This window comes from Juglans microcarpa x Juglans regia, chromosome 4D (genome assembly GCF_004785595.1).
Source record: "Juglans microcarpa x Juglans regia isolate MS1-56 chromosome 4D, Jm3101_v1.0, whole genome shotgun sequence".
Lineage (NCBI taxonomy): Eukaryota > Viridiplantae > Streptophyta > Magnoliopsida > Fagales > Juglandaceae > Juglans > Juglans microcarpa x Juglans regia.
The window spans coordinates 16363675-16435763 of NC_054600.1; the positions used below are offsets into that span (position 1 = coordinate 16363675).

Consider the following 72089-nt stretch of genomic DNA (forward strand, 5'->3'; position numbering starts at 1 on the left):
AAGTTTATTTTTTAACCCCCAATTCAGACTAGATTATTTATAATTTATATATATGTATTTATATATAATTTATTTATATATAGACTATTATTTTGGAATATAAGTTTTATATATATTTATATATATAATTTATTCATATATCGACTATCCCGAAATATTATCCCGAAAAGCTATCCCGAAATGGTACCTGTACCGAAATATTTCGTTCCAGTGCCTTGACCGGTACGACTTCCGGTATGGTATTCAAAACATTGGTAGGAAGTTCTGATCACAGTGGTTAGTCATCGATGCCAGCGAAAGAATTGCAAAAGGCTGCAGATGGAGGTGGCAGTTACGGTGTTAGCGAGGTTAACGCAATTCAAGTTTGGTTTAGAAGATTGGATCAGGAATGGATTATGGATATGGGGATCGGGATAAGATAGAGGAGCGTGGTTTGGGGAAGTCGAGTGTGAAGATAGTGATAATCCAGTTTCAAGTGAGACTATTTGCAATTTGACCATTACAAATAAAAGGGGGAATATAGGTGAATGTTTGGGCTGAGATGGGCCTCCAACAGAAAACCATCATAAGCCTACACAGGTGGAAGGGCCCAGTGAGAAGATTCAGTTATTGCCACAGGTTTTAACGAATATGAACTCTCCTTTGGTTTCACTACCACAACAAACAAAGGACAAAGGGAAGTTACAAATTCAAAATGATCAGAAAGGTTCATTGAAATGGAAGAGGAGGGCTTGGTCTCATAATAAAAATCTCTTTATTTGGAGTCATTATCTGGTTAAAAGAGATTGGTGGATGAGGATGATGACTTATCTACTGGGTTGGTGGTTAAAAAAAAAAAGGAAGTCTAAGATGGCTATTTCAATGGAATTGGCGAAGGTGGGTTATCAGCCTCGCCAATCATCATAAAAATCATAAGTTGGAACTGTCAGGGGTTTGGGAACCCTCTAACAGTTCAAAGCCTTATAGCATTGGCAATGGATTAACCAAATGCTAATGCAAGTCCAAACTTTAGCTAGATGTGAGAAAAAACTTCCACATTGGACTAGCCAATAGTCCAAAGCTTAAGACTTGATGAACAGTAAATCTTAAGTCCTCTCTAAACATAGCTAGCTACTATTCAAAATGGAAAGCAATATTTAATTATTTCATCACTTCCCTCTCTCTTTGAATGGTAAAACATGCATGGCATGTACATTATTTCTACTAATTGATAGAGTAGACACATTATTTCTACAAAGCATGAAGATATAAGAAATATATAAATTGTATTTACAAAATAAAAATAAAAAAATAAAAAATAAAAAATTATTATTATTTTAACTTTATAATGGCTAGTCCAATGTGGACTCACCTAGTCAAAAGTTGATATTATAGCCAAAAATTAAGATTCTAGCCAAACTTTAAACTTGGCAATGACTAGACCATTGCCAATGCTCTTAGCCTTTTAATCAAGGCAAAAGTTCCAGAGTTGGTTTTCCTTATGGAAACCAGGTTGTGTAATAAACGAGCTCAATTGGTTGCAAGGAAGCTTAATTTTGAAGGGTGTATTGTGGTGGAGTCTATTGGCAAAAGTGGGGGTCTCATGTTATTATGGAAGAAGACTGTTGAAGTAGACTTGTTGAATTATTCCCAAAGACATATTAATGCCTTTAAAGATGATCTAAGGGGGACCTGCTAGTAGTTAACCTATTTTTATGGACATCCTGAGGTTCCTCACAGAAAGAATGACTTTGAATTGTTGACTTCTTTTAAACCTACAGACTTGGGGTGGTGTGTTATTGGAGATTTCAATGAAATCTTGACACAAGATGAAAAGGTGGGAGGCAGATTAAGGCCTGAGAGCCAGATGTTTTCATTTAGACAGGTTCTTCATAAAGGCTCTTTATTTGATTTGGGATGGAGAGGAGCAAAGTTCACTTGATCTAATCGACATGAAGATGATTCATTTACCAAGGAGAGGCTTGATAGAGTACTGGCCAATAAAAAATGGATGAACTGTTTTGATAATTATCAGGTGGATACTCTAATTGCTATATGCTCATATCATAGACCACTCTTGCTTAATTGTATGGATACAAGAAGGTCACAGAATGTTATCCCTAGCAGTTTCAAGTATGAATTAACCTGGAGCCAATGAAAAAGGTTGCAGCAGTATTGTAGAGTCAGAATGGCATAAGCATATGGGGGATGACTCAGATGAGCATAGTGTAATCAAAACTAAAACTATGTAGCAAAGGCCTCAAAAAGTGGAGCAGGAACAAGGATATGGACAAACCGAAGGCTATTAAGGACAAGACAGAAGCTATAAAATTGTTACAAGAGAATGAGAAGGCAAGCAGTATGCAAGCTCAAAAACAGCTGGACAAAGAGCTTGAATTCTTATTGGAACAACAAGATTTAAAATGGAAGCAACAAGCAAAGAAACATTGGCTTGAGAAAGGGGACAAAAACACAAAATTTTACCATGCATGTGTTAAACAAAGAAGGAAGAAAAATACCATTAAATAGATTCGAGATGGAAATGACTTGCTATTAACTAAGCACAGTGATATTGCTCATGGATTTTGGCAACATTTTTCACAAATTTTTTTTGTCAAACAGGCCTTCAAGGGAGGATATTGATCAAGAATTTCAGAGGACATGAGGCTAAGCTTGGAAAGGGAGTTTCTAAATGAAGAAGTAGAGACTGCTTTGAGTCACCCTTCAAGGTTCTTGGACCCGATGACTTTAATGCTGGGTTTTACCAAGATCATTAGAAGATTGTTGGAACTGATGTTTGTAAAACTGTGCTGGAATTCCCTAATAATGGTACTATGCCTACAAGACTTAATCAGACTCATATTGCTTTGGTTCCTAAGGTTAATTCTCCTATCTCTATGAATGAGTTTAGACCTATTAGCCTATGTAATGTCTTGTACAAGTTTATTTCTAAAGTGTTAGCCAAAAAAATGAAGAGGGTGCTGTCTAATGTCATTTCCTGGAATCAAAGTGTTTTTATTCTTGGTAGGCTTATCACAGATAATATTATGGTTGCCTATGAAATTCTACATACTATGTAGTCAAGACAAAAAAGTAAGGTGGACAGTATGGCTATTAAATTAGACATGGCTAAAGCATATGATAGAGTTGAATGGAATTACTTAGAGGCAATGTTGCTCAAGCTAGGTTTTGGTGATATGTGGATTGGTTTATTAATGTCTTGTGTCAAAACAGTGAGTTACTCAGTCAAATGTAATAGGATTCTAGGGGAAATTATTCTTCCTTCAAGAGGATTACACCAAGGGGACCCATTGTCTCCATATTTGTTCCTTATTTGTGCAGAAGGGCTGACTTCTCTTTTTCAACAAGTTGAAAGTCAGTGAGCTATTCAAGGGATAGCAACTTCAAGATGGGGCATAAGGATTAATCATCTCTTGTTTGCTGATGATTGTGTAATTTTCTATAGAGCTAAGCAAGAGGAATGGCATAATGTGGAATTAATATTGATGAAGTATGAGGAGGCGTCTGGTCAATCTCTTAACAAACAGAAAACTTCTTTACTATTCAGCTAGAACACACAACCAAAAGCAAATGAATTTATCATTCAATATGCAAATGGAGTGGCATGTGGGAATTATAATAAGTATTTGGGCTTACAAACTGTCATTGGGAGGTCCAAATATAATACATTTCGAGGTCTAAAAGAAAAGATTTAGAAAAGGATTTGTAGTTGGAAATCTATGTTGCTATCTACAGTAGGGAAAGATATACTTATTAAGTGTGCTGCAAGCTATCCTAGTGTATACTATGAGTGTGTTCAGACTTCCTTCTATTCTATTAAGAAGATTGAAGCTATGTTAGCTCAGTTCTAGTGGAATCACAATAAATCAGAAAGGGGTGTGCATTGGCAGAGTTGGGAGAAGATGGGACAAGTGAAAGAAAAGGGTGGTCTTGGGTTTAGAAATTTAATCAGTTTCAACAAAGCCTTGCTAGCAAAGCAATTATGGAAACTCTTAAATGAATCATCCTCTTTAGTAGTTCAGATTTATAAGCCCAAATATTACAGCAACTGCCCCTTACTTCAGTGAGAACTTGGATCATTTCCTTCCCATATATGGAGAAGCATTTGGTCCTCACTAGACTTAATAAGGGCAGGTTCTGTGTGGAGGATAGGGAATGGGAAGAATATTCAAATTTGGTATGACAGGCGGATTCCTAGACCCTCTACTTATATGGTGCAAACACCTCCAAACATTATAGACTCGGGAAGCAGAGTGACAGATTTGCTTGATATTGAGAATCATTTATGGAAAGCAGACTTGATAGAGGCAGTTTTTACTCCAAAAGATGCTAAGTCGATCTGCAGCTTACCAATTAGCATCAGGGGTGCTAATGATAAGTTAATATGGGTAAAGTCCTCAAAAGGGATTTTTACTGTCAAAAGTGCATACTTTGTGGATACTGAGCTTAATGGGCAGTCTTTTCATGAGGCTATTGGAGATGAGAAGTGGAAAAAACTTTGGCAGCTACAAGTTCCTGGTAAGGTGAAGCAATTTGTGTGGAAAGGCTCTCAATAACATCTTACCTACAAAAACAAGCTTGGCAAGAAAAAAGATTATTGCAAAGGAACTTTGCCCAGTTTGAATTCAAGAGGATGAGAAAGTACTGCATGTCCTCTGGACTTGTCCAGCTGCAGTGGATGTATGGGGTGAATATGGGTAGTCCTGTGAGGAAGTGGCATATAGTTTATGACAATTTTATGCTTCTGTTGAGGGATCTGTTTCAATGGTTGGAAGCTCAACAACTAGACCAAATTATTGCAGTGATGTATAAATTATGGACCAGAAGGAACAAATGGGTGTTTTATAAAAAATTCCAAACTCTAGCTACACTCTATCAGTCTGCATTGGATGATATTGCTGTTTATAAGGTGGTTGTCCAATTTCAAAAGGAACAAAACACTGGGAATGGAGTCCAGATGCAAACAGTTGGAAGAACCTTATGGAAACTAGTTGAGGAACCTTTCTTTGACCTTAATTTTGATGTTGCTTTTGCATTTGATGACAGTTTTATGGGAATTGGTATTGTTCTAAGAGATTCTAAGGGTGATGCAGAGGTGGTATTAGCTGCTTCTAAACAATATGTTAACTCTATGTTCCAGGCAGAATGCTATGCATTGCTTCGGGGCTTGCAGCTGTGCCATGAATTGGGATTTCATCATGTGATTTTTGAAGGAGATGCTAAACAGGTGATTGATAGCATACATGGTGCAAACTTAGATTGTTCATGGAATGGTCAAATGATTGAGGACATTCAGTTCATTTTATCAAGGCACATGGATGGAAGTTAGAGTTTACAAAGAGAAATGACAATAAGGCAGCTCATGATGCTACACAGTTGGCAAAATGGCTAAGTTCTGAGCCAGTCTGGGTTGAGGGAGGACCTAGTGAGGTTATGTTTGCTATTTTGAGTGACAAAGTTTGTATTGCTCATTGATGATTAATGAATTATGATTATTTAAAAAAAAAAGAAAAAGAATAATAAAAACAAAATACTTTTTTTTTTTTTTTGGCCCATTCCAAGAGTCAAAGCTCTAAGCTATCACTTGGAGTACCAATATGCATTCTAAGAGCATTGGTAATAGTCTAATCACTGCCAAGTACAAAATTTGACCAAAAGTTTAGGTTTTGGCTAAAACCAAAGCCATTGAAGATATTAATCCACATTGGACTATCCATCCTAAAGTCAAAATAATAATATAATATTATGTATTTTAATAATAATTTTTTTATATTTTATAAATACACTCCATATATTAATTAATAATTTAATTTTTACTTAAAATTATAATTTTCTAACTATTTTTTATATCGACCAAATTATTCAACATAATATAGCCATGTTTATAAAAAATATATCTTGAAAAATCTGGACATAATATAGTCTTGTTTACTAATGAAAGTTTTAAAAAGAATTTAATAAAGCATTGTTGATTATCTGTGAATAAAATATGGGTTTGATGGGTGAATAGTGACTCTCCAACTTTGAAAATTCCTTTAGAGTTACTGTAACTCAAAGTTTAAGCTAAAGATTTTTAGTTAGTCCAATGTAGATCATTTATATAAAACTTAGCTATATTTTGGATTTATCTGGCATTTGACTAGTCCAATGACAGTGCTCTAAACATAGACTGTATGAGAATATCTTTGGCCAAGTTGTGAGATAGGGATGGCCTGGTCAATGGACTATACATAAGAGTGACACTAATCTCTCATATATTTGTGTTATTTTCATTTTATTGGAAAATTGGAAAAATTAGCTAATAAAAACAAAATCAAATTCTTTTAAATAAAAAGAAAAATTGATTTGCTTTTTACTTAAAAATACTGGTAGTTTAGTGTAACAAATTTTAAGCCAAAATGATAAGTCAATGTTACATTAATTCCAATTCCTTAAAATCATTACATAACGTACTCCTGCCTAGTAAAGAATTAATGTGGGACTCAACCTTAATCGACCATTCTTATTGAAGGCGCAATCGCACACCCATGCGCACCCACAATGACGTGGAATGGGGCTGGATTTAATCATTAATGAGAGTTCCTGTTCACCCTTTTCTTCTTCCCCATTTTCCCCTCCCTCCTCTTAGATGTTGTGAACCAGAAACTCATTTTCTTCCCCATTAAAGAGGAAGACGAAGCTCCAGTCAAAACCACAAATTTCTCCAACAAAATCTCTCCATTAAAGAGGAAGACGAAGCTCCTGCAAAATCTCCCCCGCAAAAACAAAAAAAATGCCCAAATATATATATATATATATATATATCTCTCTCTCTCTATGAAATGCTTTGTTTAAGTGTTGATTCATTGGTTTTTCGATCTGGGTCTCCAGCGACAACAAAATTTAGATTCTAGAACCATGAATGCTTTTGTAAAAATATCATCTAAATATTAAGTTCAGGCAACAAGATGCTCACACATGTAGAAATTATAGAAACTGAAATGATCTTTACAGCAATAACTTACTAATACTTGAAAGCGAACAAAACAAAACTTGAACTATATACCTGAGATTCTAAGCTGAGAACTTGTAAGATTAACTTACACCCCATTTTAATTTTTTTCCAAAACAGGAGATTCAGCTTCACCTTTCTCAAGATTTACTAGATTCAAATTTTTTTTTCCAAAACCCATATGTTCTTTTGCCTTTTTTTATTTATTTATTTTTCAAAACTGTAGATTCGACTTCACGGATTACCAGCAAAGGACAACCAGCCATTGAAGAATGAGAAGGGAGGGGGGCAATGGGAAGAGAATAGGGGTAGATCCAGTTTATGGTTTTTTCTTCCGGTTTGCCAATGTAATAAAAGTGTGCGGTGTTCCTGGTCATTCTTCCTAACTCTTTCTTCCCGATACCAAGTTCTTCTTCTTTTGCATTTTTTTTAATATAAAAAAGCTAAAGTTGACGCCATGTGTGCTTCGTCCGCGGGATGGGTGTGCTAAAGTGCATTTACCTAGCATTTCCCATTACTTATTAGGTCGACTCTGACACCATGTGTAATTATCTAAGAAAAGCATAAACCAAGAACAAAGTTTAGAGAGAGAGATTAGTAATATTGCCATCAAAATTCCTTGAAAGCATTGTAAATTTTAGTCCCATCTAATAAGGAATCAATGTTAGAGTCATTCATCTGCATCATAGAGCTTAATGATACAGTACATTACATTTAGGCCCCATTTGGTTGATAGACTCAGCTGAAATCAATTCAGTTCAGTCTAATTTTAAACTGAGTCTAACTTCCAACGCTCAATTCTCAAATTATTAAACTCATATCAACTCAAAACCTCTTTACACGTGGGACCTATAACTTTTTTCAATTCAACAATTCTTTACACACGAGACTCACAACCTTTTTTAATTTTTCATAAATACATCTAAACTCATCTTAACATCAAAATACATTTTAACTCAATATTAAAAGACTAGGGAGAGCAGAAAAAAAAAAACCCATCTCTCTCTTGAATCCATCTCCCTCTAAACCCTCATTACAGTTCTGTCTCGAGGGAGTGGGAGCTTCGGCTCCTTCCCCCTCCCTCCCTCCCCCACCGTCCCCTCGAACGTAGTGTTCTGTTTTTTTGTATTTGTTGTGTTTGCAGGCTAAATAAGGGAGAATCGTGGATCTTGGATGTCCGGTGATTATAGATCAGCACGCGCCTCTCCATGGCGTTGCCCAGTCGCCGATCTTCAAGAATTTCGAAGGCGGCGCCAATCGGAGCGGCGAGTTGCTCGCATGCGCGGCCAAAAGATATCGGAGACGTTCGGCGAGTGGATCTCTTGCGACGTCAAGAGGCCCTCTGCCGTCGTCAAGCGCAACACCACTGGGGTCTGTGAGTCCGAAACCTCCAAGATCGGTCGATAGTTTCTCCCAAGGATGTGCGTGTACTGCGCGCACCACCACAGCTGTGTGGAGCATTGTACTTTTTGTTGTTATAGTGGTTTTCCATTGTATTTTATTTCATGTCCTGTTTTTGTTTTTCTGAAAAAATAAAAAATCCAAAAATGTTGTCCCTTCGGACTTTGGTCCGAACGGTGTGATGTCCCCTCTCCGCTTAAGTGGTGTATAGGGTTGGTGCACCCTACTCCGCGTAGTCGGGATATGGGTTTTGTCATTTGGTTACTTTTACTCTGTCGGGGACAGAGTTGTGTACGACGAATTCTTTAGACTTAGGTCTTTAGAGATCTGTCATCTGGACTAGACCATGTCAGCCACGGAAGTGTGCTGGGGAGCTATTAACGTATGTAACTGACTTTTTTAAGTCAAATTTGTATGTTCTCTTTTATGAATGAAATGTGATCCCTTTTATAAATATATATATATATATATATATATATAAACTTATCTTAGGTGGACCCCACAAAACTCACTCCACCAACTTAACTCATTATTATTCATAAAGAACTCAACTCAACTTAACATTTAAATGCAGTGTTAGAGATGCAGTAAATTTAGAGGTGCCAAACACTTCAATCCATAGAAACTATTGGATTGTGAAAAACAAATTGATTTATGGCCATGAGATTTTTGAGATGTTAGAAATATATCCTCAAATATATATATATATATATTTTGTATTTTTCAAAATGAATCTCAAAATTTTCAATATGATTACATATTCAGCAAACCATTTTTTCTTAGAAAAATAACCCTTTTTTTTTAACTATATATAAAAATAAAATACTTATAATTTCATGAAATTTGGAGAGATCAGTAAATTAATTTTTTAAGAGAATTTGAGTCCAAAGATAATAATGAAGTGCCGACTTGAACATAAAAGTCAGCACCGAAATTTTCAATATTAGGATACAATGTGCATGCAGCATATTTGACTTCTTAGTTCTGTTCATATTTGACAGAAGTTCTTTTTAATGTGAAAGTGACACGCATGCATGCAGTTTTATTAATATTTCATATATATTTGAAGTTGGTGGCACATGAAGTCAGGGCTACTATATATAAAGGTCAATGACCATTTACAAGACAATTTTATTAGATATTTCTTGAGGAAAAAAACTAGTTAGCAATGTCAATCATTTTTTTTTTTGACCTAATTGTTATGAATGATCTAATTGTAACAGTACTGAATATGGAAGAAAGAAGATGATGAAATGTAGAATGAAATGACTGAATATTACTAAAATAATACTGTAAATGATATGGGTTTTCGAGGAACCCTAACCTCTAGAATTCATGCAAATTTCATACAAGATTTTCGAAGGATTCTCCGCCTTTCTTTTTTCCACTAAATACCCGTTTCTCACCCCCGTAACAAACTAGAATGTAAAAGATTAAAATGACCCTCTAACTACATGACACCCTCTAACTACATCGTTTAATAAACTGTAAGGTTATGCCATTTCAGTCATCCACAAACAACATCGTCACAGTCAGGTTCATAACAGAATTAATTTTTTTTTCTTTTTTTTTTTCCTTAAATGAGAAATGACTTATCTAACTTATTTTTCGACTAAAGAAAATAAAAAATTGGCAAGAGCAAAATAAAAAAGAATATTTATGCAATTCAATAAAAACATATTTGTCATTTGGCGTGAGTTCTAAGTACACGATCCATTCTATAATACAGATACGTGGTACTTTTCTATAAAATCAAGTCATGTTCTTAAAAATTAAGATTTCATAAGTACTAGTTTTAATGATGCGATTTTTTGCAATAGGATTGGAATACTCGGATATTCAAATTATGAGAATACCTAGCTAGAGTGGATGATTTAGAAATTTATTTATTTTTGGGGATCGAACATATATTCTCATGTATATATAGCAATGTATAATACATATATACAACGTTATAAACATGATTTAAGATACTAACAATATTGTCAATATATCTATTAGTTTAGGGACACAACTTAATAGTCATTAATAAAATATTATGGGTTATAAATATGGGTTTTCCCTCTTTAATACGAAAACTTAATATGCTTTAATATTTTAATATAGAAAAATATTAAATAGACTTCAAGGGAAAATGTGAAAAAAAAAACCATGCTTATAAGAGAAACTAGTTTTAAGTTTTTGAGAAAATTTTGATTTTTATAAGACTTGGTGTTAGATTTGGATTTTTAGCAGATCAAAGCTAAATATTTTTTTTTTTAAATTTTCTGAAAATACGATTATTATAGATTTGTAAAAAGGGTAAGGATTCAACTCCGCCGAAATTGATTTGGTAGTGAAAAGGATTATATTATTTTTTAGAGGCGTCTAAGAATAATATTTCTATATTTTTATTACTTTAATAAAAGGAAAAGTGTATTTTTCAGATTTTTTTTTTCTTGAAAGGCGGAGAAAGGTTTAGGCCTAGTTTAATTACTCCAAATATCTCACTAGTATTTATTATTTTATTATTATTTATTATTATTTTTTTATTACTATTTATAGAATACCTAAACGTATCTCACTATCCAAACAGAACCTTAATAGTTGCCGCTATTGCTGTCAATCAATTTTGATGACCAGTAGTTATCTTTTATGAGCTATAAAATAGTTATAATATTATTTATCTAATTTTTTCCTTAGAGAAATAAAAAATATTTCCACTCTTCTTTGCTTAGAATTTAAAAGAGTTTTATTATATATAAGTTTGTATGTTAAACATCACTTATGATAGGACTCATTATAACTTTAAGAAAAAGAAGAATACCAATAATTCTTTAATATAGTTGATGTAGAAAATTTTCACATAAGCGATGCGTTAAGTATGTAAAAAATAAAATCTATAAATAGATTTTTTAAAAAAACTAATAACACCTTTTTAATAAGAGAGATATTATTCATTATCTTTTGATGTGCATGAAATAAATGATAAATAAATAAAATTACAATAATTTTTTCATTATTTAATGCTTATCAGGATGCTACTTTTTTTTTTTTTTGAGACATTTATCAGGATGTGTTACTAAAATGGCAGTAAGTACTCATAAAGGTAGAGTAATGTTATAGGGGTAATGTGACGCATTATTTTACAATAATTTTTACAATTCTAAAATATGAAATGGTTGACATTTAATATAGACTTTTCTTCCGTAATCAATCAATTGAAAACTGTAGGTGGGAACATTGTTAATTTGTTACTCTATTTTTTTTATTTTTAAATTAAAAAAGAGCATAATTTATTATAAAATCATAAAATTTATTTTTTATTTTTTAAATAATAATAAACAGGCAGTGCAAGTAACATGGGAGGCCTAGTAGAGTTTTTGGTCATGGTAGAGGTGTAATCGGTCTGATTCGATCTAATTTTGTATATTTTTTAGAATTGAATTAGTATACACCGGTTTTGAAAATTTAAAAATTGATATCGGACTGATTCACTACCGAAACTGAAACTTCTATTTTTCTGATTCCAGTCCGATCTTTTCTGTTTTACGGATTATTTATATTAGTAATAATATGATGTTTACATATATTAAACTATTAGTCTATTTATATTATAGTATAATTATATTATTTTATAATAATTAACGCATACTAGTATAGTATTGAATTTAACTATTGTCTAGATGAGTTCTAGAATTTTTTTTTTTATATGAGTATCTATGATCAAATGTATAAAAACGTATTTACAAAAAAATATATATTATAATTTATTATGCCAAAAATATATTTATCATTGATATATATATATATATATATATCAAAAGTAAATTTATATTAATAATTTAATATTAATGTTTATGTTTAAGTTTAAAATTTTATGTTATGTCACATGTTATATCAATTTTATGCTTATTTGTAGCCTCAGGTTGTCACAACCCCGTTCTATTACTAGGACGGGATTGCAACTTGAGACCTGTTCTTTCCTTATTAATATTAGTATGTATTTTTTTTTTTCTACGAGGGTAAAAGGGATAAGCGTGAACATGTCATGCATGTACACTGCATTCCTAATTTAAAAGCAAGCACCTGATAAACAATCTGTTCAACATATTACCCAAAGGACTCTCCGAGTCCATCATTCATTTATTTAAAACATCACTAGTTCCAATAAAAAGGGGACTCCGTCCTCATAACACATACAAAAAGGCATTTAACCTTCTATAGTGGGGTTACCGTCACCCCACTATAGAAGTTACATCATTACCATCACCCCACCATAGTACTTACATCATACCCAAGGACATATTGTATTAAAGTCAAACCAACAAAACGTCCCAACATGGGACCCATCATAGAAACATAAAGACATAACCATTATCATTAAAATTGAACCGACAGGGAATTCTAAGCTTCAGCCCCTCCCTCCTCAGTAGTGCCTAGCTCCCCAGCCTCATCGTTCATACCTAGACGTTTAAAACATAAACACAAAGTGAATCTAATACTCAGTAAGCAGTACACCATGCCGTTAACTTATTAATCACATAATCTTTCTTTTGAAAACATGCATACATAGACAATTGCAAGTTCTTGACAAGGCTTTCATGCATAAACAGTTTAAGGAATAACTATACTTTCATGCGTAATATTTCTATGACATAACCTTACTTTCATGCATAAACAATTAAGGAATGACTATACTTCCATGCATAAACATTTATTTGCTTTCATGCATAAACATTACTTGCTTTCATGCATAACATTTCTTAGAAATGATTTTACTTTACATTTCACTTTCTTGGGCCAGTACACACTATTACGCCCCGTGTGTTGGGGTTAGCGGTCTCTTGGACCCGAATCCTGCTTGCGGCCGCAGGTTGGGAATCCCTTTTCATAGGGGGTAGCACTGGGTGCACTACCAGTACTACTTACTCGGTATTGCAATCTGCCCATTCATTTGGTACCCTTTTCATACATGTGGCCGTTACGTATATTCATACATTCATGCTTTCATTCATTTCCTTTTCTTTCTTTAGAAAATCGACGTTTTCATTATCTTCATTTAGTGCCAATGCATATGCGTTTCTTTTAAAAGAATGTTTCATGTCATGCTACATATAGGTAAGGCATAATTATTTAAGAGAGCATGCATAAAATCTCATAATGCATTACCTTACATACACACAATGATAATTAATAGGGTACTTAACAGGGGCTATCAAGAAAGTCTTATACATACTATACATGCATCTATTCTTTCATAAGAGAAACATTTGGAAGGGGAGAAAGAGAGAGACTTTTTCATAAGAGTGTTTTGTGTGTAAGGAGCATGGTCATAGCTACTTATCTCGATGCTTTACAAATAGGTTCCTTGAATCTTGAAATACACTCCTATTCAATGAAATGAAATGAACACATTAAAATTCATTCCACGTTAAGCCTTACTATCCGACACTCTTACGCGCTAAGTACCTTCCTTAACCCATTTAGCTACATACATGGCACTAAGTCAACTCTTAGTATCCTCATTTCGACATTTAAGAAACCCATAAAAATATAAAACTTGCTTGTTGTCCCTCTTTAAAGGCTATTATTTTCTATAGATGGGTAGGAGTCATAAGTTAAAATGTATGGATGACAGGGATTTATTTGAAAAGGGAAAGGAATAAGAATTTATTGCAAAATCTGGAATTTTCGTCGAAGGGAGTATTTTGACAGCTTTGCAACCTCATATGGAAATAAATCTAATAAAAGACAATGCTTGCAAGAGGTTGGTTTTTTGTCACTTGTTCTTCAAGGGTTCTTCCTACTAAGGTTTATCTTTGGTTAGCCAAGGAGTGAGGTTGAGCAAAAGGGGTAAAAGGCTGGTTTAGGCTTCCATGATGGAACATAATTTCAGAATTTTACAAGGCATGGGCAGCTAGCAAGTCCTAGTATTTTCATGGCTCAAACATCCTTCACTTAACTAAAATCTTATCTATACAATTAAACAATATAAGAGTGGTAAAAACTCAAGAAAGCCTTATATATGTATACATATTCTGAAAACAGTCCCAATAAAGAGATACAACTCTTGGTAATTTACGAATTCCTAAAATAAGCGTACTAATTTAATTTGAAAGTCTTGGTAGCTTACTTAGGCCATAAACCTTAGGGAAACATGTTTAAACTATAAACTTTAACTCCATTAATTTAACACATAAATATATGACTTTAACAAGGTTAAAACATGGCTTAAACTTGATAAAACAAAAGGGTGGACTACAAGTTTGCTTTGTGCAACACACGGTAGGACACTAAAACAGAACCTACACACACACACACGGCTTCTTGTCCACATACATATATCTATACATTAACATACCAATTAATCAACACTTGAGGCTAACAAAGTTAACTTAGGAAATATACCATTTCAAATAATAGGAGACACATGGCAAAACACCCAAAACAGAGTAACCAACACACGTTTTCTTCATATTCATGTATACACCACAACCAATTTGTCATCACTTGTGACTAACCCAGTTAAACATGGAGTTACACCAAAACAGAACATGACCCATAGCAAAACAACCTCAAAACAGAGCGCACACACACAAGGCTGGAACCATAAAACAAAACACTCACACACACAACTGAAACCAAAATTTGAAACTCCCAAATCACAAGACACAAATTGCTTAGCAAAATCTCAATGCAAGAAAAATATTACGGTAGGAACATCACCTGTTTTGATCCCCTTTTCAAGCCACAGAACACAGCAGATAAGCAAAAAGAGGGAATCCGAAAGACCCAAAGCTGATACATGGCAGAAAATTTCAAAAAGAAACCCTAGGTTAAACCCATAAATCCAAGGCTTCAACTAGAGATTAGAGCCATAGAATTCACTTACCAGGTCGATTTTTCTTGAAGGCTTACGGTGGAAATCTTAAGCTTACGAAATGAGAGAGATCGGCTTGAGGAGAAGAAGGAAGATCACACGGGTTGGGAGAACCCGAATGGTTTCTTTGTGCGAGGAAAGCTTGAGGAGTTTTTCTCTCCTTCAAGTGCCTTAAGGTCAACGGGTGAAAGAGGAAATGAAGAAGGTGCTTGTTGGTTTTTGCCTTGGAGACCGTCGGTGGTGTAAAGGAGAAGGAGAGGTTTTTGTTTCTCTTGTCCCTTGGAACCAGCGTGTAGGAGAAGAAAGAAGAGTCTAGGCAGCTTGTAGAAGAAGCCGACTAGTGAAAAGAGAAAAATATCTGATTAGCTTCTTGAGGAAGCTTCGGCAAGAGAGTAGAAAAGTCAATAAATTTCAACTCAACTTGTCCTATGAGTTGGATGGTGGAGATTAAAGAGTTTGGACCCCTTTCTTGGGTAAATAAAATTAAAGGGATTGAAAGGAAAAATTGCAAGGTCATAAAATCACCCTTGAATTATTTAGTAACCCACTTTAAAAAAATAAAAACACACACATCTTAAAATAAAATAATAAACAATAAAATAATAAAAGTCTTTATTTCAAAATATTTAACTTAAAATATTAATAGATGACGTAAGGACCTACGTAGTAGGATTCGAGTATTACACAAGTGTCCGGTTGTAATTATGGTTTTCCTTCGTCAAAAGTAAGGGTTATCAATAAACTTGGGGTACCGTCATTTTTTTTTAGTTATATTAATTTTATATTATAAGATTAATAGACTTGAATAATAATATTAGAATTTTATGTTATATGAATTAACAATTTAACATATAATATAATAATGTAATATAAAAAAATTATAAATATATATCAGTCTGGTTCGATTTAAACTAATTTTTAAAATATAAGAATCGGTATTGCACCGGTTTGGGTTCTTAAGAGCCAATACCGCACTAGACCGTTTGCAAACCGATTTTCATGTATATATAGCAATGTATAATACATACAACGTTATAAACATGATTTAAGATACAAACAATATTGTCAATATATCTATTAGTTTAGGGACACAATTTAATAGTCATTAATAAAAATTATGGGTTATAAATATGGGTTTTCCCTCTTTAACACCAAAACTTAATATGCTTTAATATTTTAATATAGAAAAATATTAAATAGATTTTATCAAAAAACTATTAACACCTTTTTAATAAGAGAGATATTATTCAATATCTTTTGATGTACATAAAATAAATGATAAATAAATAAAATAACAATAATTTTTTTTCATTATTTAATGCTTATTAGGATGTTACGAGTGATTTGGATTCAGATATGAGTTGAGATGGGTTGAGATGATTTGTGAATAGTAGAATAAAAGTTAAATTATTTATTATATTTTGTGCAGAAATTTGAGAAAATTATTTTAGGATTTGAAAAAGTTAAATTGTTTATTATATTTTGTGTGAGAATTTAAAAAAATTGTAATGATGAGATGAGATGAATTGAAATTAATTGAGGTAGATTTTGAATACAAACGAGACATAAAATGATAGTAAGTACTCATAAAGGTAGAGTAATGTTATAGGAGTAATGAGACACATTATTTTACAATAATTTTTACAATTCTATAATATGAAATGGTTGACATGTGAAACAAAACCATGCTTATTAAATATTTATTTTTTTAAAATTATCTGAAAATACGATTATTATAGATTTGTAAAAGGGTAAGGATTCAACTCCGACGAAATTGATTTGGTAGGTATTGTTATTAATAATTTAATATTGATATTTATGTTTAAGGCTAAAATTTTATATTATATCACATGTTATTTTAATTTTATGTTATAAGATTAATAGACTTGAATAATAAGATTAGAATTTCAGTTATATGAATTAACAATTTAACATATAACAAAATATAATATAATAAAAAATATTATATATAAGATAAAAAATTATATATATATATATATCGGTCTGGTTCGGTTTAAACTAGTTTTTAAAATATAAAAATCGGTACTGCACCGGTTTTGGTTCTTGAGAACAAATACCTCATCGGACCGCTTGTAAGTAGGACTAAACCCACCGATTCAGTCTAATCCAATTGAACCGATTTTTCAGTTTTTTTTACACCCCTATTCATGGGACCCATTTGAAATGGTCAGAAACCTCTTCATTAAACAAAACAATAAATATTTATTTAAAATGAAATTTTTACTCATCATCCTCACACCGCATATCATATATAATTTTATTTTTTCTCTTACCAAATGTGTAGTGTATGGAAGATGAGTAAAACAACTCAATTAATTTAGGAAAAATAAAACAAAAAATAAATAAAATAAAATAAGTGTGGTATGTGGTGTGTGGGGATGATGAGTAGCAAAACTCTAGTTTATTTTATTTTTTAATTTTATTCATACTAAACTAATTGAGTTAGTCTACTCATCATCCATACATCACACATTTGGCAAGAAAAAAAAAATAATGCATGGTGTGTAGTGTAGGGATAATGAGTATAATTTTTCCCTTTAAAGAAGGATTATGCTACAATCGAGAGTGGGTGCCAAATGTATAAATTTTTATTTTTATTTTTTAAAAATTTACTTTAAACTCCTTTAAACATTTTTTTTTCAAAAAGATTACAAATTCATTAAAAACACTTCTTTAACTATTAAGTAAAAAATCCAATCGGTAGCTTTATTACCTCTACACCTTTTATATTTGCATTCTTAGTTATTATTATTTTTTTCCATATAACTAAAGGATACTTGTGTTCACATTTTTTAAAGTTGGGGGATAATAGACACATATAGGGCTGTAAAATAAACAGGCTACTCGACAGGTAGCTCGAATTTGACTCGATTAAACTCAAAATCGACTCAGATTGAATATTAAATAGGTAGTTCGTAAACATAGAATTAGACTCGATTATTAAATGATACAAACTCGTATAAAGTTCGACTGGCTCGATTAATGTTCGTGAAAGACCAGCGATATTAGAAAGATGATACATTCATATACTATTGCTAATGTATGGTGGTGTTACGTGTATGATATATTGATATGTTAATATACTAATATTAATATATGAAAGAAAGATGGTGGTGTATTAGTATAAGTCTATAAGATATTAGTATATCTTACTATGTATGATGATGTACAATATTAACATGTCATATTAGTATTAGTAATACATATGGTGGTGTATCAGTATTAGTAGTGTATTAATAATATTATACTAATTAATATAAATATAATATTATATTATGAGTAATAAATTATAATGTTTGACAAAATATATAAAGTTAGACAATGTTATCTTTATGAGGAGTATTATTATTATTTTTTATCTATTTTTATTAAAATATGAACTTGTAATAATATAAATTATAATGTTCCATCAAGCAATATAAAGTTGTTATAAAAAAATATATATCTATATAATGTTAGAAAATATTATAAACTTATATATGTATTATTGTATAAATTATAAATATTAAATATATAGTTTTATAACCATTATAACATATTTTACAGTCTTAATTCTTAGTCGTTGGATTTCTATAAGTATATCTAAGCCGTTCAATCATAAAGTTACATCCTTAACTATTTTTAACTATTCTTAATTGTTCTTAGTAAATCTGAACCGTTCAATCATAAAGTTACATCCTTAACCATTCTTAGTCGTTGGATCTCTATAAGTATAACATATTTTTTAACCTCTGGTTCTCCCCTAACTATTTCTAAATTCTAGTATTGTAGATCTAATCATATGATTCATGTTTGTATTTATAAACCCTAGTACACCGAAATGGTGTGACAATGTGATATTGTCCTGCCATAGGCGAATACATGTTTAATCACGACATCTATGATATATGCTTGCTTGAATGCTTTTGTGAGAATATGAGACTGTGATTGACTCAGATTTCTGTCTATCACTTTAATCTATCTTGATCTTGCTGATGCTTGCACATTGCACTTGCACTATACTATCTGTTTCGAGTTATATATCTGTCATACTGAAAATTTTGAGGGAAAAGCCTTCTGAAGAAAGAAGTTACAAGTTACGAATTTGTGCTTGAAAGTTGAAGCAAAACTTGCAGTCCACAACACAGTGAGTTATACTTATTCTTCCTTGATTTGGTCCTGATCCTTTATGTCTGCTGAAACAGTTTGTAAACATACTTTCTTTAACATGTTTATCTGTTTATAAATTGTTTTGTTTTGTGTTTGTGTGTTTATAAAATTTGATGTTTTGTGTTTATGTGTTTATGAAATGATGTTCTGTATTGATGTGTTTATGTTCTGTTATGTGTTGATCTGTTTATAAATTGTTCTGTTATGTGTTTATGTGTTTATGTTTTGTGATGTGTTTATCCAATATGTCCTGTGTCTATGCTTTCTTGAACTTGTTTTGGTTGATTAAAAATTATCATATATGGTTCTTGCTACAACTATTTAATTATGCCATCTTTAACATGTCTTGGTTTATGTTCTTACTTCAAGTCTTTAAATATGCTTTCTTGAACTTGTTTTGGTTGACTAAAAATTATCATATATGGTTCTTGCTTCAACTATTTAATTATGTCATCTTCAATATGTCTTGGTTTATGTTCTTACTTCAAGCCTTTAAATATGCTTTTTTGAACCTGTTTTGGTTGATTAAAAATTATCATATATGATTCTTGCTTTTTTCAACATGTTTTGATTGATTAATCTTTTACAATCTGTTTTGTGTTTATGTGCTTACTTTAAGTCTTTAAATATGCTTTCTTGAACCTATTTTGGTTGATTAAAAATTATCATATATGGTTCTTGCTTCAACTATTTAATTATGTCATATTCAACATTCATTGGTTGATTAATCTTTTACAATCTGTTATGTGTTTATGTTCTTGAGGTGCCTTGCTTTGGAGACACATCGAGCCATTAAGGCAAGAGTCTACTGAAACTGTTCAAGTCACCAAGGCAAGAGTCTACTGAAACTAAAATAGTTTAGTGAAATTACAAAATAGTTGCAATTGCCCTTAAAGAAACTGATTTTAGATGTGCCTACAAGATGGAACAACACATATTTAATGTTGGATGCTGCAATTCAATTCAAAGAAGTTTTTCCTAGATATTGTGATAAAGATAGTAGTCTTGAATGGGTTCCAACTGTTGAAAAATGGGGGCAAGTTGAAAATGTTTGCTAACTACTTGCTATTTTCAATGAACTAACCAATATTGTATCTGGAAGTGATTACCCAACAACAAACTTATTCATTTCTGAAGTATGGAGAATGAATGACATCTTAGGAAAGAAAAGTAGATATGAGAATGAATACATGAAATCAATGATAAGAAAAATGACTGCTAAGTTTGACAAATATTGGGGGGAGTGTAATCTATTGATGACAATCACTGCGATGTTAGACTTTAGATTCAAAATGGTCCTGATCCAATTTTGTTTTCCTTTAATTTATCAAGAGCCGGACGCTTTTAAGAATATTGATCACATCTCTCAAGTGTAGCATGAGTTATATAATGAGTATGTTCATGAATATAATTCGACTCTTGAGGCAGGAAGAGAGCAGGAAAATGCTCGAATAAACGTATCTAGTTGTTCCACAAGCGCTGGGAGAAACTTGCAGAGTGGCCAGTCATTATTTAAATCTTTTGTTAGAAGTGTTGATACCGTGCAGTCTAGTAAATCAGAACTGGATAATTATTTAGAGGATAATATATATATATATATATATATATATATTTGTGAAGAGGGTTTAGATGCAAGTTTCAATGCCTAGGAATGGTGGAAAGCAAATAGACTTAAGTTTCGAACTTTGTCCAAATTGGCCCGAGATATATTGGCTACACCAGTTACCATAGTTAGCTCAGAATCAACATTCAGCACAGGAGGCAGAGTCATTGATCCTCATCGAGCTTCATTGTTAACTAAAACTGTCCAGATGTTGTTATGTGAGTCTGATTGGGTTAGAGCATTATATAAGCTTAAAAAATCATCAACAAATTATGTAAGTGTAATCTATTTATTTTAACTACCTGTTGCTATTTTATTATTTTATTCTTACTATTATTAATTTATTTACAAAAATACTAATGCCTTTTTTTTCTTGTCAATAGAAGGATGTTTCATCAGAAACTCAGATTCTCTTTCCATAGCCATAAGCCTATACAGACTCATATTCTATTTTTTTACCATGTTTAATCTATGGAGCATTTGGGCAGCTTTCTAGTTTTATCTGGTCTATATTGTTTAATTTATATGATTTGCTATTTGATATTTGGACAGTTTGGTTCTATCTGATTTTGTTTGGGCTAATATGAGTCATGACAGTTCAGGTCATTTCTAAAATTCTAAGTTCTAATTCCTCACCATCCAGATTTCTTAAATTTCTTTAAATGACAAATTCAATTTTGCATTGCAAACATCCATTGACAATATCACTAAGTTAAAAGTACTTGAGTAATGATGCAAGGGAATAAAAATGATATTAATATTTTTTATTATATCAGTGTGTGCAGGTTGTCATGGTGATTTTCTTAAAATTTGGGAACTTGCTGACTTCTACCTTTGTGAACTCAGATTTTGTATAAGTTTGGTATTTTCCTATCATTGTGATTTTGATGAATTTTGGTAAGTGTAGTCTGCAGTTGTCTGGTTGATTTTGTTGAAATTTGGTAACTTGTTGTGAACTTGTTTTGGTAAAAGAACAAGTTGTCTGGCTATTTTTTCTGGTTATTTTTGTTGAATTGTGGTAATTTGTTGTGAACTTTTTTTGGTAACTGCAGTTGTCTGTCTTGGTTATTTAGCTAATTTTGTTGAATTTTGGTAACTTGTTGTGAACTTGTAACTTCTTTGGTAACTTATTTGGTAATTACCTGTGGTATTAGTGTATGCCTATTAAGTATTGCATACTGCTGCTTGCTGGTTGGCAGATTCGATTGTTCTTGTGGGCCTATGGCTGGCTGGCTGGTAACTGCCTGTTGTATTAGTTTATGCCTATTGAAGTTGTCAACTTGTCTACCTAATAGTTTGTTGTCTGGCTGATATGAGTCATGCCTATTGCTGGGAGCCTGGGTCGCTGTTTTGGATCTGTTCTATGATAATTGCATTTGGTAACTGCAGTTGGTAACTTAGCTGAATCCCTGATGCACATCTTTCTATCTGATTTTGGAAACTTGTTGACTTTGTGACTTTGTTATGGTGATTTCAGATTTCAATATGAGTCTGAATCCCTAATGCACATATTTGTTTATGAAATTGCTTGTATAATTGTATTGTGTAACTTGTTAGAGATATGCCATTGATTTGTTAGGCAAATTAAGTTTTACATTTTCTGTCAAACATCCATTGACAGTATTACTAAGTTAATAGTACTTGAGCAAGGGATTAAAAATAACCTTAATTTTTTTAGTGTATTAGTGTATGCAGGGCAATAATGTCAAGATTTCTGGCTCCATTCATCAACAAATGAGGACTTCATTCATTTCACAGCCCATTTTTTTTTTGAAGTTTAATGTATTTTATTTCATAATTTATTATTGTAATTTGTAAAATATTTTTTGATTCACCAGTTTCATTATGATGTAAAAATTAAAAATGTCATTTAATGTACTATAGGTCCATAGCCATAATACTCTTGAAGGTTTTATGATGTAAATTTGTATTTAATTTGTTATTTTACTTATGCATTTATTTTAATTTTATATTACACATTTTAGTCTTTAAATTTTGTCATAAGCGAGCCGAGCTCTGCTCATTAACAGTATTGAGCTCGAGCCGAGCTCGAGCTTACTTCCCTTCTACATGAGCCGAGCTCGAATGCTATAATATGCCCGGCTGATAAACGAGTCGAGCCCGAGCTCGACTTGAGTCGAGTGCTCGACTCGAGTAGTGAACGAGTTGATCTCGTACACCCAGGCTCGCTCGAGCTCGGCTCGTTTACAACCCTAGACACAAAGTGAGATTTTTTTTATTTTTTATTTTTTTATTTTGAGAAAAAAACTTTTTTATTGATCAGTATAGTAGCACATAATTTGGCTTGAGCTTTTGCTTAATGTCACATGAGTGGTGCTAGGGACACAGAAATTCCTACACCTTTTTTCAATTGAATAGTTTAAACTCTATTTTTTTTAATCTTTCTCAAACATTTTTTAAACCCATTTAAACATTTTCAAATATAAAAAAAATCACAAAATCATTAAAAACCACTTTCTTAATTATTAAATAAATAAAAATAAAAATAAAAATTTATATACAAAATAGGTGTACACTTTTTGAGTGACTCTATCATTTCTCATGTCAAGTATCACCATTCCTGCACTAGTCAACCCTTCCTCTTCCTTTTTGATAGCCCGAATCACATGCAATGCAATGAATCCCCTCCAAATACAATTTTTGATAGCCCCAAATCAAGAGCAAATATAGAATTTTTTTTTTTTCATTCTCATCTCATTGAGATTTTGATTGTGAGATGAGGTACAAAATTTTCATCTCATCTCATCTTATCATTTTATATTTTATAAATTTTTATATAAAATATAATAAAAAATTTAATTTTTTTTAAATTTCAATTTAATTTTTTCAAATCTTAAAATAATAATAATATTTTAAATTTTCAAACAAAACACAAAATTTGACTCAATTGGGATAACTTAAGAGCACTCATATTGGATTAGCCAACTTCCAAATTTGGAATTTGGGTACAGTGACTTTCAAAAATTTTTTCAAATTTGAAGGTTACTGTACTTATATCAAATACATATTTTATTAATTATTTATCTCTCTCTTTCTTTCTATCACATATTTTATCACAATTGATATATTAATTTGAGTTAGTGATATATTAATTTAATAAGAATATGATTATTAATTAATATATAATAGGTAGAATAGTAAAATATGATAAAATAAAATGAATTAATAATTAAAAGTTTAAATATTTTTGAAATTATTAGTTATTCATTACTATACAATGAATAAATATATAATCTAATGTGGAGATTTGATGTAAATAATTAAAATTAAATTTATTTTATATTATTTTATTATTATATAATAAAAAAATAACTATTTTAATATAAAAATTTATGTGAATGAAATAGTTAAAAGTCAAATTTTTCTTACAATCATATAAAAAAAAAAAAAAAAAAAAAAAAAAAAAAAAAAAAGGTGCTTTCATTTTGACTAATCAAACTTAGGTGAGAGTAACATTTTCATCGCAAGATTCTCTGACACTAATCGATAGTTGGCGAAAACAGGAGAAATAAAAATATAATAATAAATTGCAATTTTTTGTTTTGGGAAATAATAAATTGCATTCAAAGAAGGCGGACTGTCCCATACAGAGAGAGAGAACCCCCAAAAAGTCTGCGACTCCTTCCTACACATTCTTATTAGTACCACTGCCACGCCCATAAGAGACTCCGCCTCTCGTCATTTTGCTTCATTTTCTCTTCTCTTCAGCTTTTCATCCTCTCTTCCTCTCCTCCCCCTTTCCCCAACCCTCTCTCTTCTCTCCTCAAGATTACTCTTCACTTTTAATATCGCCATGGGGGACGCTCCTGACGCTGGCATGGACGCCGTCCAGCGACGCCTCATGTTCGAGGACGAGTATATTCCTCTCTCTCTCTCTCTCTCCGTTTTTTTTTTTTACTTGTTTACGCCTCAATTTGATATCTCTTAGCTTTTCTTCGATTTGCTCTGTTGTGGTTGCTCAGAAAATGGCGGAAAGGGGATGACAACGAGATCTTTTTTGTTTGTTTGTTTGTTTAAGTTTTAAGTTTCATTCTTATTTGATTCTTTTTTGTTGTGCTGAATACGTTGTCGTCTGCTTGGTTTCTGAGGAAATGAACAGATGGAACTCAATTTCTCGGTTTGTTTGGGATAGTGAAAAGAAGATGAATTGCGGGTCAACTGACTGAAAGAGTTTTTTGTTTTTAAGTTTGGGTTTTTAGCTAAGATTTATGTTTTATTTTTCCTGACTACCAAACGTAATTTCGGTTGCTGTGGGGATGCTTGGAACCAATTCCTGTCATTTTCATTGAAATTCTGTTCTCTCTACCTACGGTTCAAAAATTAATTCATTCCATATTTGCTGTCTATTTATACGCTTGCACGCATGGATACAGACGCACACATATAATTACATGTGCATACATAAATCATCCATAACTTGGCACAGCGAAACATTGAATGCTCACACACATATACACACCGTACTTATACATAAATACATACACAATTCAAAATTTATTTTCATTTTTAGCTCAATAAAAAGATACAAGGATAATTTACTTCTCTGATTTCTCATGGTAGTTTTACTTTTCATCTCACTTTTTCTAGCACTTGATTTATGGTTTCAATTTAATTGGGTTTATTACAGGAATAAAAAATTACTACAACAAACTGATTGAAACAACTGTTATCAAAGGTTTTGTTGCATGGCTGAGAGACTTTTGTATGATAGTAGTTAAATGTTCATGCAATTGTATAGGTTCAATGCATATTATGGAGATTTATGGCTACATATTTCTAGTCCTTACTGTTTCAATTAAAATAGATTAAAAAAATATCTCAGCCTTTTTTTTTGTGCTGTGGGTTTCAGACTAATGTCATAAATTACAATCCACTTTTAGCTATTTTTTTAAAAGCTTTGTTTTGGGAATTCATAAACTGGGTGAGCTATGTGTATACTTTTTCTTGTACAGGCTGGCCAGTATTGTTGGGCTACTTATAAAAAAAGTATTGTTGGGCTAAGGCCTTTCTGGATTTAGATTAGCATTTCTGATGGATCCTGAACATTATGTTGAAAACTAATTCTGTTGGTATCCCTAACTGAACATAGGCCAGATGGTGTTGGTAAGGTTCAAAATTGGCTTGCCCAGTTTTTGACTTTCTTAATCTGCCTCTCAGCATTAGGGCATGTCAAAGGATAAGAGCTTAGAAAGCAGGCTGAGTGCCAAGGAATGTGGTAAGCCTGGGTAGAGGTTTTCATAGTGACAGTGTGTATGGCAGTGGTGAAGCTATTATGGCAGTGTCGACTTAAACAATATTTGTTCCTTAGATGGAGTGGTTATGTGCTATATTGTAGCTGGAGAGCTAGATTATGAATGTCTCTTGGTGTCTTGGAATTGTATTTTTTTTCTCAATTGAGGAATTGTGTTTTTTTCCCCTTCACTAGCATGCACATTTTACTTCCATTAGTTGGTTATCTGAATGTTAGTTGATTTTATTGTAAATAATAAACCAATACATAGATTGGAGTGCATTATGACTCTAATGCAAAAGGAGAAAGTATGACACACCATGCATGATCACCCTGCTAGTATTGTTTCTTTGTGTTTTTTGCTGCTACTGAGGATCTATAGTTGAATTCAATATACGTGATTTATGTTAATGCTTCTAAGTAAGATGGGATGGGGTAAAAAATTGATGTGTATAACAAAGTATAAATTGTGCATGAAAATTATTACGCTAGAGTGAACTGTTGATTGTACGAGTTTGCTTTTCGCTGTTGGTTTATAGTAATTTGTTGCTCAGATTTGTCTTTTGTTAACTTTCTTATCATTTTCAATATTATTTTATGAAGAAGTTTTAAGCACAACTGGAGCTGCCTTCCTCTTCCCTTCTCTTAAATATTCAAGCTTCATGTGTGCTCTTATCATTCATCAATTTTTTTTGTGCATGCTTAGCTGATGATGTTGTCATATTCCAACTTTCTATAGATGCATCTTGGTAGATGAGAATGATCGTGTTGTTGGTCATGATACGAAATACAATTGTAAGTAATTTTTTTCTGCTACCCCTCCTTTGTATTCATTGTACTTTTCATCCATTCCTTTCCTTATTGTTGGGGTGGGGGGAACGTTTAGGTTTTTAAATATTTACACCATTTGATATCATGCGAGCATTTTCTTTCTTCCCTCTATATTTATATATACTTTGGGGTTTCAGGGTTCATGCCGTGATAGTTTTGTTGTGTACTTAATTTACTAAATTCTCTTAAAGAATATGTGATTACGAATTAAATTGATATAGTGATTACTATTTTATCTTTTCTTCTTTCCTCAAGTTTGGATACCGTCGTGGGGAAGAAGACTCTTTAATGCTTCAAAGAAGCGAAGTATTTCACTATTCAAATCTTCTATTATCCATTTAGAACTTCCAAATACTATGTTGCGGCAAATCCAAACCTGTGATAACCTTGGCTGGAGGTCAACTGGGATGCTTCTGAAAGAAAATGACTTTATATTTTACTAGATGTCGATGAAAATGCAAGGAAATCTATTACTAGGTGTTTTCTTTTGTTTTATACCTCTGGAGTACTTCTATTATGCCTCTCTCTTTTACTTGTCATTAATAAAAATTATCTTAGCAAAAAGAAATGGAAGTGAATGAATTTACAGCATTTCTGAAGAAGTGATTAGATCGATTTGTGAGCTAGTGAATCTTTGCTTTATAGTGTTTGATAATGTAGTAAGTATTCAATAACCAGTGTAATTTTGACATTTTGTGTCTTTTTTATAAGTATTGTGTCAAATATATGCTCAAAATGTTTGCGTAGTATGCTCAAAACTATACCATCTTTACTATATTTGTCCTAAAAGATGATTGTGCAGCTATTAAATTGAATTTAGTCTCTGATTAAATGGAAAACTATTAATACCAAACATATGATATTCATATTGCTAATGCAATTCTAATGAGACACCACTGTATCTTCAGATTGCCTTGTATATATTTCTCTCCAAAGCATTGACCTTGATTACTATTACAGAGACAATAGTTGAAACTATGAAGAGAGGAAACGGAAGCTAAATGTTGTAATGATACAAATTTTCTTTTCCTCGCCATGGTATTTTAGGGTACCAAATGGGTTTTTAAACTTGTTTGCTCCGTCATTTTCTCCCTCAACCCCATGCCATCTGTTACATGTTTTTTCCTTAAAAAACTGCTGTTATATACAATTAGTAGAATCCTGTGTATGTAACTGTTGTTTTTTTCTTCTTTGGATCAATAAGCTTGGTTTATTCATTGTTTTGCATTTCTACAAATCTGCAGGTCACTTGTGGGAAAAAATTCAATCCGGAAATATGCTGCATAGAGCTTTCAGTGTATTTCTTTTTAACTCAAAATATGAGTTACTTCTTCAGGTATGCAATAGAACAGGAGCTTGAAAGGGAAGTCTCAGGCTTATTTGCTGTGGGTACAAATGTTAGTTTGAATCTAAAGTGTACAATTTATGTTAAAAATGTAGCATGTAGCAACAATGATAGCATTTTGTATGGCTGTGTACAAATCCTTTGAATGGAATGGCATCTGAAGATGTTCAATGATTAGAACAAGGCTAGAAGTCGTTATGTGCAACCTGGCTATGAGCCAATCATTGCAATTGTTTTATGCCTGATATGGTGCATCTTATAATATCTGTGGAAGAATATAAAAGAGAAAGTATCCAAGACTGAAGAAAAAAGTTGGGAAAGGCAACAAAGGGTGGCTTTTATACAGCCATGCCTTTTCAGCTCCCAAAAAAAAAAGTTCTTAAGCCCTTTAAAAAGGGAGGTTGCCATGTGATCTAGCAGAAAATTTCACAAACGGAGGGAGATTTGAATATGAGGCTATAGCTGTTTTAGTTACTTTGGTTTGATCTTAGACTTTGTTATTTGCAAATGCATTTGTCTCCATAAAGTCTCTTTGTGCTTATGATGAAATGTAATTGGATATTTCAGGCAACATTACATAATCTAAGTGATGGTTGTATGTCTTTCCACACTCGTTTTTGCTTCTTTCTACATTCTTGTGCCTGGACATTGGTTGAAAGTTTGTGGGTGTTATTGCATGCATGATTTATTATCGTAAATGTTAATATAGATGGTGACATGCTTTACACTGTTTGTTGTCTGTACAGCAACGGTCTGCAACAAAGGTAACATTCCCTCTTGTGTGGACTAACACCTGCTGCAGCCATCCATTATACCGTGAATCTGAGCTTATTCAGGAGAATGTCCTTGGTATGTAATGTGTATATGCTGCATATCTAATGGGCGCCTTTTGTATCCTTTCATTTTGACTAAAATCCTTTCTCACCCCAGGTGTAAGGAATGCTGCACAAAGAAAGCTCTTGGATGAACTGGGCATTCCTGCTGAAGATGTGCCGGTTGATCAGTTCATCCCACTGGGCCGCATACTGTACAAGGCACCTTCTGATGGCAAGTGGGGGGAGCATGAACGTAATGATTTCAACTTGTTACTCTCTTATGCCTCATTTGTCCTGTGTTCTATTTTAAATTTTTTTCTCTATTATTCTTTGGCGACCATGTGTGCTGATTCTAGTGTTGGAATAATTTATGCACAAGTTGGGGAAAAACTAACACGTATAAGTTGACCATCATTACTTATCACTCGTAATCTTGTTTCAAACTGTAACTAAGCTAGCTGGTCAACATAGCTGGCAAATTTACCGGGTTTGGTCACCTTGACCTTCTGTTTTCCTCCTGTATTTGCAGTTGATTACCTCCTTTTCATTGTCCAAGACGTTACTGTCAATCCAAACCCGGATGAAGTAGCCGATGTCAAATATGTGAATCGAGGCCAATTGAAAGAGCTGTTGAGGAAAGCAGATGCTGGTGAGGAAGGTTTGAAGCTGTCCCCTTGGTTCAGGCTAGTCGTGGACAATTTCTTGTTCAAGTGGTGGGATCATGTTGAGAAAGGAACTGTCAAGGAGGCTGCCGACATGAAAACCATTCATAAGCTGACTTGAAAGTTTCAGGGCATATACCAATAAAATTCCAAATAATAAGGCATGATATCCTTGTTGTATTGCTTAATTCTGTCTTGTTTTGAACCACAACTTGTTACAATTTACAGATTGCTATTTTTGTGTTGTATTGAACTGGCTGACACAACAGTTGCAATCTGTCATGATTTAAGAGAGCTCGATAAGAATCTGTGCTGTTGGGATTTATATGTTGTTAACTCGAATTTATTTGTTTTATGGATATGTTGGAAATATCAAAACTTGTATTGATAATAAAACTTGTATTGATAATAGGATTGTTGGAGGTAATCCAAACTTCTACAAACCAAGTTTATCAAAGGAGCCAAATAATGAATTTTCCTTGTCTGCATATTCATTTACACAAAAAAATTGTAACTGCAGGCACCATCTATACTCCACACGTGCTAATTCCTGACTAGAATGTAATTCTAATTCCAACATGTGACTCCAAACGCATCGTAGCATATAAATAAAATGCTGCGTATGGTCTTCAACTATTCTTGTCATCAAACTTCGTCATATACGATTTATAGATGTTTTTCCTACTTGTTTCTTTCTCCCGAAGACAACGTCTTATGCACTTCACTACTCCTTCGATGGTACAACCACCACTTATCTGAGCTCTTCTGCATCTTCGTAACAATCCTCCCACAGTGACAATGACCTAAGGTTTTCGGTTGTATCTTGCCAATGGCTGTCAATCGGAGGCAAAGTAAAGAGAGCTTGGATGTGAGATCCAAACTACTTCAAGCGACAAATGAAAGACCGGGTGGATCTTAGCGGAAGGAGGAAGGTCTAAGTGGTAAGCCACCGAGCCCAATTTCTGAACAAACTGAAAGGGTCTGAATACATTGGTGAGAGCTTCCAAACTATGATGCATGGCCACTAAATTTTTTTGTAGGGTGGCGACCAGAGGTATGCCTAATCCCCAGTTTCAGAGTGTCCTTATGTTATCTTCTTAGATAACATAATACTTCATCTTATCATGAGCATATTATAGATTCTCCTTTAGAAGGCTCTTGATTTGGTCCTGAATGCGAAACTAGGCATCCACAATGTTAAATAAAGTTAATTCGAATTATTTCACGTGGAGCAGAATTTCTATAAGCCTAGATCTTTGCTATTCTTATAGCCCATGTCAAATTGGTGTAATTGCGTCTCTACGTCACTTAAGAGGCTACTAGAGTCTCTCAAAATAGGGGTGCTACCTGCCCCTTACGAGGCGGGGCCAACCCTTCCCCGTACCCAGCCCGGCATGGGGTGGGGGGTGGGGTTTTCACCCCAATCCCCGCCCCCGGAAAACCCCACCCCCCACCCTCGGGATGCGGGGGAAGGGTGCGGGGTGCGGAGCGGATTCCCAATCCATCCCGCCTCCGTCTACTTAAAAAAAAATACTGCATTTTACTTGGTTTAAAAATTATTTCTAAGTCCAAAAGTAATTAAAAATACATTTGTAGCCCAAATTATAAATTTAAATTTTGTAAATATGAGTATAATTTAAAAACTATGTAATTTTTAAATTTGCTAGTGCATATTTTGTGTAAATTATAGTGTAGTAGTTTTTAAGTTATGTTGTTTTTAAATTTACCAGTGCATATTTTGTGAACAAGTCTAACAAATTGTAATATATATTTATATATACACAATTTGTAAAATATAAATATATATTTATGTATATATATATATATAATATATAATATATATATATATATATAAATGTAAGCGGGGGCAGGGCGGGGTTGGGCCCTCCCCACCACCTGCCCCCACTAGGGGCCCTAGATGACCCCGCCCCTGCATGGACAAAGCGGGGTTGCCCGTCCCTCCATGTGGGGGCGGGGCAATAGGGTGCGAGCCCCACTGCCCACCCCTATCTCAAAATGATTCTACACTTCAACATCAAGAGTTTAAAATGGTTGCTCTAGAACATTGTAGAGAGAGAGGAGAGACCTTTGTTTTGTACATTCACTCACTTTTTCCATACCCAAAATATGTAAGAAGACTTTTATTTAAAGAGTTTAGTGAACGCGTGGGTGGTTAATTAACATTTCGATAAGTTAATTAATTGCTTGTGGTTGAGAGTTAATTAACTTCTTGTAACTTCCTCATCCATATGGACACTAAATGGGTCATGGGGGTTACCTATTTACTAACATCTCCCACTTGTCTACAATGGGTGATATGCCCATTAAATTCTCCTCCTGATCTCTTAACCAATTATCCCTTAGAGAAAAGACGAATCGTGCGACCTGACAAGAAGGCAAATGATAGTAGTACTATATCAAGTCACAATCTTACTAACATAGAACATCATCACTTATAACTTCTTGTCCATGCCACATACTATTTGATCTCTCGAGGTCAAGGGTCCTTAACCCCCCATGAGTTTATAACTCAAATAAATTCTTGACCTCATATTATATAATATACTCATGATTATATTGAGTCAAAACGACATAATTGCCTAGGCAATGAGTAATTAAATGACAAGTAAAGAACCCAAATAATCTTCCCTAGACACTCATGTCAATTCAATTAGATTTGACCACTTTCCAAGACATGCTCCGCGAGACCGTATTGTTGTGGTACTAAGATAACATGCTAAAGTAGCGACATCAAGTTTTTATAACATGATTTCAAAGAACATTTCTACTAGTAGTCTTAAAAAGAGGATAAACTACCATCTTACTAGTAGAAATATGTTGTAGGATTACCTCACTATGCGCAACGACATCCTGTATGTAGTGAAATCAAATTTCTATTTTGGTTTTGTCATGATATTTGGGATCCTTGGCATATGCCAAAGTTGCCATACTATATCATTATACATCTTAATGGTTTTATCTGTAAGAGTCGTAACCTCTAAGTGTTAAAAAAATCTCCTCAACTGTGGAGCCCACATTTGAAATTTTCTTGTAAGTGTTTTCTTTTAGTGTGTAAGGCCCAAGCCTGTTTTGAAAGTGGGTTTTTCCTAATTAAAGGGTGTGATTGTGTGTGTACAGTAGGCCCAGCTGAAGAAAAACAAAACCCAACCCCTTTGCAAAATGACGCCATTTGGCTTAGGGTTTAAACCCTAATTTTCTCCTTCATCTTTTCTTCTCTCCCCACCTCTCTCTTCTCTTGTGAGCTGCTTCTCCCCTGAGCCCCCTCTCTCTTCCTCCTTGCCGTCCCTCACCTCTCCGTCTCTCAATCTCTCATTTTTGTCACCGTCTAGGTAGCCTTGCGAAGAAATCTCCCTCTTTGACCATCTTCCTCTTCATTCTCTTGGCCCCCTCTCTCTCTCTCTCTCTCTGGCTTTGGCATTACAACCACCATTTTTTGCCGCTCGACCTCAAGAATGAGCAGATCTGCCATGGATCACAGCCAACCACTCAGATTCGTCGTCACTCGGCATCCTCGCCAACGTTGATTACCATCGATTTTGTTTCTCAAATCCATCAACCTTTGTCTCTCGTAGCTCCTCCATCGCCGCTCATCCTGTCGTGCAACGTTAGCCATGGTGGGCTCCTCTCGATCTCGACTTCCATCCCCCAGATCTGCCTTTTCTCTCTCGCTCTCACTCTTTGTTTCTCTTTCCTAGGGTCCCGCTGTTGCGATCGTTCCGCAGTGCCTTCACAGTTCCTCGGCCATGACGGCACTCATAGAACCTCCCTCTGTAAATCTCTCTCTCTCTCTCTCTCTCTCTCTCTCTCTCTACAGTGCATGGCTAGGGAAGCCTAGCTTAGTCACCAATTTCCCTTTTGCTGTGAGACCCTGTTGAGACACCCCAACACCCTTCTCTTTGTTTCTCTCATATCTCATCCGCTAGTCACAACTACCAGTTGCTAGCCACAAGCCATCACCATTGTTACAGCAAGCCCCCACTGTTATACTCGACAGAAGAGTCACCGTACACTTCACTACCACTGTAGTACTCTACCCCTCTAGACGCCACCATATGACGTGTGTGCACCTGCTCATAGGATACCTTAGGCAGTGCACTTGATCATCCAGAAATTTGTCATCCTGCATTGTAAGTTAAACCCTAAATTGACTCTTGGAATACTGACATTAGAAAATAGTTAAATTGTTTTTATTGCAACCTGATTGTGAATGGATTGTTGGCCAAGAGCTAGCTAAAGCATTGGGAAATTGCGTGTAGTTGTGAAACTGTGAAATTTGTGTTGTTATACTGCGTTTGTTGCCGTACTTTGCTATGCCATGTCATCCAATAACTGCTTGTTACATAATTGCATTTTATTTATTGCATGTCATTAAATTGAATGAATTGTACTCTGTTTTGTGGGTGTGCGTATCATGACCTCAAGCTGGGATGAGACATTATCTTGGTGGAGCTCCTTTAGTCACTCGAGAGCGTGTAAAATTGAGTGACGTTCCTTGGGTTGTCGTCGGGCGACAACAGGTTTGGACGAGACGATAACGCTCTCGTGCCGACTCTATGGCCTCTTTACTGGCGGAGGTTAGAGGATGCCTAGTCACATACGCGCTGAGCACGAAACTGGGCATTGCTCATGACGAAGTCAGACGCACAACCGTTACCCATGGTGTGACGAAAAGAGCAAGAGTGTGTGCATAGTCAATAGGGAAAACCATGGTGCATGCGTAATTAAATGGATGCTTTAAAAATGGAAATGTTGAATTTTTTTTTTTTGGAGTGTGGTTTTCTTTATTGAGAAGGAAATTGGTTTGGTATAATTTTGGTAATGCTGAAAGATCTCAATTTTTCCCTTTACTAAGATATGTCCACTTTTTTTGTATTTGTATTTTTGGGTGTCATTCTATTGGATTTACTTACTGAGATTGTGAAATCTCATTGTAGTGTCTCCACTTGCGGGTTCCGCTCCGCAGAACTATAGACTTTGATGCAGAGGACGGTTATGAGCTTGGAGGATCGGCTCCCACCTGATGAGTGAAGACTTGGGGTACCTTCCACCTTATGTAGCGTTGTTTTGTGTTTTCTTTTTAATTAGTCAGATGACTGTATAAATTTTATAATGGGGATTGAGAGATTGGTAGCTTGATATTTTGCGTGGTGATATAATCTTAAAATCTTATGGTACTGTTAGAATTAATTAACTGCCCCTTTTTATTTTTCTCTACGAGTTAACTGTACACATTTATTGAGCATGCGAGCACGCACACTATGTTTTCGGCTATGTGAAGGGTGTTTGACCCAAGCAGCCAACATTCCGATGTCTCGACTCCTGCCAAATCACACGTGGTGGTCGAGGGCACCACATTAATCAACCAACCTTTTATACAACCGCTGAACAAGTATCGTAGTTTGACTCTATTGTAGACAAAGTAATGCATGATTATTTCTTACTACACCAAGAAAGAACTCCCCCATATAAATGCGTAATTCATTGTGGATTTACGCTCATCTTATTATTAGCTCAATGAACATCGTTATAACCCTTCAGTCTCATGTCTCTACCTTGATATCAAAGTACAAGATCTACTATCTTACGAAGGAACAAAAAAACTCCCTTAAATTCTTACCAATGAACATGTCCTAGGTCACAACATCTGGAATTTCGTAAGTGTCATCATGGTGCGAGAAAAGAAGACCGCATGAAAGGCAACCATAGCACTGGCCGTAATCCGTCGTTTCATGGAAGGACAATGCAAAGTGGAGAGGTTGGAAGAGAAATCCCGATGAATTGAGAAGGCACGCTGTCACAATGAAGAGGATCATTAGAGGGCTAGGGCCCTGATCTCAGAGATGATGGGTGACATTGATGAAACCTAGGGCAACGAGGAGAGAAGTGGACTATCCATGAATGTGATGGCCAAGAGGAGGACAAAGGCAAGGTCACGCTAGTGTCTTACAACGCTGAATTTAGCAAAAAAACTAGGATACGAGATAACAGTTGAGATGGTTGCAACTGGATCAGTCAATGACGTAGACAAGAGGAGGGGACTTTTGTCCCAATCTCAGATTATGAAGGTCAATAGGTGAATCAAAGGAAAGAATGGGTCATCACCCTGACCGACATTGATAGAGAAGGTCGCAGAAAGATAGCACATCCGTTGAAACTCCATCTCGAGAAATTCCATCTTAAGGGTTAGTCCTCACAAAATTTCTTTCTCTCACCAAATTTCAAGGATGAAATTCTTTATTAAGGAGGGGAGTATGTGAAGACTGCGTTGAAGCAAAGGAAGAAACCCTTCCGAGAGCAAGGTGCTGTGGAAGATGAGGCAACGGGTGAAGCAAAGTAAGCTAATCCAAGGAAATGTGAGCGACACTATGTAGAAAACCTGGCAGACACAGTTCAATATCGGGCGACTAAGGATGGTTTGTCCTATACTAGGTGAGAAAAGGACGTGCTGACCATACAAAAGCGAGAATGAGGAGTTGAAGAGGTTGGTATTATGAATAAAGATGGCTTGCAGGACAAGGGCAAGCAACGGCCAAGGACGAGACCGAGACGAAAGTGAGAGCTCTCCGAGACAACATGAAGGTACTTAGAGGCGGCATGTGTCATACACAGAGGCCCATACTCCATAAGAGATGTCACATCTGGAATGAGTCTGTGGAAAATGATTATGAACCTGTAGGTCATATTGTCTGATCTCAGAGGTATGGTCCGCACCAAATGGGATATCTCATTACTGGATAGACTACGAGATTTGACCGAATGCAAACTGCAAAGAACGTGCATGCCTTGTTCCTACCGGTCTTTGCTGTCATGAAAGGCTAAAGGGCAAATGGATGGACGAGATCAAATGTCTTTTGGTCAAGCATGTCTGAAGTTAGACGGACATTAGAAATATGAATGACAGTCTCACACTTTAAAAGACATTGGAAAAAAGCCAAAATCTCACTTTTGTGATTGTTAAGTGTTTACCCCTACATCCAGTCAGATTATTCAAGAAAGTAAGTGACTTCAAAAGGTGTGACAGAAGAAGCACCATCAATGCTACCATAGTAACAGAAGTACTATTTAGGTAGGTAGCCCTTACAACCATACTAGAAATGTGGGGTAAATTTTTGTAAGTATATAGTAAGATTAGGCTTTGCATATTTCTATAACTCACATCTTTCTACATGAAAATCAAATATCTTTTTCATTATGTTTATTGTTTATCTTTACGCTGTGAACTTAAGATGATGAGTTTGAACGATGCAATCGATGATGTTGTGGTTTTCGAGTGTTGAGTCTTACCATATGTTGATTATCATGAATAAGTAGAGGAGTCCCCACACCATTCTTACTACACATTGCCATGAGTTTCATATAGGTAGAGAGATTCCCATGATGATCAGGGTGAAACGTCTTTGTATTGACCTCACTTGATAATACCGAAAGAGATATTCTCCAAATTCATCATGCTTGGAGTCTTCGAGTTGGTTGATTGGGTAGAGAGATTCTCCAGGTTGATCAGGCGTGTTGTCTTCGGACATGTGGACTGGGTTGAGTGATTCTCCGAGTCGGTTGGTTTGGATTTATTGAATGAGCTCATCATGTGTTGGTTGGGTAGAGTGAGTCCTCGAGTTGAACAATTAGAGCGACTTTCCACCAAGATCTATATAATGAGATATTGTGGACGTTATTGAGATTTGATAAGAGAGTGATTCCTCGCCTTGGTAATAATATAATATGCATACATGAGTTTTACTAAGATGGTCTCGCCATGCTTATTTACTTGAGTTTTATTCTTCGTAATAACCTATGAATACATGTATTTTTGCTCATAGTGTGATTCTTCACCATGCATAAATATAATTGTTCATTGATTTACTTTCATAAAATTGTGCATGCATATTACTTGTCATTTTCTCTCATTAATAGTACTTTCATGGGTTTTAACATATTGAGATTTATTAGAAGTCTCATTGTGGTGGTCCCACATACTGTTTTGTTTACCGGAGTCGTAGATCTTGATGCAGATGTAATCTAGGCTGAGCTTCCCAAGGAAAAACAACCAATCTCGCTCGAGTTGTAGATACGGAGGTTTGGTTAGGCTACAAACCATGTTCGGTTCGTTTTATTTTGATATAAGTGATGAACTGTTGACGATGTAATATTATTTGGAAAGAAGTAATAATGAAATATAGATATTATTATTATTATTATTAATGGATAAACTTTCTTATGGTTTAAGCCTTTGGTAAAACTTGTATTAGTCTCTAACTAATTTTTTACTTATTCTGCTGTGATTTATTTCACTTACCGCGTACTTGATCTATAATTACGCGCCTAGACCAGACAAAACAAATGGGGTGTTGCCGATCGGTTGGCATCCTTGGTACCATTGATTCTTGCTAGGCTCTTTACTGAGGAATAGGGTGCAACAATAGGGAATGTGACAGACAAAACCCAAAATTTGTAATATAGGAGTAATTACTCCCCATATTGCTAACAAACTTGGGCACATGTTTATGATGGCCGCACATTGAACTTTTTGATGACTTATGGTAATGTTTTGAGTTTAGTGTTTCTAAATTCTCTTGTACATGATTAAGTATGAAGTTACCTTATTGTTGCAGTTTATTTTTATAGCCTCAGAACATGCTAGGTACATGTATTTAATTTACTTGTAAGCAAGAAGATGTGCGACCCAACGTTGCATGTCTGATGTTGTGACAACCCGCCAATTTAGATAACTGGGAGTCAGGGTCATCACAAAGGTGATTTAAAACAAACTTGCCTTTCATTCAAAGATGTTTGGTTTTCCATCATCCCTAATCTTAATTTCATAATCGAGGCTACATCATGAATGCAAACATACCTTTCCACTAGAAAATTGTGAGTTTTGGTAAAGTGTCTTGATGGAAAGAATTAGTTATTGATAAATCACATGAGAACCCATATGTGCCCACTTTTACTGTCTTCATGCTAGGATGCATAATTATCATCTAATTCCCAAGCTTTCTTTGTCTTTCATTGGTGTTCGCAGTTCTTCCATAATAACTTTTTTAGCATTGAGAAAGACATAGGTTGAGCCTACATGTTTTAGTTGGAATTGCTTCATAATAATCTCGAGTAAATGAGTGACATCATTTTTTTTTGGAATATGTTACAATCTATTTTGACTTCACGAGAGAGATAGACATAAAAAATTGGTCCTTTAACATTAATCAATATTGCTTGATATCTATACTAGCAGCAATAAATGCTATAGGGCCCGCTTCATGTGTTTTACTCTCTCACTTGAGGTTTTCAAGTTTGAACAAATACTTGAGGGGATTCTTTTGTATCATTGTTAGTATTAATGTTACATACTGTATTATCCTCTCTTGGCTCATGATTCAAAAAAAAAAGTTATTAGGTGATTCCAAAATATGGATGATATTATACTTTGGTTCTTTTACAACATTTTATGTAATTAAAACTCATATATATACATGAACTTTAAGAGAAAAACTTCCAACAGGTCCATATGCTTTTCTCTCAAACAACAACCAATCAATAAATTTGTGCCACGTAGCTCTTCTATTTCCCATCCCATATACCTGTCTACAACAGATAATCTTGTAGAAGTCCCTCTCTCTTGTGCAAAAAGTCCCCTTCCCCTCTCCCTCTTCCACTGAAGCCCACCACTTGTAGTTGATGATTTTATTGTTTCAAATTGTGATTGATGATTTCAACTTGGAGGATTGGGCGAAGGATTTCTTCGTGAAGCCGGTGAAGTTACCATTTCTTATGATTTTCTTTTTTATTTATTTTATTTATTTTTAATTTTGTTAAACCAGAGAAGGCTGAATAGAATTGCTCTAGAAGCATTCTTTAGACCTTAAGAGTATAAATGATGCAAGAATCACCAGTCGAAAGGATGGGCAGTGGAGTCAAGGAGAGGTGCGGATCGGGTGGAGGGTTGGGAGTCGGATCTGGTAGCGATGGCAAGCGAGGCATCGACGAGGTGAGGAGGGGCAGTGGAGGAGGAGGGCGAGGAGGGGTAGTGGAGGGTTGGGAGTCGGATCTGAACCACCATGGGTGGAGAGGCCAGCTTGGATGGAAATGGAGCCCTTGAAGGGTCCTTCCGATTGATTAAGCTGAGTTATTGCATATTTTATACATTTAGAACCAATATATTTTATTTATTTCATTACATTATTATTGATTTTAGATGAAAAAATAGTTAAGATGAATAAATCCGAATTGTGATTTAAATTGCTTTATAGCATAGTTAATGCTTAATTTTTATAACTTGTGATTTAATTGGATAATGTTCTGTCACAAACACAACATATTTTTCATTTTCTATTCTTTCTTTTAATTTTATTTTATTTCTAATTTTATTTTATTTCACATGCACGAATGGCTTGGCTAGGCACAAATTGGATTTTATTCTTCTTTTGACTTTTACTTGGTCTTCATGGAGTTGGCGTGGGAGACACATGCTAGTAGTTCTTTGACTTGGTTTTTGACTTGGTCTTCAATAAGTGGGATGAGGGGCTATGCGGACGCAAGAGGAGAGGAGGGTTCTTTTGGTTTTTACGGAAGAGGCATGATTTATAGATAATTTTTTTCATACGAGCGCCACACGGGAGATAGGTTTTCTTGTTTTTTTTTTTTTTCGGCTTGAAGAAGAACGCACAGCAGCGCCGCCAGAGTTGAAGAACTCCTCCAGAGTCCATCTGCTGCTGCCTCCATTGCCTACTACCTCTATTTTTATTTATTTGATTTCCTCTTTTTATTCCCTATTTTTTATTTAATTTTAGTTTTAAATTTATGAAATATTTTTTGAGATATTTGACTTAGATTTTTAGACATTTTATTTACTGTTTATTTACATCGTGTTATTTTTTTTTTCTCTAAGCTTTCATTTAACAGTGATTACAATTGCTATGAATTGATTTTAAGAATTTGTGATTTGAATATAAGGATGAACTCTAGAATCTTGATGTTGAGGCTTTTCAATTCTCAATTCGTATTTTGTCAATTACTTTCTAATCTAGTTTAATTCTTAGATTAGTTTTATTAATCTCTTAGTTCAATTGCATATTAGATTGATTAAAGTTTAATTAGGACTTAAATAATTTCAATTTTATTGTTTAATTTTCAGATTAATTAAGATTGTTCAGGTTAGTTGATTCTTTAATTGTTAATTTCAATTTGTTAGTTTTTTACATTTCATTTCGACACTCAAAAATCTAAAAATATGAATCTAGTCCATGACTAGTGCCTTTTTCATTCTTGTTGCACTCTTCCATTCATTGCACATACCATCATTTTTATTTTCTCTTTGTAAATATTTTCACCATTTTAAACGAGTTTGATTTTAAATAACTTTTTCTAAGGAGACAATTTAGGAATTTATTCCTAATTATTACGCGACATCCTCCTGCACTTAGGATAGCCTTTGTGCTGCTCATTTTTGAGTGAGTCACCGATCTACCATCAAAAAGGGCAACAAGGTGGGAATTAGAGGACTGGTTCTGTTGTGTGATGATGATGATAGTCTTGGTGTTGCTGATGGTGTCGAGTGGTTGTAGTGTTGGTTTGCTTGTTGCTTTGCAAATCTGTAAGTTCCATTTGGTGGGGGTGGGGTTTGAGGGGGTCTTCTTTTACTTGCGGTGGTGGTTTGGGTTTTGTGTAGTGGCGGTGGTCTGGGTTTCTCATGGTATTCAACAAAGCACAGAGTAACGATTATGCTTTCCTAATAATTGCACAACAAATAAAAGCCCAAAAGCCAAAATGGATCGAAACAAAACCAATGTGCAATATTGGTGACGACGGAAGCAATGATCGAGTCACAGAGAGAGTTGTTTCTTATACCGCAACGAGTCACGATGAATTCACGAATGAAAAAAAAATCCAAGAAGGTAGGCCAGTCTACAAGGTCGTTTTCTCCTTCATATATATTACCGTTCCTTCTCGTTATATTTTTCGGTCTAGAAAGGAATGTGATTTTCCGATATACTTCAGGAAATGAGAATTCTATAGAATCTGCTTTAATACTCCCAACAGAGGAAGGAAGCTGGGGCACCATGAGAGAGAGTATTTAATGGCATAGTTAAATCAGATAAAATCAAATCTATTGTCTCTAATGTAAAACTTCATACGTGACATGTTGTGATTGGAGTCTGTTAAACACCCAACATCAGCCGGATCGACCTAAAGAGGAACTCTAATTGACATGACATCCTATGATAGAATAGGAGTACCATATGTCCATACTTTAAAACATTCACATTCGACTCGATAGAAGCACAAGTTTGCTAAAATATGAGAAATATTGAATAACTTTGGGAAAAATTTAAGTTTGTGTAACAATAGGTTCCTAAATTTGCTCATTACTGTAGCTCTTCAAACCTATTTATATTATTATTTTATTAACTCTCAATGAAACCATTTCATTAACACTCAATAAATTTATATCAATACAAATAAACTAAATTGGGTATAGAAGATCAAGTTCACTTATTTATACACCAATATATGACCATTACAAAAAAGATAAAATTGTTATAGTTGAAAACATAACTGTTAGAAATGAAAAAAAATACTTTAAAAATATCTGATTTTGTTACCATTGGGGTTTGACAAAAATGTTACTAATGAGGTAATCTGATCTTTTTGGGAAAAGAAGATTTGAAAAAAAAAATATTCTAATTAAGAAATTACAGATTTTGAGAACATTACCGTTTGCAAGAGATAAATAGTTTAGAATGTTTTTAAAAATTTTGTTATAGATGAAAGCACAATGAAGATAAATACCTGGGTAGTTAAAAGATGTGAGAAATTAGTTAAAATAAAAAAAAAAAATTACTATTTTAATAGAGTGGAGAAAGAATAGAAAATGGGATGTAAGAAGTTTTAGGAATGTGAGTAGTTAAAATAGGGAAAGATAATTTTTGAGTAAAATCTAGCCCAATGTGAGTAGTCTTAGAAGTACATAATAATTACTCCATGACTCATCAGATTTGTCTTTGTATGAAAAAAAGAGTAGAGGTTGTATGCAAAAACATAACAAACTTTTCCACAATTTCATCTTTTTATTCAAATGTTTCACTTAATCAATTTATTTTCTTTACTACGTTATTTAAACAGTAGTCTTGAGTTCAAATATTAACTTTAGTCTCAATTTAAGATTTCAAATCCTTTTCCTAAGAGGTGTTTCACGTGCTGGCTAGTTCTACACATAATTTAATATTAAAGAATATGATCTAAATGAGTGCTAGTTACACTTTCTACCCACAATTTACTCCATATTCTTCAAATTTCACTCTCGACTACGTATAATTTTCAATTTACACATTTTAGTAAAATATGATCGTTTATGGTCATTGTGAGGCCCCCAACTTCTGCTTGGGATTTTTACAGAGATCGAAACATTGATACATGGAACACAACATTACATACTCCCGTTCATGACAGATAATTTACAATGCACCTAATATGTTTATAGAAATATGCAATAATTGCAGCAGACATTTTTTTTTTTCAATTATACTTTGTACCAAAATAACTAAATCCCAAAACACCTTTCATAACATTAAAAGTTAGATAAGTTCATCATCCATCCAAATATGTCTTTAACACAAAAGAGACATTGTCCTGAAGTATGGGCTCCTTAATTAGAAATCCTAAATAATCTCATGACTATAGATTGAGTTGCTCACATAGCTCTGCTATAAAAAAATAAGATTACATTAAGAAACTGGAGAATGAACTCCATGAGGTCCTCTAAACTAAGCCTTCCGCTAATCCACCTCATTAGGTTTGGTTCATCCTTCTTCATTTTGACTTGGAACAGCTTCTACCATTTCGGGTGGAAAGGAATGTTAGTTGGGGCTACCATAATCAGATTTTACAATCTCCGCAAGTTAAGCAACTACGCTACCATTAGATTACAAAGCATGCATGATAATAAATATGACATGTATGCATGATTGACATGACGTTCCTTATATCAAAAAAATAACTTCGACATCAGAGTTTCATGCTTTTATAACATGCTTGCTTTCATAATAGGTTTCATTCTTATTCTTATTCTTATAGAGAATAGACGCCTCGCGGTTACCCATAATCTGTGTGCTCTTGTTGGTTACTGCATCACATAGGTCTGTTCACTAGTTGTGAGTACGTCATCAGAGTCTTACCTCTTGGTATTTCCATTACCACGAATCAATAGCACCACCAGCGTTAGGCGTCTTTTGACTTCGCTCTGGTAATCTTTTGATCCCAATTGAAACCCATTGGCAGTTCTTTGCAACCCATGAGATTCCACTCCATTTTATTCACTCTAGAGTGGATATAGGAGTTCCACTAGGATAATCTTCATCCTAGCATTTAGAGTTGTTATAAAAACTTAACTTTTCATGCTTGACTCAAAACCCATGATAGACTCATATGCTTCATGACATATGTTCATACTATGTGACAAATATCCATGCTTGAGACAAATGAAATTATGACATAACATAATTATTGCAAATATAATAAGAATTTAGGTAAAACATGGTTCACGTGCATGAAATTTACTATCTAGCATACTATTATACACTGAGAATAAGTTAGAAGCTCTTCTAACTTATAAAAATTCTTGTGTTTAATAATCAAGCGGACAGAAACGAAAGAAATACTAAGCTTAAGAAATCTCATTAACTAAGAAAAATTTAGAATCTAATACCCCTAGAGTACTATTCGCAAAATTGCCCCTCAACTCTTGGGAGTTTACAAATAAGCCTCTAAACTTTCAATAATTATAATCAGGCCCCAAATTTCACCAAACTTCACAAGCCCCATGTATTTTCTATTCTAAATTTATTTCTAACTTAGAAATTAAGAAATCATGCATTCAATATGAGACACCCATAAAGGTCGAGACCCCTAAAACCCTAAATTTCACTTAGTGTGATTTGTAGTCCTTACATACCATTAAAGACTTGGTCCGAATTTAGCACTTAATCACCTTTTAAACCTGAGCTTAATAACATGTTAAGACACTAGATTCATATTTCTCATAGTCATATATTCATCATATAAACAAACAAATACAAACACAATGCTAACTTTGCAACCCAAAATCTTAGCATGGTGTTCTTAGCTTTTCTCTTGCAAATGAACATTAAGAACTTCAATAAATCACACATCCTAACTTCTAACATGCTAAGGACATATTTCTAGATGATATTACACCACACCAAGCAACAATTTCAAGGTATTAAAGAGAGAGAAATCGGGCCACACACAAAACATACTTGTTCTTTGTTCTAGAATAATATGAGAAAATCCTTATGAAGCATGCAAATTTTCTTAAAATAACTCACCCACGACCATCATAGTTAAGCTTTAGCTAGATTTTAGCACCATTTTAATTATATCATAACCAACTTCAAGATTAAAACAAGTAACTAGGCAAAAACCTCAAAGCTTGCATCAAAATCATGTATTCATAAGTATTCATCAAGGACTCAACTTAAACCCTAGTTTCATGGCTCAAAACAAAACTTAATACATAGATCTAACTCCCATTAACAAAGGGTTTTAAAGATCCATTCACCAAACCATAATTTAGAACTCAAAATAGTCAAATCTTTGAAAGCAACTCATGCTAGTTTTTGGTTTTAATAAACCTAATTAGTGCAAGAAACATTTTGAATGAAAGCACTTGTGTTACAAGCTCAAACCAATGGTTGATACACCATACATGAACTTCACTAGAAACTGAAATCATCAAAATAAACTTGAGACTATATGGCATTTCAAGACAAAAACCCCAACTCAAACAACATATGCTAGCCGAAATCATAATGCCCCATCATCACCAAGATTCAACTCAAAATAGAAGATGAGAGGTTGAGAAAAACAATATTACCAAGCTAATCACCAAGAGGATTGTCTAGCTTCTCCTTGCTCCTCTCTCACTCTCTCGATTTGCTCTCAAATGTGCTAAGTGTGATGTGTTAACTTGTATGCAAGTGAGGAAGACTAAGTGAGGGAGAGTGAGGTGTGGCTGAGTGAAACAAATGGACAAGGGTGAGGGGATGTGGTTTTAGGTCAAGCAAGGCATGGGGGTGATGGGAAGGTTGCATGTTGAAGTGAACAAGAGATATGGGGGTTGGTGCTTGGTTGATTGCAAGGGGGATGGTGGGTGATCTTTACTTGAGTTTAGGAGGGGTCTTGGTGGCTGTCAAAGGAGGTACATGGCAAGGCATGGAGCTGGGTAGGTGGTACCATGAGGTGTCTTGTAGGGGTGTCAAATCGTGTTAACGGGTCGTGTTCGTATCGTGTCAGAGTATGTACATTACAATTAATGAGTCAACACGAACACGACCCATTAAGGGTTTCGTGTCAAAAATTCAAACACGAACACGACACGGTTTGATAACGGGTTGACACGACACGACCCGACCCGTTCCAACCCGTTTACGTTAATGTGTTGAACAAACACGATACGACTCGACACGACCTGACCCATTTGACCTGATTATAAATTTTAAATATAGATAATATCTACAAAAAAAAATTAACTACAAGTCTAAAATTACAATCCAAACAAATATCCACACACATTGTAACAATATATTAAAATTACATCCCAAATATAATAAACAAAACACACATAGTAAATATATTAATATTACAATCCCAAATATAATAAAAGTTAAAAACACAAATCTAAACAAATCTAGAACTTGAAGAATGAGGTGGAGCGTCCTCCAAGTCCTTGCCCTTGTTGTTCTCCAACTCCATTACATCTTCAGTTAACTCGTCCAATTTAACTTCTTCTTGTGTTTCTATTAAAAAAAAGCATCAGTAAAGTTTTATATTATTGAAAAATTACAGTCATTTATTCAAAAAAATAAAAATAATATTACCTTACTCCTCGCCATATAATCAATCTTTAGTGCAAACTAATGCTTCAACAATATCTGTTTTTAGTGCACTCCTAAACTGATCAATGATACGCCCACCAACACTAAAAGTAGATTCAGATGCAACTGTAGAAACTGGAACACTCAAAATGTCACGAGCCATACAAGCAAGATCGGGATAACGAAATTCATTTTCTTTCCAAAAGGAAAGAATATCAATCTTTGCATTTCTTTCTGCCCTAGGTTCATCCAAGTAAAGATCCAATTGACTTTTTTTCATATAGCCATAAAGTTCATCAGGTCTATGTATCAAAATCTTGTACACAAAAAATAAATAAAAATATTTTCAAGCCAATATTTGATATGAAACAACAAGATAATATAAATCATTAAACAAAAAATATTATTTGATATTACTTCCAATAAAAAATTATCATATGAAGACTGACTTTCCTCTCTACTAACACTGCTATCAGAAGTCGTAGTAGAACATGTCATTGTGGGAGCACTAGAAGAACCATATTCCATGAAAAGAGATGACATTTTGCTCTGACCATTCATATACTCTATGGAACATTCTCCATAAAGCTTTGTATAAGAAAAATCAACAAAATGAAGCTTGTATCGAGGATCCAATATAACTACTATAGCCAACAACAGATTGAACTCGGACCAATATTTCTCAAACTTAGCAAGCATTTTACAACACATTCTCTTCATGTAGTCATCTTCACTCTCAGAGTGCCGCTTTAATGTAAGATAAATCGAAAGCACTGATGGAAAATAGAGATTGGCTATAGGGTATTTCATCCCAGAAAAATTACAGGTGGCTCCATAAAAAACTCTCAACAAATCGTTAATCTTTTGTACTCTTTCCCACTCAGATATTGATGGACATTGCTTAAAATTGGAATCAGTCAACTCCAAATGAGTAAAGGCACGACGATAGAAAAGAGCACTCTCAAGCATAAGATAAGTAGAATTTCATCTAGTGGGGACATCCTGTCTCAACCCTTTATTGCTATCCAAAGATATTTGATTTGTTGAATCTATAAATTTTACTTTCCTTGTTTGTGATCCTTTGACATACTTGATATTTTAACGAACTTTTTGGATAGTAACATCAATCTCTTTTAACCCAACTTGTACTACCAAATTCAGAATATGAGCACAACAACGAAGATAAAAGAACTCACCATCACAAAGAAGAGCTTTGTTAATGGTCAATTGAATTTTTAACAACTCTACTGAAACATCATTAGAAGAAGTATTGTCTAAAGTCAATGCAAAAAACTTGTGTTGAATTCCCCACTTACATAGCAAATTATAAATTTTTTCAAACAAAGATATGCCATTATGTGGTGGTGGCATAAAAGAAAAGTTCAAAACCATTTTCTGTAGAACCCAATTCTTATCCAGAAAATGTGATGTAATGCACATATAACCATCAATGGTTATAGAAGTTCACAAGTCAGATGTTAGACTAATTATACTAGGAAAATCATTTAACATGCATTTAATCCTTTTTTTTTTCTCGATGATACATCTTAACCAAATTAGCCTTGACATTATTCCTAGAAATAATTGGAACATCTGGACACAAATATTGTAATAAAGATCTCACCCCCGAATATTTAACAAACTGAAAAGGCAATTCATGCTTCACAATGGCAGCTACCAAAATTTCTCATATTATTCAGTGTCAAATTTATGAGTGTTTACCGAAATATTTCCACTATTTTGTGATAATATCATCTGACCAATATCTCGTGAACTTCTCCTAGGGCATGTGTCAATGTGACGTTTCATATTGTCGGTTCCATATTTGCTCTTGTTGCCATATAAGTAACTCCACACATCTTGCACTTGGCTCGTGGTTTGCCATCATTGATCTCAGAATCAGGAACCATTTCAAAAAAAGCCCACACGTTTGACCGTTTCCTTCTTTTTGCTTTAACTTCTTCTTTTTGAAAACTTTCTGAGTCAAACAGGTCCAAATCAATCAAATCGTCATTTTCACTTACTGCCGAAGTCATCTGACAACAAACAACAAGAACAAATGTAAAAGTATGACATTATATTAATATATAAGATTTACAAAGACTTATGGACAGCTGTGGTGCTAGCTGACTGAGAAATATATATGGAAATGATGGAATGTACAACTACTAGTTCATCTCCAGAAACATATATCTGTGAATTATAGGTCCAACAGACTACTAGTTTATCCTTTGGCTAAAATATTGCAGTAAGATATTTTTTCTTTACAGTTGCCTGTTTGTGCATAAATTATAATATCACAAGGAAATGCTTAGGTTTTTGTAGGCGTGTATGCATTAAATCTTTAATGGAGTACTTTGCTTATTGTAAATGCAATAAATGCTTAGTTTATCCTTTGGAAATGCTTAGTTTATCCGCTCAAATCTATTCCAAAAACTAAGAAACAAATTAACAATGAGTCTTAGGCTAGCCATAAGTAAATTTCGTTTGGCACGGGTCTCAGAAACAGTAAAACCATAGCATACCAAAATTCGAATCCCTCCAAGTAATATTCATTATTCCCTTATCAATGAACCGAACGTATGGCTCTTTGAAGCCTTTTCACAAATAGCTTGTATCCTTCTTTTATTTCACTGCTGCCATACCATTTCTGCTATTACATCCATTCCTTAGTTACACTGTGATCACCACTACATTCCTAGCAGGTTCATTACAACCAAATCGAAATGTCATTGAGAATTTGAGATTGTGATTGTGGGGATCTCGAAAAATCTCACCGAGTACAACACAACAAATATAGCAACGAAAATCAAATCTTCTTACAGTGGGCAACGCAGCGTGGGCGACATGGCGCTGGTGGCCGCAAGTGCGAATCCGTGGCTTTAAGTATGTGTGGTCGACTCGGTGTCACCGTGAAACTGGAGGGGGTGGTGTCACCATGAGGCATGAAGACTGAAGAAAACTGGAGACGACGCGGCGTCACCGTGAAGAGGAGTGGAGCAACGAGCCTGGAGGGGGGGCGACGTGGTCGCTACTCGCGAGGAGTTTCTGAAGAAGAAGAAGAAACATAGTGAATTTTGAAAACGCGCGCGGGGGGGGGGGGCTGGTTAGATTAGACTTTAGAGTTAGGTTTTTTTTTTTTTTTTACTTTTTTAGTTTTAGGTTATAAGGGTATAAGGGTAATTTTAGAATTTTTAACGAGTCAAAACGGGTTGACTTGTTAGTGACCCGTTAAGTAATCGTGTTTTAACGGGTCAACTTGTTTTGACCCGAACCCATTAACACTAAACCCTAATCCACTTTTATCGTGTCGTGTTTATATTGGGTTAACGGGTCGTGTCACATATTGCCATCCCTAGTGTTGCTTGCAAAGAGGGTCAAGTTAAGAGGGAATGAAAAAGTGTGATTGGTGTAGGGCTTTGGGTGTCTCGGTTGGGGTTTCAAATTCAAATGCTTTTTTTTCTTTTTTGGTTGGGGGGGGGTTAGGAAGGGATGTATGTGTAAGAGGTGTAAGGCTTTTGTAAGAAAGTACGAGTTTGACTTGTTTCACAATCAATCTCCAAATGAAGAGTGGTGGTGGTGCCATTTGTCCATGAGATCCAAAGAATGGAGGTGGGTCGCGGAGGAGACCAACCAATCAGTGGCAAAAATGAGGTGTGAAGATAGGATTTGGGGTGCCATAAAAGAAGATGAAAAATAGATCTGGGTTTTCACTAAAAGAGAGATACAACCAAATCTTCTTTCTTTTTTATATTTTTTCCTATTTATTTTTTAATAAAAAAAACACTAACATGACAGGACGCCTTGTCAGCTTCGTGCGCAGGTTGGTCCACGAAAATGTCAGATAATAGGTCTTAAGCAAATTATGGTTGTTGTGAGTCCCAAGTCAAAGTCTATTGGGTAACATTTTTATAAAAATAATTTCCGCTTTACATTATTGCCCTTTTCACTTCTCAAGTGAAGGCGGAGATCTCGGTCCCTTTTTATTCCTGCAGAGAATGCTTTAGTCATCGTTTGGATAGTGAGATAAGATAAGATGAGATGATATAATTTTAAATGAGTTGAATAAAATATTGTTAGAATATTATTTTTTAATATTGTTATTGTTTTGAGATTTGAAAAAGTTAAATTTTCTATTATATTTTATATAGAAATTTGAAAAAGCTGTAATAATGAAATAAAATGAGGTAGGATGAATTGATAGTGTTTCTGTATTCAAACGGAGCTATTTCTTCTTCTCAGCTTTTCCTCAATTTGCATGTTTGGTTCTAACGGCTGATTTACTTTAAGGTTTTGCTATACATCAGTTACTATTCACCCTCACACTCTCACACCGAAAAGCTTTTTTTCTTTTTCATAAGGTGTGGGGTGTGGGTAGTGATTGGTGGTTGATGAGAATAATTTCTCTTTACTTTAATGTAAAAAATGCACAACTTAGGGAGATTTGAATAATGAGTTAAGATGAGATGACTTAAAATAAAAGTTAAAAGTTAAATAAAATATTATTAAAATATTATTTTTTAATATTATTATTATTTTAAAATTTGACAAACTTGAATTGTTTATTATATTTTGTATAGAAATTTGAAAAAAATTATAATAAATAGATAAGATAGATTGAGATGAATTAGGAAGATTTTTGTATCCAAACAGGGCGGTCTGTGCTTGTCAACTAGCAACCAGATCTTACAAAAATGCCATAGGCTTCTCTCACGTTAATACCCTTTATTTCTGTGTTTAAATTTCTTTCTTGCCCTTAAATCATAAATCATTAATCATAATTTGGGTTTACCTTGCTTATTTATTATGGGCTTAGATTTAAATTTTAAAGTCTAATTATATCATTAAGATTATAATTAGAAAATAAAGATATGTTAAAGGATAATTATGTGACACTAGTGTTTATTAATAAAACATAATAATTGTTAAATTATTTTTCATATTATGTATTTAACTATTAAATAAAATATTATGACACGTCATTCTAGAAATTTAGTGATGTTCAGTACGTCGTATAGGTGACAAATTATGGGAAAAGATTTCAGAAATTAGAGCTACGAGGTAAGTAGCTTGATCATAAATTAAGATTGATATACGTTAGCTAGTTAAAGCTAGTTCTTTGGAAACCAATGTTTATGTACAACGTATGTTATGATATCTTAAAGCACGTCATTCATCTGATTCATGATAGTGTTTCATTTAGTATATTATAGTTATGTATGTATTATGCATCTCACGTTGCATAAGATGTGTAAACTTTCGTAAGATGAAGTGTAAGATAAGATCATAACAATTAATAAGATGGTCATTCAAATGAATGGTACCAATACGGTTATATAGGTGGATGTGCAAGTCACAGACTTAAGCGTGGTCCACCATAATATGCTAGAATATTATTAGCAGTTCCCTTTGTGGCCACAAGATGTGGGGCCGCTGTACAACCTTGCCCATACGGTTAAGTGTGTGGGCCAGTATGATAAGTAAGATAAATTCAGATAAGTCATGCATGTCATAAGTATACGTATGAGTGGTCATGATTTTAAGTTATTAGTATGAAATATTTTATGAAAAACCTTATGCTAAGTATGTTTACGTTATGATAAGTTTCTTACTTTGTTTTCGATTTATTTTAGTTTGTTTTATATTTTTAAACCACCCTAAGTGAGCATGATGATAAGTACGAGCATGCGGGTCAGGCTTAGATGAAACAATTTATTTAGTTATTGGAGTTTTTTTATATAATATTATTGAAGACATATTTTATTAAATAATTCTTTTTACAAAATAAATATTTATTTGATTAAAAGTATATGAGATATCTTGTCAGATTATTTTTATAAAAAATAAAAATATGTGACATCCCTAACTTACGAAAAGTGGGTGTTACACAAAGTTTTTACTTAAACAATGTAGAAAAGTTTTCCTAAACTTCCTCCTCTTACTCCAATGTCTCACATATTGATTTACTTTCCGCAACACAAGAGGAATGCAACATTAATGAAAAGGAATGCATTGGTGCTCCAAACATTGTTGTGCTATAAATTATTATTTATAAATTATTTTATTATTATTTATAAATTTTACGAGTTTATAAGTTTTACTGGGTATTTAGAGGTTAAATACGAATTTAAAATCTTTTGTAGAGAAGATATTTTTTAATAGTTTTCCAAGACAACAATGAGTGATTTGGAATTATTTGGGGAGGGATGTCGTGTCCCATCACCCACTAACCAGTCACCACTAGACCGTGCAGCATCGTTTAGGACCTTTCTTTTTGTTAGACCGTGCAGCATCGTTTAGGACCTTTCTTTTTGTTTTGGCCTATGTCCTGAACTTAATAATGTCAAGTCCTCTCCAATTTGAGTTTGGCTCAATATGTTTAATAAATTAGTCTATAATAAATACAAAATTATAATCAATTATTAGAAAAATACAGTTTGTATAGAATTTGGCTAGGCTCCTATAAAGTCGTATAAGTTTTACTAATTTCATATTTATTATTTTTATAATCTTATATTTAACTTTATACTGACAATGCCTTCAGTATTAAAGATAAGTGAAATCGTTTTCCTAAAACCATGCTTCTTATTTGAATTCATATGAATATAGTAATTAATATGCGTCCCCACACACACACACACACACACACACACACACACACACATATATATATATATATATATATATATTATATGATAATTTTAAAAAAACTGAAAGTTTGTTTATAAAAATTATAAATAAAGTTATAAGATATGGTATAAATAATCTGTAGAAAAATTCTTCTCATCAGTCATTATTCACTACTCCACACCCTACACCTTATAAAAAATACCCCTACATTTTATGAAAAAAAATTATAAATGTAGAGTGTGAAAGTGAATAGTGACTGATGTATATGATTTCTCATAATCTATATTGTTATAACTAGGTGGATTGTGAATATAGAATGTAACTTAAATAAACAAAAGGTTTGACCTTGACCATCTAATTCTCATTTACATCCCTAATAACGGTCTTTAAACTAAAATTATTTTGTTAGGGTTCTATTTCTATTCTTTTATTTTTCACATTGTTCTTAAGAATATTTTCAATGTTTCTTCCATTGGAATATTTATAACAAGTTTAAGATGTACAAGAAGTCATACTTTTAATGAAATTAATTAATAGACATAATATAATATGAACACTAACAAATAGTAAATTTAAATTTATGACATATTTTTACTTAATTTTAAAAAATTAAAAGGAATATTAATACAACTACCATAGACCATTTATAATGAGCTATAAATTGAGCTCCAGATTGAATTGAATGGTTCAATTCTTCTAAAAGAAATAGACACAATATTACTTATACAGTTACAAGGTTCAAAAATTCTATAGGTAGAGTATTAGAATCACAAAACGTGTCTATCTTTAAAAAAATATTTGCAAGCCCATTTCTTGATATGTCCAACGCACTTTATCGAAATGAATTTTACACAAAATATAATAAATAATTTAATTTTTTTAAATTTTAAAAAATATATTAAAAAGTTATATTATAATAATATTTTATTCAATTTTCAACAAAACATATCATCTCATCTGCATAACCAAGCAAAGCCTCAATTTTTTTTTTTAGCTATAATAAATTCCATAACAAGTGATTAACTTTGAGCAAAAATATCCCACATCCAGTTGGGTAAAATAGAGAATAAATTTAAGTTTATAACAGTAGGTTCTGAACCCTCAACAAAACCATTTTATTAACCCTCACTAAATTTATATTAATACAAATAAACTAACTTGTGTTGGAAGACCAAGTGATGAGTGTACGAAAGTGCAGTGTAAATATTCTATTATTGGAATAAAATGCTAAAATGTGAATATAAATCATAGAAATTAATTTGTATTTTTGAACTTAGGTTCTATTTATTTTAGATATTTCGAAACACATTTTTATGTTCAGTTTCATAATCTATAAAAGAGAGAGCTAAAGCCAAGTCAAATTCAAAAGAATTTTTGAATTGGAATAATTCTCAAGAATTTTCAACGAAGTATGACTTTTGAATTGAGCAAGACTTTCAAGTAATAAGGACTCTTCATTTTCAACGTGGGCTGACTTTCAATGTGGATAGACGTGTGGACTTTTAGCAAAGCAACGATGCTTCAACATGAAAAGACTTCAACATTAGGATAACGTTCCAAAATATCAAATAAAGGATAATGTAGCACCCCCTTTTCGTAGGCTAGGAGTGTTACATATTTTTCATAAAATAAACCCGGCAAGAGATCTCATATTTCATAAATAAAATTAGAAATTTATTTTGTAAAAAAAGTTCTAATAAAATATCTTCTAAAAATATTAAATGAATAAACTGAATAAATTCATGTCATAAAAGTAAATTTTATTTTAGAAAGCTTGAAACTAAAATTAACTGTTCCTTCTAATCCTGGCTTGCCTGCTCGTATTCATCATCCTCACCTGGGTGGTTAAAAATATGAAAAGAAACTAAAATGAGTCGTAGACTCAGCAAGAAATCCATCACAACGTAAACATAATAAACATAAGGTTTTCATAAAAGTTTTCATGTTGAGAGTTTAAATTCATAACTGACTTACAACACGACATTTCATCCTCAGATAGATGGTCAAGCAGAGAGGACAATTCAGATCCTAGAAGATATGCTTAGAGCGTGCGTGATGAAATTTAAAGGTAGTTGGATTAAGTATCTACTCCTTATTGAGTTTGCATATAATAACAGTTATCAGGAAAGTATTCAAGCAGTGCTGTATGAAGTTCTCTATGGACGTAAATGTAGGTCGCCACTCTATTGGGATGAAGTAGGAGAGCGGAGGATACTGAGACAAGAAATTATACAATACATGTGTGAGAAAATATCAATTATTAGAAAGAAGCTCGCCATAGCACAAGAGCGACATAAGAAATATATGAACCAACGACGACGAGAATTAGAATTTGATATAGAAGATAAAGTACTCTTGAAGGTTGCACCGATGAAAGGGATAATACATTTTGGTAAAAAGGGAAAGCTAAGCCCGAGGTACATAGGCTCTTTCGAGATCTTAGAAAGAATAGGTGCTGCAGCTTACAGACTAGCACTTCCACCTCACTTGTCGGCAGTGCACAACGTGTTCTATGTCTCTATGTTACGAAAATTTGCCCCGGATCCCACACATGTATTGGAGTATGAGCCTCTTTAGATTCGAGACGACGTCAACTATGAAGAAATTCCAGTGAGAATATTAGCACAGAAGGCCCAAGTGCTATGAAACAGAACTATTAAATGGTCAAAGTACTTTGGAGTCACCATAGCGAGAGAGAAGCCACTTGGGAGCACGAGAAAGACATGAGGGAGAAATACCCCTACTTATTTATTTGAGGTACGTTCCATCTCAGGGACGAGATTTTCTTTTAGGAGGGGAGATTTGTAACATACTAGTCATAGATTTAGGGTATATAAGTAGATCTTCTAGTTATTTTTTTTTTTCTATTTTTATTATTTTTATAATCTTATCAGATTTTATATTTATTAATTTTAACAATTACTATTATAATTTTGTTGAATTTACTACAGTTTTGTTTTATTATTAATTCTAATAATTGTTACTAGATTTTATCAGATTTTAGAGTTTTGATTTGAATTTAAGTTTTTGTTTCTTCCTATCTCCACCCGTAAGCATCATCCATATCTATCAATTTTGTAAACCTAACTTCATATTCATTCTCATCTCTAGTTTAATAAATTCAAATCCTAATAGGAGACCAACTCTATTTGAAATCCTACCATATATCCTCCCCATCGTCTATAAAATCCCACAAAAAATCTCTGCTTTTAAACACACGAAAATACGAGGAAACTCATTTGTGCATAAGCCTTTTACTCTGTCCAATAGCCACTGCAGCTTCCATTCCAGCAACCAACAGCCACCGCAGCATCCATTCCAGCAACCAACAGCCACCGCAGCAAACCACCCTCTCCTCGACCACAGAAACCGTCGACCAGCGCAGCCCCGTCGAGCCCACTCCCTTCTGGTAGGCCCACCGCCGTTGACCACCAGTTCTCTCTCTTTCTCTCTTTTGTTTCAGCATAACAGGATCTTGATTTCTCTCTCTCGGCGTGTCGCCTCCCTGCCTAGAGAAACGGTCGTGTCATCATCCACCTCCAACCACCCAAAGTCGCTGAACCGTGCCACTTTCCTTGGTGAGTCCCCTACCATCGCACGGCTTCTCTTCAAATTGTGTTGCCCGTGTGTTGGCTGAAGGGTAGCCACCCTTTATTTCATAATGGGCACGTGGGCCTTAAAGCCCATCCGGCTGAAAGCCCTGGTTCCTAGTGGAGTTCTTCACGCGGGCCTCAAGCTTTCTCTTTTTTACGAAAGTGGCTAATTTTTGTAAACTGGTATATGTTTTTAAATGGGTTTGGACTCTTGTGGGATTGATTATTGCAATTAAATTGTGCTTAAGAAAATGTTTAAGGAATTTAAAATGTGTTTTGAAGTATATTATGGAGCCTATTATTTTAGTTAATATTCCTTTCTCTATTTAGTCCGATGTTAATAAAATTATTATGTTATACTTTAAAAAGAAATTAAGGAATAAGTTATGAGTGTTGAATAATATTATGATTGAGTCTACTTTTATTAATCGAATGTTTCCACCAATTATTTTAGATTCATATATATATAAATATATATATATATATAGTTAAATTATATTTGAAAGATTAGATATCATATTTCAGCAGTAAAAGCTTTTAAATTATTTTGAACGCTTTATTAAACAAGATTCTACTGTCTACTTTAATAGATGTTATAATTATGCTATTAAAGTTGTATGTTGAAAATAGAGAAATATATTAAGAATTATTTTAAATGATATTAAGAATTATTAGATTTCTTATAAGATTTAATAATTATGTTAAGAAAGAAAACTTATTTTAAGAGTTGAAGTTTTATGATTTATTTTAAAATAACTCAAGTATTCTACTAAATTATAATATGTTATTAATATTTAAGTAATTTAAATATCAGGATTTATTGATTATGGTGTTAAACAAAAGATTTATTTGATTATCTTTAGATTGTGAATTTAATTAAGTAGGATATTGGTACTTATTGTTCCCAAACAGATTTAGTAATAGTTATTATTGCGTATAGATGACGAGTTACGGAGTGATATTCAAGAAGAAGCGTAGCGAGGTAAGTAATTTGATCACAAATTAGGATCATCACAGTTTAGCTTATATCTAAGTATTATTCAAGCGAGTTCATTGTTAGCCATTATTTATGCATCACTCATGTCATATGCAAATATGTCATCTAGCATAGCATACGATTATGTCATTCCGCATCATGTTTAAATTCAAAAATTATGATTATGTATGTAATATGTCATGCATCTCATGTGTATAAGACATATAAGCTATCTTAAATTCAAGTGCAAGATTATGTATGATCAGTTAATTAGATTGTCATTCAGATGCATGGTACCAATGCAGATAAGTTTCAGGGTGAGTGTGCAAGCCACGGGCTCAAGCGTGGTCTACCATAGTATGCCAGAATACTATCAGCGGCTCTCCTCACGGCCGTGGGACTTGGGGTCGATGCACAACCTCGCATACAGGGTTAAGTGTATTGGCCAATCAGATAAATCATTTAAACTAAATAAATCAGTCAGTTAATTCAATTAAATCAGTCATGCATAGCATAAGCATCACTATGAACAGTCATGAATTTAAACTCTCAGCATGAAAACTTTTATGAAAACCTTATGTTTATTATGTTTACGTTGTGATGGATTTCTTGCAGTCTTCGACTCATTTTAGTTTGTTTTCATGTTTTTAACCACTCAGGTGAGGATGATGAATATAAGCAGACATGCTAGGATTAGAAGGAGCAGTTAATTTTAGTTTCAGACTTTCTAAAATAAAATTTGCTTTTATGACATGAATTTATTCAGTTTATTCATTTAATATTTTTGGAAGATATTTTATTAGACATTTTTCTACAAAATAAATTTCTAATTTCATTTATGAAATATGAGATCTCTTACCGGATTTATTTGATGAAAAATACATGACACTCTTAGCCTACGGGAAAGGGGTGTTACAGATAACTTTGCCAGTATAGAGATATGAGTAGGTTGGTTGGTGGGGACGTACAAGGGACTTTACAAATTTGATGGGTTGGTAGTTGATCATCATTTTCAATGTGGACTAATCAATTTTTGAGGTGAGAGAATTTTACTGAATTAGGACTCTTCAATTGTAAACGATGAGGAACCTTTTCAAATCAACAGATAGACTTTTCAACAAGCAGATTTTCAACCTAGTTAAACGAACAACTTTTCAAATAAGATAGGAGAGTTTTGAAGGGAGGACGAACAGGGCTGGAGGAAAAAAAAATATTTTTTTTGTACTTCCATGGAGAACTAAAGCTTAGGTAAAGCTTAGGACAAAATTTGATTGATGAAAATGTTTTGACTATATTTCAATTCACAGATTAAAATTTATTGTTTAACAATCTATGATTGGATTCTCTATTTGTTTTGGATATTATAAGTTTGAGACAATTATATTATGGTTTGATTTTGTTGAGCTATAGGATTATGAATATATGATTATGACTTAAACATGTTTTTCATGCCATTGATGTGATCTTTTTTACACTATTATTTGTGAACATAGTGTTATCTCTAGATCTTATATTCCTTTTTATACGTGAAAATTGTGGTTTGTAAAGCGGAGAATAGATTTTAGAGTTAAATTTGTGAAATTAGATGAGCATATTGTCATTCTTCCAATTAAGAACTTGATATTATGTGTGTAGTTTGGATTGGAAAAGTGAAAGTGTTGGATCCGATTGATGGAAATCCGAAACTTTACTTGCCTTTTTATCTGTGCTCCAATCTCATTTTAATTATGTGTTCTAGGTAGAATTCAAAATGCTTTTCAAATTCTTGTCATCTTGTCATTTGATCTTTTCTTATGAGTTTGCATCTTGTAGTGTTTCTTTCTTCTCCATATGGATCGACATCTTGAAGTATACTATAAAACCATATAGTAGTTTGGGTGTACTCAAATTTTGGCGTCGTTGTCGAGGACTATGGTGCAAGAATCGATACATTGCATAATTTACTCCAGTAGCATGTAAAGGCAGTAATTTCGTTCCCTCTTTTAACTTGCTGCATTTTTTTTTGTAGTATTTTTTGTAGTTTTTAGTTTTTTTTACCTTGCATGCATAGATATAGATACGCCTTGAGTAGGTTTGCTCGTAGGCCTGTGCTAGATTTATAATCAATTTTTTTAATCTTTTATTTGACAATCCATCTAGTTCCGAAAAAACGAGTGAACACGAAGATCAACCCATTAGAACTCTTTAGCATTACTTCCACCCTACACGCACATGCACACCCACACCATCATGCATCATGTTTCCACGAATGATATAGTTACTTTTCACCTTTCATGGTTTACAGAATGAAAATCCTTATTTGCACATCAGGGAGTTTGAGAAAGTAGTTGTGACTTTCCATAGTCATAATGCTATAGATGATGTTGTAAGACTTGAGTTTTTTTTCCTTTCTTTTCGAAGGATAGAGCCAAAGTTGATATGCTTACTAGGGAGTTGGTGTTAAAAACTAAGGATTTAAAGTCAACACACATGACTACTAGTGTAGAGTCATTTTGACCATGTTTTGTATGTGGTGGGGTATATCACCTAGCTCAAGAGTGCCCCACATTTACTGAAATGAGGGGAATGTATAAGGAACAATGTAATGTCTTAAGTATGTACAAAAAACCTTTTACACATTTCTCCAATACCTACAATCTAGGGTGGCGTAATCACCCAAATTTTAGCTGGAAATCTGAAAACCAACTGCTTGCATAGCCACCTTGAGCTTACCCTACACTGTATCATGCATCTTCTTCTTCTAAGAACCTTTTAGAAGATACTTTACATGCTTTTATTGAGGCATTGTGTAAAACTAATCAAAATTTTGAGTCTTTGATGACGCAGGTTGTTGGAGAAAATAAGGAGATAAAGAGCCATGTATCCAAGTTGATGAGCTTCTTGAGTGTGAATGAGGGCGGCAAGTTCCCTTCTCAAGCTCAATCCACACCCCAAGGTCAACATTTGATGCAAGAAAATTTGAAGGATGTCAATGCCATTGTGACATGAAGTGGTAAATCCTTACACATCCTAACAACTGATAAGTTAGAGGATATTGAAGAGGATCAAAACAATAGTGGTGCCGAGCTGCCCAAGGAAGTCGAGGTAATAAAGAGCCCAGTTAAGGTATTGTTTCTTCAAACTTTAAAATTAAATATGCAAACTTTGGATCCTAGAAATGAAATCCTAGAGAACCTCAAGCAGGTAAAAATTAACCTCTCTTTTGCATGTTATTAAACAAGTTCCTACTTATGCAAAAGTTCTCAAAGATTTGTTAAGAAGAAGAACCATGTTAAGAAGATAACATTCTTGACAGAGCAAGTTAGTGCTCTAATTGAGCAGCGAATTCCCCCTAAGTACAAGGATCTTGATTGTCCAACCATTGCATATAATATTGGGAATTATGAGTTTGGGCAAACGTTGCTAGGTTTAGGAGCTAGTATAAATTTGATGTCTTATTTCATTTATTTGCAGCTAAGGTTGGGAGAAATCAAACCAACTACTGTGGTATTGCAATTGGCTGATTGTTCAGTCAAAATATCACTGGGTGTGGTGGTAGATGTTTTGATTTAAACTAATAAGTTTTATTATCCTATTAATTTTATTAATCCTTGACACTAGTTCTGTTGTTGACTTTAGTTCTAAAATTCCTTTAATTTTAGGTAGACATTTCCTTATTAATGTTAATGCTCTTATTAATTGCAAGAATGGTCTAATGAAAGTCTCTTTTGGAAATATGACTCTCGAGGTGAATATTTTCTATATTGGGAAACAACTAAAAGAGGATAATGAGTGCTACCAAATGTACATGATTAACACACTCATAAACGAGGAAGCTCACACAACTCATGATTCTGATCCCCTTGAATATTTCCTTGTTAATTCTGAGTTTGATACTATTAGTGATTCATCTAATGTTATTGATATTTGTACTATTTTTTATGAAACTCAGGATTATGGTACACGGGCTTGACAACCGAATTTGAGAAGTTGCCTAAGAAAAGTGAAAAACAGATTCCTTCAAGTATGGAAGCACCAATAGTTGAATTGAAACCTTTGCCTAAGGGTTTAAAACATGTTTTCCTTGGTCCAGGCGATACTTTTCCTATTATTATCTCATCTGAATTGTCTGAATCTCAAGTTGATCAATTACTTCGAACCTTAAATGAGCACAAGTCAACCATAGGTTGGAGCACTGTAGATATCAAAGTTGTTAGCCCTTTAGTCTGTTCTCATAAAATTAATTTAGAGGAAGGAATTAGCCCTCGTAGAGACTCTCAACGTAGACTTACCATGAAAGAAATGGTAAAAAATGAAGTGTTAATACAATTAGATGCAGGAATTATATATCCTATTGTTGACAGTAAATGGGTTAGTCCTACACAAGTTGTTCCCAAGAAGTTAGGCGTTACTGTGGTGAAGAATGAATTGTAAGAGTTAGTAGCTACAAAGCTTGTGACTGGGTGGCGGATGTGTATTGATTACAGAAAATTGAATGCCGCCACCCGAAAAGACCATTTTCCCTCCCTTTTATTGATCAAATCCTTGAGTGTGTATTTAGTCATCCATTTTATTATTTTTTGGATGGTTACTTTGGTTACTATCAATTTGAAATTGTATTAGAAGACCAGGATAAAATCACTTTCATTTGCCCTTTTGGTACTTATGCTTTATGTAGAATGCCATTTGGATTGTGTAATGCCCTTGTTAGTTTTCAACGCTGCATGGTTGAAAATTCTTTTGATGCATTTTGTGGATGACTTGATTGTTTTTGAAACTTCTTTTGATGCATACTTGTTGAATTTAAGGAGAGTGTTGATCCGTTGTGAGGAAAATGAATTTGTTTTAAATTGGAAAAAATGCCACTTTATGGTACGTTCAGGTATTTACCTAGGGCATATTATTTCTTCCAAGGGGATAAGATTGATCAATCTAAGATTAAATTAATTTCTAAGTTACCTACACTTAGGATAGTAAAGGATGTTAGATCCTATCTTGGTCATGCGGGTTTTTATGGGAGGTTCATACAGAATTTTTCTGCCATATCTAGACTGTTATGCGACCTCCTAGCTAAAGATGTCTCATATGAGTAGATACAAGCCTATCAAGAGACCTTTAAAACGCTGATTGGCAAACTTACTTCAACACTCATAATGCAGACACTTTATTGGGCTTTACCTTTTGAGATTATGTACGATACTAGTGATTGTGTTGTATGTATTGTCCTTGGACAACGAAGGGAAGGGAAGCCCTATGTCATTTACTATACTAGTAAAACTCTAAATAATGTTCAAATGAATTACTTAACCACTGAAAAGAGTTCCTAGCTATAGTTTTTGCTTTGGACAAGTGTCGTGCTTACTTGATTGGTTCTCCCATTACATTTTTCATAGATCATGTAGCCCTTAAGTACCTTTTCACAAAGAAGGATGCTAAAGTGCGATTAATACAATGAATTTTACTTTTGGAGGAATATGACATCACTATCAAAGATAAGAAATGAGTTGAAAATATAGTGGCCGACCATCTCTCAAGGCTCATATTTGAGGACATCACTAACCACATGCCAATTATAAATGGTTTTCCAGAGGAGCATTTATTGTCTATTTCCTCTTTACCATGATTTGCTCATATTATGAGTTATTTAGTAGCAGATGAGCATTTATTGTCTATTTCTTTTCAAATATTGCCATTATAAGGTGTTGCATCCCTGATGAGGAGATTGTTAGTTGTTTAGAATTTTGTGATACCCAAGCTTGTGGGGGCCATTTTTCATTGAAACAATTGCGGCAAAAATTCTGCAGTGTGGATTTTATTGTCCCACTTTGTTTAAGAATGCAAATATCTATTATCGCTCATGCAAAAGGTGCCAAAAGTTAGGAGCTTTGTCCTGCCGTAATATGATGTCTTTAAACCCGATTTTAGTGATTGACATTTTTTATTGCTGGGATATTGATTTCGTGGGATCGCTTCCTAATTCTTTTGGATACCAATATATTATTGTGATAGTAGATTATGTGTCAAAATGGATAGAGACAGTAGCTTCTAGGAGCAATGATAATAAGATGGTAATAAAATTTCTTAAAGAAAATGTGTTGTCTTGATTTGGTACACCACATGCTATCATTAGTGATTAGGACACACTTTTGCAATCTTTCATTTTAGGTTTTGATGAAAAAATACAGGGTTGTTCATAAAATTTCTACCACCTACCATCCTCAGACAAGTGAATAGGTAGAATTTGCCAATAGGGAAATTTAGCAAATTTTAGCGAAAACAATAAACTCTGATCGCAAAAATTAGTCTTTAAGACTAGATGATGCACTTTGGACCTACCGTATAATTTTTAAATCTCCCTTAGGCATGTCACTTTATAGGCTTGTCTTTGGAAAACCTTGCCACCTACCTGTAGAGCTCGATCATTGATCTTATTGGGCTATCAAGCATTTTAATTTTGACCTAGAAGAGTCGGGTAAGTTTACAAAATTTTAGTTGACTGAGTTAGAGGAGTTGATAAATGATGCTAATGAGAACTCTAAAATCTATAAGGTTAAAATGGAAGCGTTTCATGATAAAAATATTCTTAGGAAGACGTTTAATCCTAATGACTGAGTATACTTATATGATTCTAGATTTCGCAAGTACCTAGGAAAACTTTGGTTTAGGTGGGCTAGCCCCTTTGTATTGAAACATGTTTTTGAAAATGAGGCGGTAGAAATAGAGGATCCTAGAGATGGCCGAGTCTTTAAAGTAAATGGTCAACGCCTAAAAATACATATTGATAGATAAGTTTCTGAAGTGAAAGACATTCTACTCGCAGACCCGGTTTATCAACCTTGACCTTACATGCAGGTATATTTTTTTTATTTGTTTTCTTTTCTTCTTTTTTCCTTTCCTTTTCTTCTTTTTGTTTGTTATTGTTTTCTTTGTTTTTTGTTTGTAGGATAGTATCATTTCACCATTTCAGTTTACCATCTTTTAAGTTTACTGGGTTGCCCACGTCACACATCAAATGTATTCTACCCTCTTCAGTTACTATCTATTCAGTTTTGATTCTTAAACATTGAGGACAATGTTTCATTTAAGTTGGGGTGGTGCAAATTATGCATTTACAAATGCTTGTTGGAACTTTGTGACACTTTTACATGTGACATTTTTTTTTTAAAAAATTAGCAACACACGTACATCCTTTTACATGTGTGCTTATTCTTATACATAGCCATATTAGTGAATTCAACAAATCCATCTTGATCATTATACTAAGATATTCACAGAATATTTAATGCACTCATCTAAGTTTTGTGGTAAGATGGTGAATGTGAATAGAAATCATAGAAATTAATTTGTATTTTTGAACTTATTCTATTTATTTTAGATATTTTTAAGCATATTTTTATATTCAATTTCAAAATCCAGAAAAGAGAGAGCTAAAGGCTAGTCAAATTCAAAGGAATTTTTGAGTTGGAATAATTTCCAAGAGTTTTCAACAAAGCATGACTTTTGAACTGAGCAAGACTTTCAAGTAATAAGGACTTTTCATTTTGAACATGGGCTGACTTTCAATGTGGATAGACGTGTGGACTTTTTGCAAAGTAAGGATCCTTCATGAGAAGACTTCAACGTTGTAATAACTTTCAAAAATATCAAACAAAAGATAATTCCAAATAAGGTGGTAGGTGAGGATTGTACGTATGAGAGTTGTTTTTGAATAATATCAAATAAATGATAACTTTGTAAGTATTGAGATATGGGTAGGTTGGTTGGTGGAGACATACAAGGGACTTTACAAATCTGATAGGATGGTAGGTGATCATCATTTTCAACGTGGACTAATCAGTTTTTGAGGTTGGTTGATAGATAAGTAGGAGAAAATTTTACTGAGTTAGGACTTTTCAATTACAAACGTTGAGGAAGCTTTCCAAACCAACAGATAAACTTTTCAACAAGCAGACTTTCAACCAAGTTAAACGGGAAACTTTTCAAATAAGATAGGAGAGATTTGAAGGGAGGATAGACTGAAGGAAAAGAAAAAAGAATATATATGTTTTGGTGCTCCCGTGGAGAACTAAAGTTTAGGTAAAGCCTATGACAAAATTTGATTGGTGAAAATGGTTTGACTATATTTCAATTCACAAATTAAGCTTTATTGTTTAAAATTCTAGGGTTGAATTCTCTATTTTTTTTGGATATTATAAGTTTGAGAAAATTTTATTAAGTCTTGTTATGATTTGATTTTATTAAGTTATAGAATTATGAATATATGATTGTGACTTAAACAGATTTTTCATGCCATTGATGTGATCTTTTACTACACTATTGTTTGTGAATATAGTGTTGTATATAGATCTAATATTCATTTTTATACATAAAAACTGCGGTTTGTAAATGGGGTATGGATTCTAGAGTTAAATATGAAATTAGATGAACATATTGTGATATGAACACGTGGGATTGAAATCCCTTGAACCAACAATCAATTTAAAAACTCTCCAAGAAAGTCAAAATCAAGTCAATAGATGGAGAATTTAGACCTGATGAGAACTCGTTTCAAGAACCTAGATTATATTAAAATCTAGACCCATTGAATAACTCGTCTCAAGAACCCAAATTACAAAGGATGAACGCCACAAAAGTTGTAGTTTACCTTTGATAAGTTCTAAAGTTCAATTAAAAACAAGAGGAGTAAAACTCAACTCATAGTGAATAAATTCATCAAATTTCATAAACTTCTTAACATGAGGCAACAAAGAGCATTTAAAGCAAAACCTAATCAAACCCTGGCCAAAATAAATCTCCATCTTCCAAAAATGCCCCTGGATGAACAGTGCCGCAGCTACAGTAACGCGACTACAGTACTCGCTACAATAAAACCCTAACCCAAGTTCAATAAAATAATAACTTTCCAAATAAGCCCTTAGCCAAAATACAAAGCATTCTCAAAAAGCCATAGTTCATAAGAAATAAGACATATGTGGGCCAAGCATCCTCAAACTCAATTATTCTAGGCTAATTCCTATAACTAATAAAATAAGTCCCTTTAATGAAATAAACAAGTCCATAGCCTTCAATCACATAATCATAATAATAGGCCCTAATTTATGTTGCACCGTTCCATAGCTTATCACGTGCATGATCAATGGATCTCCTTCTCTCAAGCCCTTATTCAATATTCGGCTCTTGCTAGACTCGTCCCAAGTGGATTGCACCAATCTTTGCATTGCTTCTTTGATCTTCTTAACTCTTGATCTTGAAATTGGCTTATCTAGAACTTGCAAAGGGATCTTTAAGTCTAGGCCCACTTTGGTTCCCATCATTCCCTCTCTCATCAAAAATATTTGATCTCGAATCTCCACCTGGATCAAAGGAAAAAAGGTTAGTAATATTGAAAATAGCATAAACATAATACTTACCTGCAAGATCCACTTGATATACATTATCAGTAATTTGTTCAAGAATTTGGAATTGTTCATCCAAGATATTCCTGTCATCAACTGGTAAAGGCATTAAATCTAGAGGAATAAATGGATTACGTCTATAAACAATTTCAAAAGCTGAAAATTGAGTAGTAGTATGAACACTCCAATTATTTATAAACTCAATGAATGGCAAACAATACTCCCACAAATGTTCATGAAACATATCTAAAACTTTTCTCACACCAAAATGACCACTCCAATTATATGCAAACTCAATGAAGCGCAAATGATACTCCCGTAAATGTTCATGCAACATGTCAATGCATGGCAAATGATACTCACACAAACGTTCATGAAACACACCTAAAGCTTTCCTTACACCAAAATAATCACTCCAATTATATGCAAACTCAATGAATGGCAAGCAATACTCCCATAAACGTTCATGCAACACGTTACTCAATGACAAATGATACTTCCATAAACGTTCATGTAACACTTCAATGAATGGCAAATGATACTCTCACAAACGTTCATGCAGCACATCAATGAATAACAAATGACACTTCCACAAATGTTCATGCGACACGTCATTGAATGACAAATGATACTCCCACAAACGTTCATGCAAAACATCAATGAATGACAAATGATACTTTCACAAAAGTTCATACAACACGTCATTGAATAGCAAATGATATTCCCACAAACGTTCATACAACACAACAAAAGTCTTCCATACACCAAGGTTACCCAACAAACCACCATGTCTATCACACACAAGCAACTTACGCATAAAACTAGTAGGCATACAAAATCTATTCTCTCTAAACAAATACCAATCTAGTTCATAGAACTTACCAATCGATGCTTTCTCACATGTCCCATACACACTAGCAAAGTCATCATCATTAGCATGCAATTCCTTATCATATTCAAGTCTCAACAATTTTGCATCTAAAATGAAGACAAGGACGTACCTTCTTGCTAAAGCATCAACCACAAAATTTTTCATACCTTATGTGTATTTGAATACATGAGGAAATGTCTCAATAAATTGCACTCACTTGGCATGCACTCTATTCAAGTTACCTTGTCCATTCAAGTACGTGAAGGACTTATGTTCTTCAATAAAAGGTCGGGTAGGAATTGTCGCACCAGGCATAAAATCAATGTAGTGCTCTATCTCTTTAATATGTGGCAATTCACTAAACACACCACCAGGAATCATGACCACATATCCCTGCAACAAAGAAACAACAACACTAGGCAAAGAGTCGTTAAATTCGTTAGTATAAAGTTTGCCTTAGCATAACATCACACTTTTGTCTTTCTGTTTCTCTCTACAATCTCTCTTTCTTTTTCCTCTCGTGGCTCCACTCTTTTTTCTTGACTCTCAGTCACCTCTCTATTTTCTTTTGCACTCTCTCTTGATGTTTTGGTCTCATTCTCTTTTTTTCTCTCACTCTCTTTTTCCTTTCCACTCTCTTTTTTTCTATCACTCTCTTTTTTTTTTGAACTCTCGGCCTCACAATTGTTTTTCAACTCATTCTCTCTTTTTCTTGAGGTTTCAGCCTCGCCCTTATCTTTTCCCTTAGGTGGTTCGGTCTTCCTCTTTGTTACAGTTTGATCATTTTTGTCCCACTTTGGTTTCCAATGAGTGTTAGAAACTAAAGTATACCTTGATGTACCCTTTCTTTTCGACTGCCTCTCCACCTTCATAGCCATATGTACCATGTCCTCTACCTCCACATAATGTTGCAAATAAACTACATTGGCTATCTCCCTATTCAACCTACTCAAAAATCTAGCCATCGTGGCCTCCCGATCCTTCACTACATTAGCCCGAATCATAGCCACCTCCATCTCATTATAGTAATCCTTTACACTCCTAAACTCCTGTGTAAGATTTTGTAGTTTTTGGTAGAGGTCTCTATAGTAGTGGCTAGGTACAAATCTCCGCCTCATGATAGCTTTCAACTCTCTCCAAGTTTCTACAGGCCTCTCAAGATTCCTCCTCCTATTAGTCACTAATTGGTCCCACCAAATACTAGCGTAATCAGTGAACTCAATTACCGCCAACTTCACCTTCTTCTCCGCCGAATAATTATGACAATCAAACACTAACTCTATTCTTTTTTCCCACTCTAAATAAACTTCAGTGTCAGTTTTATTTTGGAAGGATGGTATTTTCATTTTGATACTCCCAAGGTTCTTATCTACTCCATCTCGACCCCTTGACTTTGCCCTAAGTCCTCTATGTCTACCCAATCCAACTTCAGATGTTAGGTCTTCCTCATCCTCACCATACTCTCCATTCTCATACCCATTCTCAATACTAGGCTCACGTCACCGCCTATCTCTCCCACCTTGCAGATTTCTAATCATTGCTTTTTGATGATCCATACTATTTCTCACTTCACCAAACACCAAGTTCAACCGCTCAAACTGTTGTTGCATAGATTGCAATACAAAGGATGAGTTATCTGCCATCCCCTTTTGTGAAGAGCCACTCATATGAGACATCTCGTAATGTGCTGTACAAAAAGAATGTTAGTGGTAAAATCCTCACACACTCCCTTACGTGTTTACACTCAAATAGTGGCACTCCACTCGTGTTTCACTCTTAATTGGTTTTTTTTTTCCGAAAATAGTCTCACATTCTCTTGCCTCTTACCTCAATAGTTTTCCCGCCCAAGTTCTATAAGAACTAATTGAACTAAATCAAAACAATACAACCTTGTATTATTCCAACCAGCAATAGGTTCAAGAAACAAGAATAAGAAACAATAAAGGAATAAAATAACACGAGATTCAAGGAATTTATACAAGAAAAACAATAATTATAAAACAAGATACCAACTAGAAAGATGTATTCAGCCCCTTTGATGATAAAGCTCAATCAACAAATGTATTTTTTTCTCTTTGTTGTAACTATGTAGCAGCCTTGAATATGCTACCTTCCCCTCCTCCCCTTTTTTTTTTAATTTTCTTTTTTTTTAAAAAATTTTTTTTTTCGAATTTTTTTTTTTCTTTTCTTTTCCCTTTCCTTTCCTTTCCTTTCTTTTCTTTTCTCTTCTTCTCTTTAATTAAATCACAAATAACAATACTCAATTGTGAAAATCAAGAAACTGAATTCAAGCATATAAGAATTGACAACGAAATAGAAGAGAATCAATGGAACGGCACTCCAAGCAATTGACAAACTTAGAGATGCATTAAACCCTAGAATTTTGAAACTCTAGGTGATGTAAATTTCAGCCCAATCCAAAACCCTAAAAATTTCGGCAGCATACTTTTTGTTTCTACAACATTTTTTTTTTTTGCCAACCCTAGAATTAAATTTAAGGATTCAAGAAAATAAAAGATAGAATCAGACCTGATTGGAAACCTTACTCTGAATACCAAATGATATGAACCCGTGTGAATGAAAATCCCTTGAACCCACAATCAATTTGAAAACTCTCCAAGAAAGCCAAAATCAAGTCAATGGATGGAGAATCTAGACCCGATGAGAACTCGTTTCAAGAACCTAGATTATATTAAAATCTAGACTCGTTGAAAAACTCGTATCAAGAACCCAGATTACAAACTAGGAATGCCACAAAGGTTGTAGTTTACCTTTGATAAGTTCAAAAGTTCAATTAAGAACAAGAGGAATAAAACTCAACTCACAATGAATAAATTCATCAAATTTCATAAATTTCTTAACATGAGGCAACAAAGAGTATTTAAAACAAAACCTAATCAAACCCTGGCCAAAACAAATCCCCATCTTCCAAAAATACCCCTGGATGAACAGTGCCGCAACTACAGTAACGCGACTACAGTACTCGCTACAGTAAAACTCTAACCCAAGTTCAATAAAATAATAACTTTCTAAATAAGCCCTTGGCCAAAATACAAGGCCTTCCCAAAAAGCTATAGTTCATAAGAAATAAGACATATGTGGGCCAAGCATCCTCAAACCCAATTATTCTAGGCTAATTCCTATAACTAATAAAATAAGTCCCTTTAATGAAATAAACAAGTCCATGACCTTCAATCACATAATCATAATTAGACCATAATTTATGTTGCACTGTTCCATAGCTTATCACGTGCATGATCACTGGATCTCCTTTTCTCAAGCTCATATTCAATATTCGACTCTTGCTAGACTCGTCCCAAGTAGATTGCACCAATCTTTGCATTGCTTCATTGATCTTCTTAGCTCTTGATCTTGAAATTGGCTTATCTGGAACTTGTAAAGGGATCTTTAAGTCTAGGCCCACTTTGGTGTTATAATTCTTAATTGTGTGTATAGTTTGAATTGAAAAAGTCAAAGTGTTGGATCCGGTTGATGGAAACCCAAAACTTTACTTGCCTTTTTATCCGTGTCCTATCTCATTTTAATTATGTGTTCTGGGTAGAATTCAAAATATTTTTCATATTCTTGTCACCTTGTCATTTGATCTTTTTCTTTAAGTTTGCGACTTGTAGTGTTTCTTTCGTCTCCCTATTGATCGACACTCTGAACTATACTATAATACCACAAAGTTGTTTGGGCGTAATCCGATTTTGGCGCCGTTGCCGGTATGATGCAAGAATTGATACAAGGCATAATTTACTACGTCAGAGTGTAAAGCCTGGTAACTTCGTTCCTGCTTTTAGCTTG

General features: G+C 33.9%; 1 protein-coding gene and 3 long non-coding RNA genes across 4 annotated transcripts; 2 read left to right on the plus strand and 2 right to left on the minus strand.

Moving 5' to 3' along the window:
- Positions 1-12482: 12482 nt before the first annotated feature.
- Positions 12483-15350, minus strand: LOC121259103. Its single transcript, XR_005939511.1, has 2 exons — positions 15101-15350; positions 12483-12837 (listed from the first exon to the last, which is right to left on the minus strand). It is a non-coding gene; the product is annotated as an uncharacterized LOC121259103 (long non-coding RNA).
- A 9288-nt stretch (positions 15351-24638) lies between these two features.
- LOC121260702 (isopentenyl-diphosphate Delta-isomerase I) lies at positions 24639-30286 on the plus strand. Its single transcript, XM_041162684.1, has 6 exons — positions 24639-24903; positions 27018-27073; positions 28354-28445; positions 29201-29303; positions 29385-29522; positions 29799-30286. The coding sequence occupies exons 1-6, from the start codon at positions 24842-24844 to the stop codon at positions 30050-30052; spliced, it is 705 nt and encodes a 234-aa protein (XP_041018618.1). The 5' UTR covers positions 24639-24841; the 3' UTR covers positions 30053-30286.
- A 6254-nt stretch (positions 30287-36540) lies between these two features.
- On the plus strand, positions 36541-47664 carry LOC121260595. The gene is made up of 3 exons (XR_005939746.1): positions 36541-36603; positions 36945-36951; positions 47654-47664. It is a non-coding gene; the product is annotated as an uncharacterized LOC121260595 (long non-coding RNA).
- Positions 46528-47119, minus strand: LOC121260596. The gene is made up of 2 exons (XR_005939747.1): positions 46842-47119; positions 46528-46760 (listed from the first exon to the last, which is right to left on the minus strand). It is a non-coding gene; the product is annotated as an uncharacterized LOC121260596 (long non-coding RNA).
- Positions 47665-72089: the final 24425 nt, after the last annotated feature.

Bases quoted from the DNA above. Each gene is read 5' to 3' on its own strand.
- LOC121260702 (XM_041162684.1), top strand. From the start codon at position 24,842: ATGGGGGACGCTCCTGACGCTGGCATGGACGCCGTCCAGCGACGCCTC. The intron at 27,074-28,353 runs GTAAGTAATTTT...ACAAATCTGCAG, and splicing joins TCATGATACGAAATACAATT to GTCACTTGTGGGAAAAAATT. The intron at 29,304-29,384 runs GTATGTAATGTG...TTCTCACCCCAG, and splicing joins TATTCAGGAGAATGTCCTTG to GTGTAAGGAATGCTGCACAA.